The 72089-nt window shown below is 39.3% G+C and overlaps 3 protein-coding genes across 3 annotated transcripts; 2 read left to right on the top strand and 1 right to left on the bottom strand.

The window, feature by feature from the left end:
• Window positions 1-32485: 32485 nt before the first annotated feature.
• On the top strand, window positions 32486-42211 carry LOC104218373 (UDP-glucosyltransferase 29-like). The gene is made up of 3 exons (XM_070160080.1): window positions 32486-32849; window positions 32905-33418; window positions 40762-42211. Exons 1-3 carry the CDS (start codon window positions 32502-32504, stop codon window positions 42084-42086), a joined length of 2187 nt encoding a protein of 728 aa, XP_070016181.1. The 5' UTR covers window positions 32486-32501; the 3' UTR covers window positions 42087-42211.
• A 207-nt stretch (window positions 42212-42418) lies between these two features.
• On the bottom strand, window positions 42419-44623 carry LOC104218372 (chalcone synthase G-like). Its single transcript, XM_009768850.2, has 2 exons — window positions 44241-44623; window positions 42419-43842 (listed from the first exon to the last, which is right to left on the bottom strand). Exons 1-2 carry the CDS (start codon window positions 44542-44544, stop codon window positions 42851-42853), a joined length of 1296 nt encoding a protein of 431 aa, XP_009767152.1. The 5' UTR covers window positions 44545-44623; the 3' UTR covers window positions 42419-42850.
• A 12558-nt stretch (window positions 44624-57181) lies between these two features.
• LOC104218371 (inositol oxygenase 2-like) lies at window positions 57182-60322 on the top strand (the record flags this gene model as incomplete). Its single annotated transcript, XM_009768848.2, has 2 exons — window positions 57182-57470; window positions 59739-60322. Coding segments are annotated over 2 exons (873 nt in total), but the record flags the coding sequence as incomplete, so codon positions are not given.
• Between the last annotated feature and the right edge of the window lie 11767 nt (window positions 60323-72089).

Below are 72089 nucleotides of genomic sequence, written 5' to 3'. Positions count from 1 at the left end.
TTGAAGATAAACCCAAGCCTAACCTAAATGACACTAAGGCTGTGAATCTAGGAGACGCTGATAACGTCCAAGAGACCAAAATTAGCATCCACATTGAGCCGAATGTCAGGGAAGAATTGGTCAAAACCCTCGTGGAATTCAAAGATGTTTTTGCATGGTCATATGATGATATGCCTGGATTAAGCACCAATTTAGTGGTTCACAAATTGCCCACTGATCCGGCATACCCTCCCGTCAAGAAAAAACTAAGGAAATTTAAAACAGAAATGAGTGTAAAGATCAAAGAAGAAGTGATTAAGCAGTTGCAGGCAAAGGTCATTCGGGTCACTCGATATCCCGAGTGGTTGGCCAATGTGGTACCAGTCCCAAAGAAGGATGGAAAAATCAGGGTGTGCGTCGACTACCGCAACCTCAACAAAGCAAGTCCCAAGGACAATTTTCCATTGCCCAACATCCATATCTTGATCGATAATTGCGCTGGGCGCGAGATCGGATCCTTTGTAGATTGCTATGCGGGTTATCATCAGATCCTAATGGACGAGGAGGATGCGGAAAAGACAGCGTTTATTACGCCATGGGGAACCTACTGCTATCGGGTAATGCCATTCGGGTTAAAGAACGCCGGGGCAACGTACATGCGAGCAATGACTGCTGTGTTTCATGACATGATACACAAAGAAATCGAGGTGTACGTCGATGATGTGATCATCAAATCTTGGCATCAGGAGGACCATGTAGCAGACCTAAGGAGATTTTTCCAAAGACTTCGGAGGTATGATATCAAGCTTAACCCGGCCAAATGCGCATTCGGGGTTCCATCAGGAAAGCTGCTAGGATTCATCATCAGTCGACGGGGGATTGAGTTGGACCCGTCCAAAATTGAATCCATCTGAGATTTTCCACCGCCAAGGAACAAAACAGAGGTAATGAGTTTGCTGGGTAGACTCAATTACATCAGCAGGTTCATCGCTTAACTCACCGCAACTTGTGAGCCCATATTCCGGCTGCTGAGAAAGGATGCTGCGGTAGGTTGGACGGCAGAGTGTCAGGAGGCCTTCGACCAAATCAAAGGGTATCTGTCTAATCCACCCGTATTGGTCCCGCCTAAGCCTGGGAAGCCCTTAATTCTTTACCTGACGGTCTTGGAAAATTCATTTGGTTGTGTACTGGGGCAACATGATGACACAGGAAGGAAGGAGCAGGCCATCTACTATCTTAGCAAGAAATTCACAGTACATGAGGTCAAGTACACTCAACTCGAGAAAACATGTTGCGCCCTAACTTGGGTAGCTCAGAAGTTGAAACACTACCTGTCTTCGTATACTACTTATCTCATATCCCGTTTGGACCCATTGAAGTATATCTTTCAGAAACCTATGCCCACGGGAAGGTTGGCAAAATGGCAAATTCTGCTCACAGAGTTTGATATCATCTATGTGACGAGGACGGCCATGAAAGCCCAGGCGCTGGCAGACCATTTGGCAGAGAATCCCGTTGATGAAAAATACGAGCCCTTAAGAACGTATTTTCCTGACGAAGAGGTAATGCATACAAATGAGTTGGAATTAACTGAGGAACCGGGTTGGAAGCTTTTCTTCGATGGAGCTGCAAACGCAAAAGGGGTTGGAATAGGAGCAGTACTCATTTCTGAAACAGGACGCCATTATCCTGTTACGGCTCAACTACGCTTCTATTGCACCAATAATATGGCCGAGTATGAAGCTTGCATTCTGGGTCTGCGCTTGGCTGCTGACATGGATGTCCAAGACGTCTTGGTCTTGGGAGACTCGGACCTCTTGGTACATCAAATTCAGGGTGAATGGGAAATACGAGATCTAAAGCTCATACCATACCGACAATGCTTGCATGATCTGAGCAAGCGATTTCGATCGGTGAAGTTCAAACATATCCCGAGAGTTCACAATGAGGTTGCGGATGCCTTGGCCACCTTAGCATCAATGCTGCACCACCCTGACAAAATGTATGTTGATCCTCTGCACATCCAGGTCCGTGATCAGCACGCTTACTGCAACGCTGTAGAAGAGGAACCAGATGGCGAACCCTGGTTTCATGATATCAAGGAATACCTCAGAATGGGGATATATCCGGAACATGCCTCTGGAGACCAAAAAAGAGCCCTTTGGCGTTTGTCGAATGGTTTCTTCCTCAGCGGAGGAGTATTGTACAAAAGAACCCCGGATTTGGGATTGTTGAGATGCATAGATGCCAGTCGAGCAACGACAGTTATGACAAAGGTACATGCTGGAGTTTGTGGGCCACACATGAGCGGATATGTATTGGCAAGAAAGATCCTTCGAATAGGGTGTTATTGGCTCACCATGGAACACGACTGTATCACTTTCGTGAGGAAATGCCATCAGTGCCAGATACATGGAGATCTGATTCATTCTCCGCCAACAGAGTTACATACGATGTCAGCACCCTGGCCGTTTGTAGCATGGGGCATGGATGTCATTGGACCTATCGAACCAGCAGCATCCAACGGCCATAGATTCATTCTTGTGACCATTGATTACTTCACCAAATGGGTTGAGGCTAAAACCTTCAAGTCGGTAACCAAAAAGGCAGTGGTGGACTTTGTTCATTCCCATATCATCTGCAGATTTGGGATCCCAAAAGTGATCAATACGGATAACGGTGTGAATCTTAATAGCAGCTTGATGAGAGAGGTATGCCAACAATTCAAGATTACACACCGCAATTCCACCCCATATCGTCCCAAGGCAAATGGAGCGGTCGAAGCAGCCAATAAGAACATCAAGAAGATATTGCGAAAGATGGTGGAAGGGTCCAGACAATGGCACGAGAGATTACCCTTTGCTCTGTTAGGTTACCGCACTACCGTCCGGACTTCTATAGGTACAACTCCTTATTTGTTAGTGTACGGAACCGAGGCCGTAATACCAGCAAAGGTCGAAATTCCATCCCTCCGGATTGTCGCTGAAGCCGGGATTGATGATGAGGAATGGGTCAAAGCTCGATTGGAACAGTTGAGCCTAATAGATGAGAAAAGATTGGCGGCAGTGTGCCATGGTCAGCTATACCAGAAGAGAATGGCGAGAACATATAATAAGAAGGTGCGCCCCAGGAAGTTTGAAGTAGGGCAGCAGGTATTGAAGAAGATCCTCCCACATCAGGTCGAGGCAAAAGGCAAATTCGCCCCAAATTGGCAAGGGCCTTATATCGTGACCAGAGTATTGTCCAACGGTGCTTTGTGTTTGACAGATGTCGAGGGTAGATGTGTCGACATGGCTATCAATTCAGATGCAGTCAAGAGATATTATGCGTAATTTCTTTAATTATGGCAATTTTTGGTTCATTTGTTTGTATTTGGCATTTATTGGATAATGAGATGACGGAGGCAATTCTTTCTTCTATCCAAACACTTTTAACCCTTGCTTCCCCCTTTGAGCCTTAAGTTATTCTTTCATACCCCTCTTTTGGATTCACTAATGGAAAAGACATGGGAAAAGGAAAAGAAAAAAAAAAAGAGAAAAGAAAAAGAAAAAAAGATAAAATCATAAGAAATACAAAACCGTGGGAACTACGTTTGACCTGATTCCTCAAAGAGGATACGTAGGCGCCTCACGGCTCGGTCATAGTGTGCATCATAGTATATATAGGATGCATAATGTACATAGTGTGCATAATAGGCACAGTGTGCGTAACGCACGTAACTCAGCATAAGTGTAAAAAATAAAATTCCCCAAGCAAGAAAACTGGGGCAGAGGTCATGTTTTAAGTTCCAACAAAGGTTTGATTCCAAAAGTTGTAGCAGATCACCCATCAAATTATTTAATTTTTGATGGCCTTTCTTTAGTCCCACACTAAAACCAACATCGACGTCCAAAAGACCTCCCGATCAATATCCAAGAGATGCCAAGTCAGGCAAATAAGGCCGAGAAAAATACATCGATCCCCAGCAAAGAAGAGGATCGTAAGACTGGGAATGAATTGATGGTCAAAGGAATCTCCAGAAGAGAGGGTCGTATCCACAACACCCCGATTCCTCGAAAGAAATAAAATGAGAGAGTCTTATCGGTGAAAACCTTCACAGGCACCGAAAGGCGACATAAGATGAGAAATGTAAAATGAGAGAGTCTTATTGGTGAAAACCTTCACAGGCACCATAAGGCGCCGGGAGCTGAGAGAAAAGAGAGAGTCTCATTAGTGAAAACCCCTCGAAGGGCACTATGAGGCGACAAGACAGATCAACAAAAGCTACCACATTCGAAACGAAATGGACACTCCTTTATCATCCCCAGCAAGTCAGACCATCGGGCAAATCGATTGATACAAATAGACTGGGTCGGGAATCTGTGGTGCACGTCATGATCACAGGGACCAGTCATATCCTCCAGATAAGTTCTTCTGAGTTTCTTCTCCCGCCAAATATTGGTCCAGAAAGATTTTCTCCTTTTTTATCTTTTATTTCTTTTCCTAAAAATTTGTCTTGAAAAGGATTTTTCAAAGCTTACTACCAGAAACCGAAGGGGAATTCATCCAATGCAGGATAATACAAACAGTCTTAAAGGCCGGTCCCAGGCAATGCAGTGATCGTGCCCGGCAGTTTTGGAGGAAGTAAGCTCCTAAAGGGAGTGGTTTCGGGAGTTAAAAGCAGACTCCCACAGCATGTGCTTAAAGAGAAAGCAGAAAAGGGGATAAATTGAGAACCAATCCCCAGCAGGCTAGAGACCCCCAGCAGACAATTTTGCCCACCAACCAATTATGGGGACATAGAGCAAGAAAAGGGGAAGAGAGGAAAAATAATCCGCCGGAAAGGCACCCTCTACCACCACGATTAAAACTAACTAAATCCTTTTGTCTGCTGCAGGAAAACAAAGGATTGATAATGGCAGCAAAACGCAACGCCAGGGAAATCACCAAAAACCGTGGCAGAAATTTTTTTGCCAATTGTCGAAAATTTTCTCGGAAGAACGGGGAAACAATTTCAATACTTTTAATTTCTAGGTCGCCCACCAGTATAATGCGGGAATACTTTTAAGTTCTAGGTCGCCCACCAGTAAAATGCGGGAATACATTTAAGTTCTAGGTCGCCCACCAGTAAAATGCGGGAATACATTTAAATTCTAGGTCGCCCACCAGTAAAATGCGGGAATACATTTAAGTTCTAGGTCGCCCACCAGTAAAATGCGGGAATACATTTAAGTTCTAGGTCGCCCACCAGTATAATGCGGGAATACTTTTAAGTTCTAGGTCGCCCACCAGTATAATGCGGGAATACTTTTAAGTTCTAGGTCGCCCACCAGTAAAATGCGGGAATACATTTAAGTTCTAGGTCGCCCACCAGTATAATGCGGGAATACTTTTAAGTTCTAGGTCACCCACCAGTATAATGCGGGAATACTTTTAAGTTCTAGGTCGCCCACCAGTAAAATGCGGGAATACATTTAAGTTCTAGGTCGCCCACCAGTATAATGCGGGAATACTTTTAATTTCTAGGTCGCCCACCAGTATAATGCGGGAATACTTTTAAGTTCTAGGTCGCCCACCAGTATAATGCGGGAATACTTTTAAGTTCTAGGTCGCCCACCAGTAAAATGCGGGAATACTTTTAAGTTCTAGGTCGCCCACCAGTAAAATGCGGGAATACATTTAAGTTCTAGGTCGCCCACCAGTATAATGCGGGAATACTTTTAAGTTCTAGGTCGCCCACCAGTATAATGCGGGAATACTTTTAAGTTCTAGGTCGCCCACCAGTATAATGCGGGAATACTTTTAAGTTCTAGGTCGCCCACCAGTATAATGCGGGAATACATTTAAGTTCTAGGTCGCCCACCAGTATAATGCGGGAATACATTTAAGTTCTAGGTCGCCCACCAGTAAAATGCGGGAATACATTTAAGTTCTAGGTCGCCCACCAGTATAATGCGGGAATACATTTAAGTTCTAGGTCGCCCACCAGTATAATGCGGGAATACATTTAAGTTCTAGGTCGCCCACCAGTAAAATGCGGGAATACATTTAAGTTCTAGGTCGCCCACCAGTAAAATGCGGGAATACATTTAAGTTCTAGGTCACCCACCAGTAAAATGCGGGAATACATTTAAGTTCTAGGTCGCCCACCAGTAAAATGCGGGAATACTTTTCAGCTCTAGATTTTGGAATCAGTAACCCCACATGAAGGCGGAAGGTTACAACAGAGATCCCCAAGCAGGAAACAGTAAAATCCCCAGCACCAAGAAACAGAAGGCTGCAAAAGCAAGCGCGCGATTCAAAAGGAAGAAGGAACGCGTCTCAAAAGGAGCAGTTGGGAACGTTATAGCATGCTCAACATAACAATTTTGATGAAGAAAGCCATACCACTGGAGAAACCATTGAAAGGCTTAAAGAAGAGGGCCATGTTACCCAGCAGATCAAGCGAAGGGATGAAAACTGGCATTCAGAAAAGGCGAAGGACCAGTATCATCCCCCAAGTTCACAAAATAAAGGCATCAGAGGAAAGCGTTAGCCGACAAGAAAGCAAGGCAACAAGAACACGTTGAAGATAGATGAGACCTCATGATCCATAGTCTAGCTTAGCTTCTTGTTTTTCCTTTCAAAATAATGTAACAGGGAGATCGGTTGAGCGGTAACATCCTACAGCAGCATGCAACAGCGCACACTACAATCACACGGTAGTCCCAGCTACCAACATTTTTCCGAACTACATCGACCTGATTCCTGTTCAGCCCAGGATATGTAGGAAACCTTTGAAGCAAAGGTTCGGTCAAGTTTTTTTCAAAAAATGCTTCACATGGAGTACTTGGACGAGCAAAAATCGCCCGCTTTATCTTTGCGCGAAAACCCTTCGTGTCTTCGTGCAAAGAGGGGCAGCTGTAAGCACGTGATTTTTGCTTTACGGACAAGCACTCCAAAAGAAAACAAAAATAGTGACCAGTGACCTCGCTGTACAAATTTTCCAATTTTTTTTTAATGACATGTACTGCTAGTCATTTGTGGTTCATCCCATTTTTTTTTTTTTTGCATTTTTGATCTTATCAGTCAAAACACAAGGTATGTCTGTCATAGTAATCAAACCGTAATTCAGTAGTTAAAAGAAAATCCAAAAATATATGTGCATTGTTCGTTCTAGGTTGTGATTTAACTTACTTGAACATTTTAATTTGGTGTGATAATGGTGTTGAAGTGTTACATTGTTGTTTGTTTTAATTTCATTTGTTTTACTATTTATTTGTTATTTTTCATTTTTTGTTTTAAAATTAGAAAAAAAAACAAAAAGAAAAGAGTTGAAAATCGGTTTGGGCCCAAAAATGAAACGAAATAGGCCCAAAATCGGCACTCAAGTCCAGTCCAAATCCGGCCTGCCCAAGCACCAATTCAAACGACGCCGTTTCAGGCAAGTCGATCTGAGCCGTCTAAGCCTCTTGATCCAACGGTCCACATCCGCACCCGTGACCCGACCTGTTTAGCCGGTCCAACCCAATCCATCACTTAAACCCAAACGACCCCGTTTTAATACCAAACGACCTCGTCTCACCCCTCACCATCAGATCCAAGCCGTTGAGATCATCTGATCCAACGGCTCAGATCTAAACCCCTAGACCATATATAAGCTTTCTATCACACCCCACGCCCCTTAATCGAACCCCCCCTTCACTCATCTCCTTCCTCACCAAGCCCTGAAACCCCCCCCCCCCCGAAACCCTAGCAGCCGCCCTAGTTTCCCCTTCACCAGAACCCGGCGGCATGAACGCCGGTGACCACCTCCTGAACACCCTAGGATCCCCTCACTCTCCGGAACATGGATCTATTACCCCCTAGCCTCGAATCCCCTTCCTTCATCTCGAATCTTCATTCGAAGATTCGAGTCGAACACGAACCTATGCCAAACTTCACCATCTTCATACCAGACAATCCCCTGACCCTCCTCGTGACCAAACCAGGCTTGGTTTGGTCTGAATCTACCCACAACTCTTAGAATCTCAAATCTGAGAAAACAAAACCTAGAACATGAATAGCCTTGGAAACCGGCCAGTCTTAACAAGGTTTGAGGCCTAATAGACCTTAATCAAGGTGTTCTCACGTGAGAATACCCTGATTAAAGTTTGTTCGGCCTCAAGGGGTCAAAATTGAGTCAGATTTGGTTCAGTTTTGTTTGGACATTTTTCGGTAAGTTTTCTTTTCCTTTTTGTTTTATTCAACTGCTAGTTAAGTTGTCAGCATGTTTCGTTGTGTATGTTTGTTATTTTCTTTTGTTATTTTCCATTCGGATTTCTTCCATCTATGTCAAAGACCTTTTATTGGGTCAGTTGATTTTCTGTGTGTTCTGAATGTATTCTGTGGTATACATGATCGTCAATTAAATTAGTCGTCAAATGAGTTAATTCATATAGGTTCCCAGTGATTGAACAAAGTTGTCTGAAGTCATTCGGGACTCTGTACGTGTTGTTTATATGAACGATTGATTGTTATGTGTTACGATTAATATAGTCGAGTCGATGTATGTCGTCAATTAGTTTCAGTCATTAATGGTAACAACTTGATCCGTGTTGTTTATTTCTATTGTGATCGTATTTGAATCCCATTAGGAACTGAATTGTATTGCCTATTGGTTTTGTTCAAAGTTGAATTAAAAGAACATCTAGGGGTAGGTTATAATGGTAGTTCAGACTTTGAGCTTAAATGGATGCCATGTTCACTTAGTTCAGATGGTGGGCAGCATATGTATGGTCATTTGTTTTGGATTAAAATAGCCTGACAGCACATGCTGTCAGATTATATTCCTGCTGCCCATACTTTGGTTAAATAAACAAGAGATTAGGACACTTTAACAACAAAAAGAGAGAGGGGCTGTCAGGGATTTCATGGGAGTTTTGTTATTTAAAATGAGTGAGTGGAAAAACAACAGGGAGGGGGAATTTTGAGTTGTCAAACAGACTGTAAAGTGTTAAGGTTAGGCTATAAAATAGGCAGACCTTCCATTAGAAGGGGGGATTTTTTTTGAGTCTTGAGAGATTCTATGAGTAAGAAAACTGAAAAAGGAAAAACAGAAATAAATTTCAGAACACTGTGAATGAGTATTGTCTAAAAGAAACTGTGTAAGAGTCCAAGTTGATCAGGTTGTATTTGTGGTTTTGCTTTTGTCGTTTACCAAGCTTTCTTGTGGTCATTGGATTTCTGTTGCTGTTACATTCAACATTCTGGGCTGTTGTTTCCTACTCTATTTTTCTGGGATTGTTTATTTGTTGCTTGACTCCTTGCTGAGCTTCATCATTGTTGGCTGGTTGTTGTTGCTGTGTTGTTGCTGTGAATCTGCTGTTGCTGTTGTTTGTTACATACTATTCAACTGATTACTCTCCTTCTTCCTTTCCTTTCCTTACCAGGTACACAATCGATACCACTAATGTAACTGAGAGTTTGAACATAAATGCAAAAGAGAGGACCTGCAGATTGTTTATATACACGTGGACTGTTGTGTTAAATGTCATGTAGTATATAGTAGTTACATTTTTGTTTGGATAATAGAAGTAGCCTACATGCTTAGTGTATCAATGCAGGTTAATGCATGCTAGTCATGTATGTGTGCTGTTAGGTGAAAAAACATTCCCAGTGTAATAAGTTGTACCTTTAGACTTAGTCTGAGGGTGTAATATATTCTCTAATGTAAGCCAAATAGGAAAACTATCCACTTTAGTTAAAATTCTTTCTCCTTTTGCCAGATTGTCCCATATAAATTGATAAACTCATTTCACAGAACAAAGAATCAGTCCTAGGCCTCAATCTCATGAAGGCCGAGCCCAAATCGAAACAAATCAGTTAGGCCCATATCGAAAAAGGGGGCCTAAGTCTGGCCATCTCGCATGAGCTAGGTTTGGGCCCATAATTTTCGGCTAGTTATCCATAATCGCAGTCACATTTTATTATTCTGTAAAAGCATTTTAAATCCTGTTATAAGTAAACTCGCAATCATGTAATTAATTAGGACTGTCTACCGTTTTCAATTGATAGAGACGAACACGACAAGAAACGTAGTTGCTATAGGATATCCTTTTAAAATAAGAACGAGATGAGCCTCGATGAAAATAAACAAAACACGCAGATGCGGGGCCCTTGTTAAATGTAAATCATTGAAGCATTTAGTTTCCCGGACGGGTTGTTTAGCAAATCTCACAACCTTCCTAAAATGACAACACGTTAGTCTCTTTAGGATACGCTTTAATAAACTTTACCTTCTTAAACTCGGGTGCACATTTATGTGACCCAAATCCAAATCTCGACGGATTCGAAATGCCTCTCTAATCACGGGTACATTGACTGTGACGTGGTTCGAGATGCATGTCCATGACGTTGCAAATTCATTAGAAATAAAGAACGAGGTGAGCCTCGCCAAATAAAAATACAAATTGCGGGGCCCTCAATAAATATTGCTTTAAAAATTGTTTAGGCTTCGGGATGGACCGTTTAGTAAAATTCCACGGTCCTACCCAAAATAAATACGCTAGTCGCTTTAGGCGCGCCTTTAATAATTTAATTTCCTTAAACTCGGGTGCACATTGATGTGACCCAAATCCAAATCTCAACGGAGTCAAAGTGTGTCGACGACCACGGGTACATTGATTGTAACGCGGTTCGAGATACATTTTCACAACGTTGCAATTCTTGATAAAAACAGTAAATGATAAAAGCGGTTAAAAGTTAAATTTTGCACATAAGTTCACACTTGTATAAAATCAGATAATCAAGCCGAATATAACAGTTGAGCGACCGTGCTAGAACCACGGAACTCGGGAATGCCTAACACCTTCTCCCGGGTTAACAGAATTCCTTATCCGGATTTCTGGTACGCAGACTGTAATATGGAGTCATTCTTTTCCTCGATTCGGGATTAAAATTGGTGACTTGGGACACCCTAAATCTCCCAAGTGGCGACTCTGAAATAATTAAACCAATCCCGTTTCGATTGTCCTTTAATTGGAAAAAACTCCCTTGCGCCCACGCGGGTATGTAAAAAGGAGGTGTGACAGTCATACGACGACATGCCGGGTTGAAGCACCAATTTAGTGGTTCAAAAATTTCCCACTGACCCAGCATTTCACCCCGTCAAGCAAAATTGAGGAAGTCCAAAACCGACGTAAGTGTGAAGATTAAGGAAGAAGTAACCAAACAGCTGAACGCTAAGGTTATTCGGGTCGCTCGATATCCTGATTGGTTGGCTAATGTGGTGCCAGTGTAAAAAAAAAGGGAGATGGAAAATCCGGGTGTGTGTTGATTATTGCAATCTAAACAGAGCAAGCCCAATGACGCTTTGTGATCAACAAATATCTAAGGGAAATGCGTCGACATGGCTATCAATTCTGACGCAGTTAAGAGATATTATGTATGATTGTAATTGTTGTTTGTTTGTATTTAGCATTTATCAGAGAATGAAATGACGGAGGCAATTCTTTATTCTATCCAAACACTTTAACCTTTGCTTCCCCTTTTGAGCCTTCTTTATTCTTTCATACCCCTCTTTTGGAATCAGTAATGAAAATGAAAGAAAAAAAAAGTAATGATAATAAGAACAAAAGAAAAGTCACACACAAAAAAAAACAAAACAAAACAAAGGAATTGGGAACTACGTTTGACCTGATTCCTCGAAGAGGATACGTAGGCGCCTCACGGCTCGGTCATAGTGTAACATAGTGTGCATAAGATAACATAGTGTGACAAAATAAAAATCCCCAAGCAAGAAAAACTGGGGCAGAAGTTGGCGCTTGTAATTTTGGCAAGAAAGTTTGATTCCAAGAGTTGTACTATCTTACCCCTAAAAATTATTTTTGAACTTTGGATACCCTTTCTCCTTTCAGCCATACACAAAAACCCCTATTGATGTCCAAAAAAGACCTCCCGGTCAGTAATTGAGAAGTGCTAAGTCAATGCAAATGGAAGTCGGGAATAACACTCTGATCCCCAGCAAAGAAGAAGATCATAAGCTAGAAATGAATTGATAGCCGAAAGAATCCCCCAACAGAGAGAGTCATATCGGCAGCACTCCAATCCCCAACTGAAAAATAAAATAAAATGAGAGAGTCTTATCGGTGAAAACCTTCACAGGCACCATAAGGCGACGGGAGTTGAGAGAAATAAGAGAGTCTTATTAGTGAAAACCCCTCGAAGGGCACTATGAGGCGACAAGACAAGATTGGCGGGAAGGATCCACATTTGGCAAAGAGTTGAGTGCCTGTTTATCCCCAGCAACATGAGGCCGTCCGAAGGGTTGATTGATACAAATAGACTGGGTTGATTAATCCGGGAATGCGTGACATGATCGTTGGGATCAGTTATATCATTCAGATAAGTTCTTTTCTTTCCTTTTCCCCAACATTTTGTTCAGAAAGACTTCTTCTTTTTCTATTTTTGAAATTCTTCACTTTTTCATTTCTTGGTTTAAAGATTTTACCTCCCCAACAATTTGTTTTTGAAAATGATTTTCAGAGTTTACTACCAGTTGCCAAAATGATGCAAAGCAAAAGGCGAATACAATAGGCCAAAGATAAAGCGATAAAGTGAAAAGAAGTTGGTCGCAAACACAGAGTGGGGAAGGAAGAAAAGGAAAATTCATCCCCAGCAAGTTTTGATAGCGTAATGAAGCACAGAGCGGGGAAGAGGGAAAGGGAAAAACCATCCCCAGCAGGAGTGGCACGACCACTCACCATGTGTTAAAACTAACAAATTTTCTTTGATTTGAAGCAGGAAAAGGAAATCTTGTTAATGGCGAAAAAACATGCCACAAGGAAAAGCACCAACACTGGGGCAGAAAATTTTCTGCCATTTGTCGAAAATTTTCTCGAAGGAACGAGGAAATCAATTCAAGTTTTAAGAGATAGCAAGACAACACGATTCTAAGAAAGACAGTCGGAGGTAAGACAATTTCAAGTTTTTGAAAATGGGTTCATCCGCCCTCGAATAGGATATTCTGGGTTCATCCGCCCTCGAATAGGATATTCTGGGTTCATCCGCCCTCGAATAGGATATTCTGGGTTCATCCGCCCTCGAATAGGATATTCTGGGTTCATCCGCCCTCGAATAGGATATCCTGGGTTCATCCGCCCTCGAATAGGATATCCTGGGTTCATCCGCCCTCGAATAGGATATCCTGGGTTCATCCGCCCTCGAATAGGATATCCTGGGTTCATCCGCCCTCGAATAGGATATCCTGGGTTCATCCGCCCTCGAATAGGATATCCTGGGTTCATCCGCCCTCGAATAGGATATCCTGGGTTCATCCGCCCTCGAATAGGATATCCTGGGTTCATCCGCCCTCGAATAGGATATCCTGGGTTCATCCGCCCTCGAATAGGATATTTTGGGTTCATCCGCCCTCGAATAGGATATTTTGGGTTCATCCGCCCTCGAATAGGATTTTATTTTCAAAGTTGTTGTTGAAACCAGGCGCCCACCTGAATAACGAGAGGAATACTTTTCTTGTCTGTCCATTGCATATTTTAGGTGCCCAAGTTCATTTTACCCATAGGAGATGCATTTCCTCCTAAGTTTACTTTTACCCATAGGAGACGCATTTCCTCCTAAGTTTAGTTTTACCCATAGGAGATGCATTTCCTCCTAAGTTTAGTTTTACCCATAGGAGACACATTTCCTCCTAAAGTTTAGTTTTACCCACAGGAGATGCATTTCCTCCTAAAGTTTATTTTATCCATAGGAGAGATATTTCCTCCTAAGTTTAGTTTTACCCATAGGAGAGGCATTTCCTCCTAAGTTAGTATTGAAGTTGGGAGCCCGCCCATATAACAGAGGCATACATTTCTGTCCTTTCATTCTGTTCTAGGTCGCCCACCAGTACATTTCTGTCCTTTCATTCTGTTCTAGGTCGCCCACCAGTAAAATGCGGGAATACATTCTGTTCTAGGTCGCCCACCAGTAAAATGCGGGAATACATTCATGTTCTAGGTCGCCCACCAGTATAATGCGGGAATACATTCAGTCTTTTTCATTACAAGCGTTGAAGTTGGGAGCCCGCCCATATAATAGAGGCATACATTTCAAGATCAAGTCAGAAAACAATAAAATAGAGGGTTACAACAAGAATCCCCAGCAGGAAACAATAAAAATCCCCAGCACCGGGAAACAGAAGGTTGCAACAAGACGCGTTTTGAAAGAAGCAGCTGGTGAACATTAAATCATGCCCAGCATAACAAGTCTGATGAAGAAAGCCGTACCCACCAGAGGAACCGCCGAAAAGCTTGATGAAGAAAGCCATGTCCCCAGCGGACCGAGCAAAATGATGAAAACTGGTATTCAGAAAAGCAAAGGGCCAGTATCATTCCAAAATTCAAGGAAGAAAAGCACCGAAGGAAACACAAGCCGACAAGAAAGCAAGGCAACAAGAACAAATTTTAGTCTAGCCTAGCTTCTTGTTTTCTTTTAAGCACGGTGTAACAAGGAGATCGGTAAGCAGTGATAACAGCATGCAACAGCAGTAACATCGCAGTCCCACGGTAGTCCCAGCTACCAAAAACTTCCCGAACTACATTGACCTGATTCCTGTTTAGCCCAGGATATGTAGGAAACCTTTGAAGCAAAGGTTCGGTCAAATCTTTTTCAAAAAATGCTTCAACGGAGTACTCGGATGGGCAAAAATCGCTCGCTTTATCTTTGCACGAAAACCCTTCGTGTCTCCGGGCAAAGAGGGGCAGCTGTAAGCACGTGATTTTTGCCCTATATGAGAATTACTCCCAAAAAATTCAAAAAATAAAATAATTTTTCTTGGTGTGCAATTTTTGTGATATTTTGTGTAACTATTTGTATGTTTGTCTATGCATGTTTATTTGTTAAATTAATAAAAAAATACAAAAATAGGCATCTTTTGCATTTTTAGCATTTAATGTCCAAATGAACAATTTTATGCTTAATTATTACTTAATTGTGCGTTAATTGTTATTGGAAGTTAATTTGCGCTTTTATAACTTAATTTAGTTCTTAATAATAATTTAAGTACTTTTATAATTTAGTTTTAGAAAAATAAAAGAAGAAAAGAGAACAAAAATACAAAGAAAAATCGGATTGGGCCACTTCTTCAATTTCAAACCACAGGCCCAAATAATTGCCCAACTTTCCCCATGACCCGGTCCGTTTCAAACCGGGTCGACCCGGTCCGCTCCATTAACCCAACACCCCATCTTCATTTTTGTCCAACACAAAACAAAACCAAAAAAATAAAAAATAAAAGGTGAATTATCACTATTAATAGTTTTATTTTTTGTTTTTTTTATATATAAAAAATATCCGAAAATATTTTTTTTTTATTTTTATTTTTTTTTTAAAAAAAACATATATAATAATTTCGGGAATGATTTTTTTTTAAAAAAAAGTAAAAGAATGTAGAAAATTTAAAAAAAATAAAAAGTTTTAAAAAATTTAAAAGTAAAAGAAGGTTGGAATTAAAAAATAAATATAAAGGTATCTGAAAATTTAAAAAATTTAAAGTAATTGAAAGTAGCATTTTTAAAAGAAAAAGAAAAGATAGTGGTTTGTTTTTTAAAGAAAAGTTAAATAAAGTGAGATTCTCTTTTAAAAAAATAAAAAGTGGGATTTTAAATAAGATAAAGTAATTAAAGTTGGAATTTTAAAAATAAAAGTAAATAAAGGTGGGATTTCTTTTTCTAAAAAAATAAAAGCAATTTGTAAGTGGGATTTCTTTTAATTAAAAAAATAATAAAATAATAAAAAAACAAATCTGAAAATTTCGAAAATTTTGCTATAAATAGAAGAGAAAATTTAGGAAGAAGGGGTGGAAAAAAAAGAGGAAAAACTAGATAGAGAGAAGAAAAAAAGAGGGGGCGGAGTGAGAAGTATACACCCGATATACATTCTGGATACACTGAATATACAGGGGCAGAATTCATTTTGGAGAGTTTTGAAGTTGAAAAAGAATAGTTACTGCTTCATTGCCTCGCTTAAGATCTGAAATAGTCAGAACCTTCCTGCCTTTTACTTCTTCTCTATACTTGGAGTCGTTTATAGTCTCCTGGGTTTTCTGCTATTCCTACTGTACTGGTTTGCGGTGTTGCTGAATCTGCTGTTGCTGTGTTATTACTGCTGCTGACTTCTCCTTCTTTTGTTCTTGTACTGCTGTTTCCAGGTACACATTTGTACAATCTCGGCTTGAAGCAAAAAATGAAATATTAATCAGGCTTTGTTCCTGTTGAATTCCTCCTGTTTAGATTTGTGGTTGAATATAATTTTTCTTTCTTCGTATAAAGATGTAGTTGAATGATTAATGAATAATGAGGTTGCATATGTATACTTTCTTCATCTAATAATGTTAGTTTAAATTAATCGGAGAATAATTAATCTGTTTTGATATTATGGTCAATCTCATGTTCTAGTATTATTGAATAACAGAATATAAAATGAAAGCAGTTTTTCTTTGTACAAACTCGATCGCAATTTTCCATTCGCATTAGCCGTAAACTAATAACTAATAAGTTACGTTTTTCAGCATGTAAATAATTAAGAGATTTTCTTTTATTTTAGAGACGAACTTAATAGAAAATATAGTCATTGTAGGTTTATCCTTTAAAAATAAAAATGAGACGAGCCTCGCCAAATAAAACGTATAGATTGCGGGGCCCTCACAAAATGTATGGTTTAATTAGAATTCGGAAGGACCGTTTAGCGAATTTCACGGTCTTCCCCAAAATAATAACGCGATAGTCTCTTTAGGCGCGTGTTTAATATTTTACTTTCTTAAGCCTGGGTGTGCATTTCATGCGACCCGAATCCAAATCCCAAAACATCAAATAAAACGTGTTCCGGATTGTGGGTGCATTTCATGTAACGCAGTCCAAAGACGTGTTTTAAGCGATGTTCATATTTCTTTTAAAAACAATAATAATAAAGCGGTTAAAAGATAAAATTTGCACATAAGTTCATATTTGTATAAAATCAGATAATCAAGCCGAATATAACAGTTGAGCGACCGTGCTAGAACCACGGAACTCGGGAATGCCTAACACCTTCTCCCGGGTTAACAGAATTCCTTATCCGGATTTCTGGTACGCAGACTGTAATATGGAGTCATTCTTTTCCTCGATTCGGGATTAAAATTGGTGACTTGGGACACCCTAAATCTCCCAAGTGGCGACTCTGAAATAAATAAACCAATCCCGTTTCGATTGTCCTTTAATTGGAAAAACTCCCTTGTACCCTCTCGGGTACGGAAAAAGGAGGTGTGACAATGACTAGGGGTGAGTATGATTTGATTGCGAGATGTGTTCAAATTGTTGGAATGCGACGGGAAGGGTTTGCTGAGGATATAGCAAGGATTATTGGGTGTTCGACTTCTGTCTTGATTTGGCATATGGCCTCGAGCTATGGGTTAATTGAAGGACCTCTCGTGTAGTTTAGTTGTGGAGCGGAGTAAATCTTCATGTTGTGTTATGAGTTCAGACTCAGAGGGGGCTTAAGTGATTGTGTAATAGTTATGATTATTGAAGAGTATAGAGAGATACCAGTTTGAGGCTAAGCAAGTGGATTATCTCCTACGGGATGTTCTGAAGTTTGTGTGATTCTTATGTTATTGGTTGGCAGTCCTCTTTTACCAGTGAAATATACGTATTGCAGTTTGAGTTTGGATCGCGTATGAGAGTTAGATTGATTATTACGAGGATGAATGCGAGATTTGTAAATGGTTTGAGGAATTAGATGGGTTGTGTTGCATGGGCTTATAAAGGATTTAGTTTAATCTCATTTAGTTGGGGCAGCTCAACCAGTTATTGTGGCACTGGCCGATGAGAGGCCTGCCTCATCTTTTGAGGCTTTGATGAGATTGGACAAGTTTACCAAGCTATTTCCAATCCATTTCAGTGGTACACATTCTAAGGACCCACATGATTTTCTCAACCGCTGCTATGAAGTATCGTAGAACATGGGAATAGTTGAAAGCAATGGGGGTTGATTTTACTGTGTTTCAGATGACGGGTTCCGCCAAGAGGTGCTGGAAAGATTATGTATTTACTAGACCTGTTATGGTTCTGTCTGAAGATACGGACGCATTGAGAAGATCACCCAGTGAATCATGTAGGGGTGCAACGGACTTTGGCATCTAGTTGATTTATATGAGTTACAAAGGTCAACATTGTAGATTATTGGACGTTGTGACCCATGACTTCGCGCCAAATGGGGATGTCTACTATCAATGAATGGATCGAATGGTCATATGTTATATCAGTCTTGACCTGAAATGTATATATATATATATATGGTACTAAAAGTATACCCAATAATTTACACATATTTAAGACATGCAGGGGATAAGGTTAGGACTTGCGGTATGTCTTCCTCCTTAATAATCCAATACTTCAGTTTCAAAAGAGTTAGGAAAAAAACAACTTTACATTAACAGAAAGGTTTGCTTAGTGTGGAAGTCAAGGTTGCAGATTTTGGGGTGCTTCAGAGAAAGTACAGTGGTTGACGATCTTCTGGACCATGTAGTTCGTGCCAAGATTTATCTTGATGGAGCTATACTTTTGCGACTATTGTGCATAATTAGGGGAAAGAGTTACCCCAAAGAAGAATCGAAGAGTATATGAATAAATAGGTTAGCTCAGAAGTGTTGAGTCAACATAGCAAAAGAAGAAATTAGTCGTCGGTGTTTTTAGCAAGCCTATGAAGAGGGTAGACTAGCCAATGCAACACCACCTACTCGGCTCAGTTCTCAGAAATGTTTTTGAAGGAGTTTGTCTCCCAAATTCTCTGTAATATGTGGTATATGTGGTCTGAACGGTTGTGTCAGGTCACCATGACAGTGTCAAAATATGTCATCAGGTTCAATAAGTTAGCCGTCATACTCCTACTTTGGTTCCTAAGCTAAAGAGAAAGCCCACAGACTCATTCAAGGACTCAATTATGATATTGAAATTTTTTGCAACTCGGAAAGTTACAGGTTGATGCTTCATCTCGGCTAGTGGTAGAAATTGCCAAAATGTTAGAATGTGTTCTGGATGAGAAAAAGAGTAGCTAAAGAGACCAATAGGTCTCGAGGTTTTAAAGGATTCAGTGGATTCTACTCTACAACTACAAATCATTATGATAGGGGATCGGGTAGCCGGCCAGCCCAGTCAATATATCTGATTACTCAGGGTGCTCCAGTAAGTTCTTTTAATGTACTACCGATACGGGCTTCGTATACTGGTTATTCCAGTTATCTAGCATAGACTCTGTATGAGCAATTGAACCCTCAAAGGGATTGTTATGAATGTGGTGGTACTAGGCACATCATGGGAAAATTGTCCTAGACTTGGGAGAAACATATTTTATAAAAGCACTCAGACTACGTGCCCTATTGCAGTTACTACTCCACTTAAATGACCAGTCAGAGGTAGAGGTCGGGATGTTAGAGGTGGAGGTGAGACTCCTAGATGTGGAGACCCAACCCGTTGATATATTTTCTATGGTATGGCTGAGGTCGCAACACCAGATGGTGTCATTACGCGTACGGTCTTGAATTATTATAAAGCAACAATTTTCTTCACTTGATTCTGTTCTGAGTATCGAGGCAAGTCCTCCTATTGTACTCCACTTATGAGTGAGCTTCATAATTCTGAAATCTACTTATGTGAATGCTCCTGTTAGGAGATTCGATGGAGATGGCTATGTCTATCATTATGTATTGTGATTTTGTTAAATGGAAAATATTTGGAAGAAGAAAATGAAATATTTCGATTGGCGCGAGGTGCATAATACTTGTGATTCAGAACTGAGGACGAGATCCTCGCATTTTAATATAATAAGAAATATTTAAACCGGGCTACAAGCTGTGGTAGATGTTATATAAGGACGAGGTCCTTGCGGTGAAAAAAAATAAATTATGTGTTTAAATGCTCCCTTTATGAAATTAAAATTTGTACTATAGTACTTATAGGGAGTCATGCCTATTAGACTCATTTGAAAATTATTGTATGAATATCTTTGTGCATAATTTGCCAGATTTGTATTGTAATTATTGAGTTTTAGACTACGAGGTGAGTGCCTGGGGGATGTAAATTGTTACTCGTTAATTCAGGTAAGTAATTATGAGATCTTCATGCTTCGTTGTTAGTAAACTGCAGGTTTGAAACGAGATTTTGTTAACATGAGATTAATTGGTGATGTTGTAATCTTTTATGAACAATTATTAAGACCAGAGGTGTGGTTATGGTCATACATATGATGTGTTTCATGTCAAGATATCATTGTGATAATGTTGTGCTTGTAATGCGGAGATTAGTGTTATTAATATATACTTTATGGTGCTTTGTTGGGTTGTGGACATGTTGTTAGGAGTTATTTTGGTGTTACTCTAGCAGGTGGATAGGCCCAATTACAGGGGAGACTTTGCCGAAATTTCTGAAAAATTTGGGAGTTAGAAAAATTTGTGATATTGAGATGTGCAAAGAAAGAGATAAGTTACATTATGTGTTTAAGGACATGCTCTACTTCTCATTTGAGGACGAATGACCCTAAGTGGGGGAGAATGTAATTCGGATCGTTTGTGTTGAAGTTGCTGAAATTTGTGCTGCAAAAGCTTTGGACAGCACTGTGCAATTGTGGAGCCTACTTCGGAAGCTTTTATCGCAAAAGTGGTAAGGAATATGAATATTTACAAAACATGAAAGTTGTAGCTCTTTCATCCTAGTATTCAGAAAGATAAACCATTAATAATTTGGATATGTGTACAGAAAGTTATGATCGATTGAATAAAGGCTGGTAAAGTTGTTTTGGAAATTTTCCAGAACATTCTGATGCGAGGAGGCTATTTTGGAAGCTAATATCTCAAAATATATAAGGAATCTAAAAATTTACAAAACATGAAAGTTGTAGATCTTGCATTCTAGTTTCAAGAAAGTTAAACTGTTCATCCTTTGGACATTTGTATAGAGAGCTATGATCAATTGAATAAGGGCTGGTAAAGCTGCTTCTAATAGACTTTTAGTGACAATTTTTAGTGACGAAAATGGCTTTTAGTGACGGATGGGCAAAAACATTTAATCACAAAAATCAGCCATTTTGCCATTTCGTTTTGAAAATTTTGGAGCTCGGCTCTTGGGCGATTTTGGACGATTTTCACGTGAAAACATTGGGGTAAGTGTTCCTTATTATATATTGATTATATTTCATGATTCCATACTCATTAACATCATGAATCCGTGAATTTATGGAAGAAAAATTAGATTTTTAGCAAATCTTCCAAAAACAAAATTTTAAGATTTAAGAACCAATCCGATGTCGGATTTTTGTAAAATTTGTATGGTTGGACTCATGGTTGGATGGGGGTTTATATTCCGTGACTTTTGTCGTATTCTGAGACGTGGTCCCCACGGGCAATTTTTGGGTTAATTTCGGATTTTGTTGGAAAATTAGTATTTTCATATGGAATTAATTCCTATAATATGTATTGAATGAATCGAGTTAATTGTGACTAGATTTGGGACATTTCGGGGCCGATTTGAGCAGCAAAGGCATTGCGGAGTAGGATTGTTTCTCGGATGGAGGTAAGCAACGGTTATAAATCTAGTCCTAAGGGTATGAAACCCCGGACATTGTGTCGTATGACTATTTTGGAGGTAACACGCATGCTAGGTGATGGACGTGTGGGCGTACACCGTTGGGGATTGGGACTTGGTCCGTCCCGTAGCAACTACAAAGTTGCGTATTTGACTGAAACTATATGATACTTATGTGTTTTGGAAAGAGTTTCTATAAATTGGGCTGAATGCCAAGTTTGGGCCTTGTGCCAAAACTGTTTAGACCCTTAGGGGCCTTTTAATTATTATCCCCTCACTGTTCTGATTGAAAATCTATATTCAGTCATGCTATACTTACTGATTTCATAATTCAGTCTTTATTACTCTGTTTTTGAAACATATGAAATGTTGTTTTGGGCTGTGCATCTTGTTTTACTGATAGCCCAAGTGGCTTGAGAGGTTTATAACTGAGTGAGGCCGAGGGCCTGATTTATGAGGATATTTATGGGATCGGGCTGCACGCCGCAACATGTTGTTATTGATTTATGACTGAGTGAGACCGAGGGCCTGATCTGTGAGGATATTTATGGGATCGGGTTGCACGCCGCAGCATGTTGTTACTGATTTATGATTGGGTGAGACCGAGGGATTGAGTGATTTATGCCACGAGGTGGCTTGTTATAGCGTTTAGACTGAAGGAGCCCCTCCGAAGTCTGTACACACCCCCAGTGAGCGCAGGTACCTACTGAGTGCGAGTGTTGAGTGTGAGTGTCGAGTGCTGAGCGACTGGGAGGAATGAGTGAATGTGAGGAATGATTGATTGTGAGGTTGGAGTGAATGGGGGGACAGAGTGACTATTATTCTGAGAAAATACATTTACTTCATTACTGTTGCATCACAGATGTCATATCATTGTTTTGAAAATTATTGAAAGATATTATTTACTGCTCAGTCAAATTTGATATCTGGTTTATTGAGTACGTACTGATGTGACTTAAACTGTTAAATTGAAAGTATGACTACTCTTATTTGAAAGTTATTGATATAACTCTATTGTATAGCTCGTCACTACTTCTCAGTTCCTTATTTATTTCTGTTACTTACTGAGTTGGTGTATTCACGTTACCCCATGTACCTCGTGTACAGATTTGGATACTTCTAGTCACCGTGGTTGCTGATTGAGGAGTCAAACTCAGGAGACTATTAAGGTAATTGCATGGCGTTCGCTGACCTTGACTCCCCTTTCCTTTCATGTTGTACTGTTCTATATTTCCAGACAGTGTTTTATCAGCCGGATGTTGTTATCATTTAGATGCTCATGCACTCGGTGACATTGGGTTTTGGGGATGGATTGTTTAGTAATTTTGTAGTTATATTCTGTTCTAAAAGGTTTTATTTAATATTAACTACTTCGGCCTTTATTTAAAAGTTCTACTGTGTTGAGATGTTGAGTTGAGACTTGTCTTGTACCACGATAGGTGCCATCACGACAGGTCAGATTTTGGGTCGTGACAGTAAGTGTTTTTCTCTCTTCTTTTTGTTTTTGAATTCATTTTGTATACCTAATCTACTTAAGCTGGGTTTCTTTCCTCTACATGTTAGACCTTCATCATGGAGATCGAGCGCGATCGAAGGGATAGGCGGAAAATGTCCATATTTGGGAAAGTGGTCTCTAAATACAAAGAGTACCGCACCAAGCATCGTACATTAGCTGATCTCTTTACTTAGGACAATGATTTTCAGCTATTCCGTGACGGGCTTAAGTAGAAGGAGAAACAACTGGCACAGAAGGTCGAAGAGCTAAAAGAGCGGGACAAAGAGCTGATGAAGGCCATTGACCGATGTAGTGAACTTGAGGCGGCTCGTAAGGCCAAGGAAGATGAATTTGAGGAGAGCAAGAGGGTGATGTCCGAGAACTCCGGCCTTCAAGTGCAGATGGCCACCTTAGCGGCTGAGCTTGATAGAAGGGCGGCAGAAGCTGTCGACCTGAGGGGCGAGCTGAGTGTTAAGGCTGATGGATTGGCTCGTGCTGAAAGGGATAGGGCGACTGCCATCTCTGAGGTAGTGGCTTTGAAAGACGCCCTTCGCGTTTGTAGATCTGAACGGGACAATGAGATGGAGACGTCCGCGCTCAAGGTAGCGAGGTTTGAGGAACGTATCCAAGATTTGAAGGCAGAGTTGTCCGTGTTGAACGAACATTCATTGCTTTGAAGGCGGAGGATGTGCGACGGTAGTCGCAACCCTCTACGTCTTATGCTTCGGCTAATCCTATCGCGCCACGGGAATTGTATGAGATGTGGGTCTACACCGAGGCTCGACTTGACGTGTACAAGTCCCTTCAAGCCAATGCGAAGGTTTCCGAGGCAAAACTTCGGGATGTGCATGTTAAAGCATGTGCAACTCGTGAGGCTTGTGGTTACGACGCTGGTACGCCTGATGGGGACGATATTGATGATGATGATGGGGACAAGCTCGCCTACGATTCTTGGTATAATGAGGAGTATGTCGTGGGGGATGACACGTCTAGAGTATTGTAAATGTCGGTTTCATATATATATCAGAGTTTTCTTGTATCTAGTCCCTTCATCGTTCGGCCTGGAGAGCTCGACGGTACACGGGGAGATGAATTATACATTGAACTTCGAGGCATTCCCCTCATCACCTCGTTACAAACTTCCCCGAGAAAACCTGATTGGGACAAAATCCGGGTGAGAGAAAAAGAGTACGACTTGAGAGGCGCCATTTTTCAGAAGTTAAAGTGTTTGAGATGGGTGATGTTCTAGTTGTTTTGTAGTAGTTTTCCTTCCATTGTTTCTAATTGGAATGCACATTTGCTTGCTTCCGCTATGATTCTATACGGCCCGTCCCAATTTGTTCCCAATTTTCCTTCTTTTGGGTCTTTGGTTGCTTATGTTTTGGCCTTGATAACATAGTCCCCGACTTTGAGTGGTCGTATTTTGGCCTTCTTGTTGTAGTACCTTTCCGCTTGTTGTTTTTGGGCTACCATCCTTACATGATCCATGTCACTTCATTCTTCTACTTCGTCGAGGTCTTGTTTTCTGTTATCGTCGTTATTTGGTCTGTTTTCATTAGAGTATCTCAGGCTAGGTTCTCTGACCTCGACGAGTATAACGGCGTCAGTCCCGTAGACTAATGAATATGGCATGTCGCCTGTGCTTGTTTTTGGCGTGGTATGGTAGGCCCATAATACCTCTGGTAGCAGTTCCAGCTATAACCCTTTAGCGTCGTCAAGCATTTTCTTTAGCCATTTATCGAAGAACTCAGTTGTCTTTTTTCTGGTGAATTGAGGTCCATTATTGCAGCTGATTTCTTTGGGGATGCCGAAGCGGCATATGACATTTTTCCATATGAATGTGAGGACTTCTTGTTCGCTTATTTGGCCGAACACACCTACTTCCACCCATTTGGAAAAGTAGTCAGTTAAAACTAAAAGGAAACGTGTCTTACCTCGCCCTGCTGGGAGGGGTCTGACGATGTCCATTCCCCATTTGATGAAAGGCCATGGTGAAGTGACGGAGTGAAGGAGTTCGCCCATTTTGGTGTATCAGAGGTGCGTACTTTTGGCACTGCTCGCATCTTTTGACATAATCTGCGGCTTCCTTTTTCATTGTGGGCCAGTAGTACCCTGCCCGAATGAGGCATCTGATGAGGGCTCGGTTGCCTATATGGGCACCGCAATGTCCCTCGTGCACTTCTTCGAGCACGCGCCTTGCTTGGTTTGGCCCTAGGCACTTTGCCAAGGGGCCACCGAACGTTGTTTTTATAGAAGTCGTGATTTATAAGGTTGTACCTGGCCGTCTGCATTTAGAGCTTTTTGGCTTCCTTTTTGTCTTGTGGGAGTGTTCCTTCCTCAATTTGGTCTAATGACGAGTGGAGGAGGGTGACCACTTTCTCCTTGGCTATATTTTTGGTTGCTGCTGCCAGTTTGGCGAGGCCATCTGCTTTGATATTTTGTGCCCGGGGTATCTGGTCGAGTCAGCATTCATCGAATTCTAGCAGTAGCTTATGGATTTCTGCCCGGTATTTCTGTAGCCTTTGCTCCTTGATATGGAAAGTCCCAGTAACTTGGTTAACGACAAGTTATAAGTCGCATCTGAGGATGACTCGTCGTGCACCATATTTGAGGGCTAGTTTCAATCCTGCACTTACGGCCTTATACTCGGCCTCATTATTAGTCATTTTGGGGCACCGTATGGATTGGCGAATCACTTCGTCTGTTGGGACATCAAGTACGAGTCCCAATCCAGACCCCAACGCATAACCTATTTAGATACACCATTGGTGTAGAGGACACAAAGGTCGGGTTGCCGAAGGGAAGTGCAAAGAGCTTCTTGTTCGACCTCGAACAATATTTCTGCACTGAAGTTAGCGACGAAGTCAGCGAGCACCTACGACTTTATCGCAGTTCACGGTTGATATGTTATATCGTGGCACTCAATTCTATGGCCCATTTAGCCAATCTTCCCGACAGTTCAGGTTTGCGCAGGATGCTCCTTAGGGGAAAAGTCGTCACCATTGTTATGGGGTGACATTGAAAGTATGGTCTAAGCTTTTGTGAAGCTATGACCAATGCCAGAGCCAGTTTTTTGAGGTGGGGATACCTCGTTTCGGCATCAACCAAGGTTTTGCTGATATAATAAATCGAAGATTGCATACCTTTGATTTCGCATACCAAGACTACGCTTACCGCAACTTTTAAGACGACTAGGTAGATCAGGAGGCGTTCGCTGGGATTTGCCTTAGCGAGTAGTAGCGGCGAGGACAAGTATGCTTTTAGTTTTCTCAGGGCCTCGATGTAATCTAAATTCACCTGGAACCCGTTGTCTTTCTTCAACACATTAAAAAATTTATTGCATCTGTAGGATGACCGTGAGATGAACCTCGATAGGGCGACTATCCAGCCCGTCAGTTTTTCTACCTATTTTTTACTAGTTAATATTTCGGGTATTCCTTCGATGGCCTTGATCTGGTCTAGATTGACCTTGATGCCTCTTTGTGATACCAAGAAACCGAGGAATTTTCTTAAGGTTACGCCGAAGGCGCACTTTTCAGGATTTAGCTTCATTCCATATCGTCTTAATATGTTGAAGGCCTCTGTAAGGTGGTCAATGTGGTCCTCTTTCCTTTTGGATTTGACCAACATGTTGTCAATGTAAACCTCCATCGTTTTGCCGAGTTGGTCATTGAACATTTTGGTCACCAACCTTTGATACGTGGCCCTTGCATTCTTTAGCACAAATGGCATGACTTTGTAACAATACGTTCACTGATGGGTGATGAAAGTGGTTTTCTCTTGGTCTTCCTCCTCCATGAGGATATGGTTGTAACCCTAGTAGGCATCCAAAAAGCTTAGCAGTTTATGCCCTACTGTTGTATCGATGAGTTGGTCGATATGAGGGAGTGGGAAAGAGTCTTTCGGGCATGCCTTATTCAGGTCCGTGAAGTCAACGCATGTCTACCATTTCTCATTTTTCTTCTTTACCGTGACCACATTTGCGACCCATTGGGGATATTTTGATTCTTAGATAGAACCGCTGGCGAGTAGCTTATCAACCTCAACACTGACGGCCTCGTTGATTATGGCATTGAACTTTCTCCTTGTTTACCGCATCGGTGGATAGAGCGGGTCGAGATTCAGCTTATGCGTAGCGATGACTTTCAGAATGCCTGGCATATCTGAATGGGAGAAGACAAACAGGTCGACATTGTCTGTTAAGAATTTATGAAATATACCTGGTTCCGAGAGATTGTGTCCGACATAAGCCTTCTTTGTGCCGTCATTGTTTTATAGTTGGACGGGATCGAGATCTTCTATTGTCGACTTAACGACATCCACGATGTCGGGATCCTTGATAATATCGGTCTGTGCGTCGGATTTGGTTCCCGACATCGCTAATTGCTATGTTTCTATGTTAGTTCTCTTTAGTTGCTGGGTGTGTATGCAATCTTGAGCTATGTGGTAGCATTCTTGCGCAGTGCATTGTTCGCCTCGGATGCTGAATATTCCCCATGGGGTAGGGAACTTGATTACTTGATAGAGGCTTGATGGTATAGCCGTCACAACGTGTATCCACGGCCGCCCTATGATGGCGTTGTAGGCCGTATCTTGGTCCATGATATGAAACATTGTTTCTAAGGTGACTCCTCTGGCTAGAACGGGTAACATTATTTCTCCAGAAGTTCGCTCGACTACATTATTAAAACTCGTTAGTGTTATGCAACGTGGTATTATCTTATCTTCGAGCCTCATTTGTGCGAGGACCCAAGGGTGGATGATACACGCGCTGCTTCCGTCGTCTACTATTATTCTTTTCACATCAGTAATTGAAATATGTAAAGTAATAACAAGAGCATCGTAATAAGGGAAAGACAAACCGTCGGTATCTCACTTATCGAAGACGATATTATCTTCGAGGTCATCATACGGTTCGTGAGTGATCGACCACTTGAGTTTGTGTATAGTGGTGAATTTCACATGGTTGATTGTTGCACTGTCGCCTCCACCGATGATCATTTGGATAGTGCGAGTGGGGGAGGGGGCTTTGGAGGTCCCTTGGGTTGCTCGCGTCCGCGAGCAAAGTTGGCTCGCCCTCGGTCGCTCATTAGTTCCCTCAGGTGTCCCTAGTTTAGCATTCTTGCTACCTCTTGCTGCAGACCTATGCAATCTTTGTTCTTGTGACCCTGCTCCTGGTGAAATTCGCAGAGAGCGTTCAACTTCCGAGTATTTGGATTGGATTTGATCTTTTGTGGCCATTGTACCTTTGTGCCGAGCTTTTCTAGTGCGTACACTATTTCTGAAGGGGAAACACAAAAATTGTGAGTAGATAAGAGTGGAGGCATACCTTTTTCGTTTGGCTGAGTCCTTGTGTGGCGTAGTGGGCCATCCGTGTGTCGAGGTGATGGTGGGATGGTTGTTCTGATGTAGGGCTAATATCTTTCTCGGCCGAGACGGGGACCCAATTGATCCCTTCGACCGTCGTTACGAAGATCCTTCCTTGATTTTTCTTGAACTGATGTCAGCCATTTGATCGGACCATTGAGATTGTCCTTATCGGCTCTTACCTCGGCGCAGTAGGCATTGTAGATTTCTTCCCATGTGGTAGGATGATATTTCATGAGTCTACTCAGTAGTTTTCTGGTTGCTCTTGACCCTTTCCTGCTCAACCCGTTCTAGAAGGCAGCTACTGCCATCCCCTCTGATACGTTTGGTAGGCTCATTCTTACCCGGTTAAACCGGGCAAGGAAGTCCTTGAATCCCTCACCAGGAGATTTCCTAATGGCTAATATATCGTTCACATTGGCTGCCGCCTTTTTAGCCCCTACATGAGAGTTGACAAACTTATCCGCCATTTCCTCGAACGTCGTTATTGACCACGCTGGCAGTTGTGAGTACCAGGTTAGGGCTCCCCCTGTTAGGGTTTCGCCGAATTTTTTCAGTAGTACTAACGGTACTTTCTCCTTTGAAAGATCATTGCCCTTCATCGCTGTGGCATAGTGGACGATATGATCTTCTGGGTCCGTGGTGCCATCGTATATCTTCAGATATGGTGACATTATGAAGGTTTTTGGGATTACATGGGGGCCTGCTCCTTCGCTGTACGGTTTTTCGACGAATAGACCAGCGTCTCGTTTAGGTAATAACTTTGGGGCGCTCGGTATTTTGCCGACCCTTTCTTGATGTTCCTTCATCTGATCATGAAGCGCCTTGTTTTCGTTTTTCATTTCTTCCATTTTCTTCAAAATGGTTGTGAGTGCGTCATTACCTGCATCAACAGTGGCATGAGTGTTACCTGTTTGCGGGGCGTCCTGTTCGCCAGTGGTTTTCGTGATGTCAAGGTGTGTAGTATCTCTATTCTCCCTTTGGATGGATTTATCGAGTATGCTATTCAGAGTGCTCGTCATCCACTCTCCCAGTAGTCTTTTTATTGTTGGTGGTGCTTCCTCTGTTGTTGATGTAGAGGCTCCCTTTTCGCGTGAAGCAATTACGCTCTAGCGAGGGGAGGGGGAGGCGAAGCACTCCGCCTGGGTGTAGTATTCGGTGTCGTGTTTTCATCGATTTCCCCGCCATCTTCGTTGATTGTGTTCAAGATGTTGGTAGTGACACCTGCTATCCTTTTCAACCCCGCATCTCTTTTTCCTTCCATTGTTAGTGGGGCAAACGAGGAAGAGATGTGTGTTTTTTTTTTTATGATCTAGAAAGAACTATAATTTCAACTAGAAACCTCCCCACAGAAGGCGCCAAATTGTTGAGCAAATATATGCTAAACTAATTAGTAACAAATTAATGGGGTGAATCTTAGTTGAACTTAATAATCTCTAGATCAAACGGAACGAGATTTCGATATAATGAGAACAGTATAGGAGTGTTAAGTAGTATGTGCAATTCGTTATGGTTGGCAAAATATATAATATCCTAAAAATAATACAATAAATGCAAGAAATTACAAGGGTTATAATAAAAAAGGATTGTCACCCAATGATTATGTGATTGAGCACCTCCTCTTTCTAATGATGTGAAAAGGTATGCAGCAGATATGAATGTGGAATCTTCAGATTTATGGATGAAAGTTAAACAACATGTGCTTGAGTAAATCCAATAAGATAATTCTTTCGTATATTCTCTCTTTTTACAATGTATTATCTCCCCTTTTAAAAATGGCAGCCCCTTCTTCTTTACTAATTCTTCCTATTTATAAGGGACATTTTCCCAAAAAACCCTAAAAGTACAACATAAAGAATATCCAAAAGACATATTCTTCATGTCTCTTTCTAAGTTTAAACTACCGTTACTATCTCATTTCGGCTGACCGCTCTTGGTCGTCGTCCTCATCACAACAACCATCAGTCGTTGTGTTGTGGTGACCTCGTTCCATGTCTTGCTTATCCACTGTCGTGGTTGTCAAATTTGGACCCATACAACCCGATTAAGCCCGCTAAGAAGTGATAAACCGCTTCTTACCAAGAAGAACTTCAGTTCCAACAGAGGCGGATCCAGATTTTGAACTTTATGGATTCGAATAATAGGCCAGCAATCTCAAGTACTGATATTTGGGTTCGAAATTTAATATTGGTGCATATTTAGTGGACTTTTTAACACATGCACAAAGTTTGAACCAAAATTACTGAATTTAATCATACTCATACGCACCGTATCCGTAATTTTTAAAATTCAAACTCAAAATCTCTGGGTAAAAAAATCATAGGCGTTCCACCACATATCGTCGTGGTCCGAGGAAGCCATATGTTACTAAACGGATCTATGGCTAAACTAAAGCAAACGTGGTAGCTTTGCCATTTTTGGTTATAAATTGCAAAAGGACAAGAGTAGGAAGCTGCAGTAAATATCTCTATGGCTCTGTAATGTATTTGTCACATTCGCAGAGATAACGAGTTAGGTGTGGATGGTTCATTATCAATTTAAACATTAAAAAATCTGAAATTCAAATAATAACAACTTGTTTGAATGGTTGTTACTAGGGGTGTACCAAAGAAACCCACAAACCGTACCAACCCGATAATCCGAGTCAAACCGAGTAAAAAATCCGACTATGGTTTGGTTTGATTTGGTTTGGTGTTGGAAAAAAAAACCCGACCATAATTGATTTGGTTTGGTTTTAACTAAAGAAAGTCAAATCGAAATCAAACTAACCTCAGATTATATATATAAAAATTTAGAATATTTAATATATAAATATACTTATTGTGATGTAATTTATAAATATTTCTTAAAACAATTCATAATTTTATCTTTTAAGGTCTTATTTCAAGGTTGGACTTAGAACTTTTGAATGCTTACCCATTAATATTAGTAAATTAAATAATACTAACAAAAGCACAAATCAAAATCAAATCAATACTAATGCTAACAAAAGACATTCAATTTAATATTATGAACGTGAATGTATTGAATATCTATTTTTGTTTTACAATAATTTAGATAAAAATGCATAACCTATTTTTATTTTTCTTTAGCGTTTAGTCATGTAATTAATATTCCCTTGTTAATCTATTTATTTTAGCATGACTTAGTGCTTTTAGGTTATGTTTATTTTTATTATGACTTTTTAATTAGCAATATTTATATTACATAATTTTATTGTCTTTATTGTTGAATATTTTAGGATAATGCCATGACACATCTCATATTTTGTATTATTTTTTTGAAAAATACTTCATATAGTTGTATCTTACTAGGATTAAAGAAATATTTTGAGCATACGTTATATGTTTTGTTCTACAAAGATTTTACCGGGAAAAAAAAATCCGAAAAAATCAGAATAACGCGAAAATCCGAGAAAACCCGAGAAAAACCGAGCATGAAAAACCCGAGCTTTATTGGTTTGGTCTTTAGATTTAATAACCCGACACAATTGGTTTGGTTTGGTAATTGTAAAATCCGAACCAACCCGGCCTATGTACACCCCTAGTTGTTACCCGTTGTATTTTATCATACTATTACTTTAAATACAACATTTGTTTTTATTTTTAATTAAATTTTAGTGTATCATATCGTTAAATTCGTCGTTGCATAACGACGAAAAATGTCACTTTATGGAACGAGCGATTTAGTGTGATCGCAATGTTACCTTTTTTCTGCTCTTTCTTATTATTAAATAATTCTATTTTATCTTTTACCCTATCTTTTTATATAATGATTCTACCTCGTACATTTTTTTTATAATAATATTCCAAGTTTATTGTTCATATTGTTGGCGCATGACATCAGGAAACGACAAAAATAATACAATCTATCCGAACATTATATATATCAAAACGATATAGTACAATACTATATTATACTATACTACACTATACTATACCATACTATACCATAATATTAATACTATACTATACTATACATTATGAAACGATACATAACAACCATCCAAAAAAGCTGTAATTTGTTGGGGAACTAAATATAAATCATGAACCAAACCTTCAAGAACTAACCTACCAAGACACAATCAGAGAAAGTTCCATATTCCATTCATGGAAGAAAGTCAAAGAAACTCTCTCAAAGTTCTAATGGTTCCATGGTCAGCCCATGGCCATGCAGCCCCATTTTTTGAACTAGCAAAAAGACTATCCAAATGCAATTTCTATGTATATTTTTGCTCAACTCCAGTCATTCTTAATTTCCTCAAACAAAGCCAATCCAATTATTTCTCAAATAATCATCCAAACACAAAAATCCAACTAGTTGAACTTAACTTGCCATCTTCCCCAAAACTTCCTTTAGAAAATCAAACAACCAAAGGCCTACCTAGACATCATTTCCCCATTCTCTTGAATTCTTACGAAATGGCAGGTCCAAATTTTTCTAATATAGTAACAAGTGTCAATCCAGATTTGATCATTTATGACATTTTCCAAAATTGGGCACCAAAAATAGCCTCTTCCTGCTGTTAGCTATATCATTATTGGAGCAGCAACAACTTCATTTTTCTATCATCTTTATGCGTTCGATGGTGCAAGAGATTTTCCATTTCCAGAAATTTTTCTACCTCGTTACGAGTTGGAAAAATTGTACTCCAAAAATGCATCCATGACTAAATTTATAGATGACATTTATGCTAGTAGTGGGGTTGCAATGTCACAAGATATCATTTTCATCAACAATTGGAAGTGCACTGAGACTAAGTACATGGAATATTTTTCAATTTTAACTAAGAAAAATGTTATCAGTGTCGGTCCGCTGATAGGAAAAACAGAGAGCAAAATGGAAGACTCTGAAAATATCATACAATGGCTAGACCAAAGGGATCCATCTTCAACATTGTATGCAGCATTTGGTAGTGAATGTGTAGTGAACAAGGAAGAAATCGAAGAAATTGCTCGTAGACTAGAGCTTAGTAATGTTAATTTCATATGGGTTGTTAATTTTTCATTTGATGAGAAGATTAGTGGTAGCGATAAGATTCTGCCAGAAGGATACATCGAACGTGTGAAAGAGCGGGGCATGATTGTGGCCAAATGGGCACCTCAAGCAAAGATACTAAGGCATCCGAAGAAAGTGGAGGCAGTGTAGAGTTGGCCCAGACCATCCTCAGCTACGGAGATCTGCAGTTTTCTTAGCTTGGCGGGTTACTACCGTCGTTTTGTTGAGGGTTTTTCATCGATCGCAGCCCCTATGACCAGGCTAACCCAGAAGGGTGCTCTGTTCCAGTGGACGGAAGAGTGTGAGGCGAGCTTTCAAAAGCTCAAGACAGCTTTGACTACAGCCCCAGTTTTGATATTGCCTACAGGTTCGGGGTCTTATACTGTCTATTGTGATACCTCGAGGATTGGCCTTGGAGCGGTATTTATGTAGGACGGTAGGGTGATTGCCTATGCGTCCAGACAGTTGAAGGTACATGAGAAGAATTATCATGTCCATGATCTCAAGTTAGCTGCTATTGTTCACGCCTTGAAGATCTGGCGTCATTATTTGTATAGTGTGCCTTGTGATATTTATACTGATCACTGGAGTTTGCAACATTTGTTCAAGCAGAAGGATCTTAATTTGTGCTAGAGGAGGTGGTTAGAGTTGCTGAAGGACTATGATATCACTATTTCGTATCACCCGGGCAAGGCCAATGTGGTGGCCGATGCTTTGAGTCATCGGGCAGAGAGTTTTGGATTTACTAGCAGCAGAGAGGCCCATAGCGATGGATGTCCAGGCCTTAGCCAACCAGTTTGTGAGATTGGATCTTTTGAAGCCCAGTCGGGTTCTAGCTTGCGTAATTTCTCGGTCTTCCTTATTTAATCGTATCAGGGAGCGTCAGTTTGATGACCCTCATTTGCTTGTCCTCAAGGACAAGGTTTAGCACAGTGATGCCAGAGATGTGACTATCAGTGATGACGGGGTATTGAGGATGTAGGGTCGGATTTGTGTACCTAATGTTGATGGGCTTCGGGAGTTGATTCTAGATGAGGCACATAGTTTGATGTATTCCATTCATTCGGGTGCTGCAAAGATGTACCAGAATTTGAGGCAGCACTATTGGTGGAGGCAGATGAAGAAAGATATAGTTGGGTTTGTAGCTCGGTGCCTCAATTGTCAGCAGGTAAAATATTAGCACCAGAGACCGGGTGGGTTGCTTCAGCAGATAGAGATTCTGGAGTAGAAGTGGGAGAGGATCACCATGGACTTCGTAGTTGGACTCCCACGGACTTTGAGGAAGTTGGATGCCATTTGGGTGACTGTGGATCGGCTGACCAAGTCCGCACATTTCATTCCTGTGTGTACTACCTATTCTTCGGAGCGATTGTCGGAGATTTATATCAGGGAGATTGTTCGTCTGCATGGTATTCCAGTTTCCATCATCTCAGATAGAGGTACTTAGTTCACATCACGGTTCTGGAGGGCCGTACAGCATGAGTTGGGTACTCGGGTGGAGTTGAGTATAGCATTTCACCCTCATACGGGCAGACAGTCCGAACGCACTATTCAGATTTTTGAGGATATGCTCCGTGCGTGTGTGATTGAGTTTGGAAGGTCTTGGGATCAGTTCTTACCATTGGCGGAGTTTGCCTACAACAACAACTATCAGTCCAGCATTCAGATGGCACTGTACGAGGCTTTATATGGTAGGCGATGTAGATCCCCGATGGGCCGGGTGAGGCTAGATTACTAGGTACAAACTTGGTTCAGGATGCTTTGGAGAAGGTTAAGGTGATCCAGGATAGACTCCGTACAGCCCTGTCCAGACAAAAGAGTTACGCAGACCAGAAGGTTCATGATGCTTCCTATATGATTGGAGAGCGGGTTCTGCTTCGGGTCTCGCCTATAAAGGGCGTTATGAGATTTGGGAAGAAAGGGAAGTTGAGTTCGAGGTTTCTTGGTCCTTTTGAGATATTGCGGCGTATTGGGGAGGTTGCTTATGAGCTTGCCTTACCTCCTAGCTTGGCAGGAGTTCATCCGGTATTTCATGTTTTGATGCTCCGGAGGTATCACGGTGATCTGTCGTACGTGTTGGATTTTAGTTCAGTCCAGTTGGACAAGGATCTATCTTATGTTGAGGAGCCAGTGGCGATATTGGACAGGTAGGTTCAAGGCTGAGGTCAAAGAACATTGCATCAGTAAAGGTTCAGTGGCGAGGTCAACAGGTCGAAGAGGCGACCTGGGAGATCGAGCAGGATATGCGCAGCCGTTACCCTTATCTTTTAACTACTTCAGGTATGTCTTTATGCTGGTTCGAGGACGAACGAATGTTTAAGTGTAGGAGGATGTAATGACCCAGCCGGTCGTTTTAAGAATTAGCGCCCCGATCCCCTATTAACAGCTTTCCCCGTATTTATTTCTGCTATTTTAATTCGCTAAGATATTTGATTTTGAGTTTCGGAGTGTTTTGGGACACATAGTCCCTAAATGAGAGCTTAAGCTTTAGAATTTGGACCATAGTCAGAGTAGTATAAAGACAACCTCAGAATGGAATTTTGTCAGTTCCATTAGCTCCGTTGGGTAATTTCGGGCTTAGGGGCGTGTTCGGATTGTGTTTTGGAGGTCCATAGCTTATTTAGGCTTGAAATGCTGAAAGTTGAATTTTTGAAGTTTCCGATTCGATAGTGAGATTTTGATATCGAGGTCGGAATGGAATTCCAAAAGTTGTAGCAACTCCGTAGTGTTGAATGTGACGTGCTTGCAAAATTTCAGGTCATTCGGACGAGGTTTGATAGACTTTTTGATCGAAAGCGTAATTTGAAAGTTTTTGGAGTTCTTAGGCTTGAATCCGATGTTAAATTGGTGTTTTGATATTGTTTTGAGCGTTCCAAAGATTGGAACAAGTTTTAATCATTTTTTAGGATTGATTGGCATGTTTGGTTGAGGTCCCGGAGGCTTCGGGTGTGTTTCGGATGCTCAACGGGTCATTTTTGGAACTTAGAGAATTGCAGAAACAAATTGCAGCAGTCAGTTCTGGTTTCCTTCTTCGCGTTCGCGAGTGGGGTCTCACGTTTGCGAAGAGGAGCTGGAGCTAGTGAAGGTTTAATGCTTCGTGTTCGCAAAGGTATTCCCGCGTTCGCGAGGCTGTGGGGTCTTATACCTACGCATTCGCGAAGATGGTCATTGCGTTCGCGAAATAGGAAGACTGGTCAGTGGATCTTTGTGCATCGTGTTCACGACTGGTGTCTCGTGTTCGCGAAGAAGAACGCTTCTGAGCAGAACGTAAATTTCAAAATTGAGGGTTTTGAATTCATATCACAAAATTAAATTGGGAGCTCGGTAGGACACGAATTTTGGACAGATTTTTGGAGGGAGTTTGCCGATAATGATTCTTAACTTCTTTTTGCTTATAACCCATTAATCTAAATATGAATTCATCATCTAATTTCGGATTTGGGTGAGAAATTGGGGAAAATTTTGAAAAAGTTCATAGACCTAATTTTCGAGTTTTGATTGGGGATTTGACATTGAATTTGGATAATTTTGGTATGGTTAGACTCGTGGGTGAATGAGAGTTTATAATTCGTAACTTTTATCCGATTCCGAGACGTGGTCTCAGGGGACCTTTTGGTCATTTTACCTAATTTTTCGTATTAGCTTAGGATTTTTTTTTTGAAACTAGTTACTTGAAGTTATATTTACATTATACAATTGAATTAAATAGATTTAAGCCATTTGGAGTCGAGTACTCGTGGCAAGAACGTGGTCTCGGGTTGATTTTGAGTTGGTTCGAGGTAAATGGCTTGCCTAATCTTGTGGGGGGGAAACTCCCCTTAAGATTTAGTATTATAGAGATTTGAAATGCCTTGTACGTGAGGTGACGAGTGCGTACTTGTGCTAATTGTTGAAAATTCGGTTTTCATTAAATAATTATAATTGTGTTTCTTTTCCTATTTATACTACTTGCAATTTAACCCTGTTGTTAGCTTAGGGAAGCATGTCTAATTGACTTAATTGCTTTACTTGCTCAACTGCCTTATTTGGATTATGTACAGCTTGCTAGGCTAGAAATACCTATTTTACCTTGGTATGGAATTTGAATTGAATTGTGTATTCTTCGCGTTGTTGCTGTGTGTTTACTTTGGGACTACGGGACGGTATCCCGAAAGATCCCCCTGTAAGTTTACTTTGGGACTATGGAACGGTATTCCAGGAGATCCCCCCTACACTTTTATAGTTTAACTACGGGACTACAGCCAGTAGATTCCCCTGTACTGAGTATTTATATTTGGGACTACGGATCGGTATTTTGGAAAATCCCCGCGCACTACGAGTTGGACTACGGGATGGCACCCAGGAGATCCATTGGATATTTATATTTGGGACTACAGGACGGTATCCTGGGAGATCCACGGTTGTTATCTCTGTGTTGAGTTGTATACCTTCTGTGATTATTTGTCTCCGTGGTAGCTGTTGTTGTTCTTTCTCTCATGTGTTACTTCTTACTATTGCACTTAATTATGCCATTTATTCTACATTGTTATACCTTATATTTCATTTAACCTCAGTAGGGCCCTGACCTTCCTCGTTACTACCCGATCGAGGTTAGGCTTGGCATTTACTGAGTATCGCTGTGGTGTACTCATGCCCTTTCTGCGCATGTTTTTCATGTGCAGATTCAGGTACTTCCACTCAGTCTTATAATCCTTGAGGCGAGGCGCTCTTGTAGAGACTTCGAGGTATATCTGCCGCGTCCGCAGACCGAGGAGTCCCTTTCTATTTTCTGTACTAGTATAGCCCTTCTGTATTTTTTTCCTTTTGATAGACATTCCTGGAGTTAAAGCTTTTTATGTATCTCTTAGCTTGTGATTCATGGGGTTCCGGATTTTGGGAGTGTTAGGTTGATATTCTTGTACTGTTATATTCCAGGCGGCATCTTAAACATAATTTTATTTTGTTATGTCGGTTTTTAATTATTTTTTTCCTCAATTGTTCTTTTTCCGCATTTGTTAGGATTACCTAGTCGTAGAGACTAGGTGCCATCACGATAGTTCACGGAGGGCGAACCGGTGTCGTGACGGGTACTTTGAGTCAAAAAATGCAACATTTTGGTTCCGGACTCAATTCAGAGGTGGATCTAGGATTTCAAAAGGATGGGTGCATTGTTATGAAGAGGTGAATTTTGAATTTATATTTGACGGATTTAACTATAGTATCTTATCATGAACCCGCTATACTTTTGAAATTATCAGTTCAAAATTATATTCTTTTTGAAATTTTAGTGACTTTCACTTATATATCTATACTTCATGCTGAAAATAAGACCGTCTAGAGTGGGATTTGAACTATCAATTTTATTTGTAGAGGTAAACCAAGTAATTATTGTATAATAGGAGTCTTTGAGCATGAGTGCACGCACATATATTTTAAAAAATTAAAAAAATATAATATTATAATACATAATTAGGGAGAAGAGTATGAGTTCACGTGAACACATATGCAATAAACTAGATACGCCCAAAATTTGCGTATGATAATATCAGCATTACGTTTTGTGCTGTCATTGAAATTAAGATTATGTCTCCTAGGTTTTACTGTGGTAATTGAAGCTTTCATAGTACGGTTGGCGAGTAAATTTTATGGACGGCCATTTAACATTATGTTCATTATCTAAAAGTTATTCTCTCCGGTTCATAATAAGTGATTGTTTTGCTTTTTTATTTTGGTCCAAATAAGTGACCTTTTATATAATCAAGAAAGAGTTAACTTTATTTTTCCAAAATTTGCCCTTATTTGTATATCTCAATGTGTCAAGTTAATAATATACAAATTTTAATTATGGGTAATTTAGTCAAAATACCTATTTTTTTAGGAGTTAGTATTTCCTAAGGAACGTGCCAAAGGCCAAAAAATCAATTATTATGGACCGCAAGAAGTATTATTTACATAAAAATTATTTTACTTTGCTTCACACATCACAAAAGTAACTTTGATCAGCACTTATAAAAAACCTACTTGAAATATAAGAAAAAATGACAAAAATAATTGTGGTGGACCATGTTTTTATGATTGCATTCATATAGCTCACTCTCGCCACCGTTAATTTCTTGGATGCAGGCCCATTGGAGTCACATGTATAGGACCAATTGGGGTATTAACTGGTCACCTATAAAAAGATATTTTAGAAGCTCATAAAGGTTCATTTAGTGTAAGGGCCCTAAAGATTTATATGAGATGCTAACAACTCATAGATGCTTCATTATTTCTTAACTTAAGTTACATTAGGTTCTTTAACCATTGTTCTAGCTCACTATATGTAGTCCATACCCCTTATCCGTATTTATCAGGTGCACTTTAATTGGGTATAATGAGTTGTTTCTCTATTTTTAATGTTATAATTTCATAAAAATCTATTGTTGTAGGTATAACTTGATAACATAAAACTGTATATCGTACATTTTCAGTATCTGAAACTCACTTATTCAATTAATTTATATTTTTCCTGATTAAGCCCGTTGAGGGGGGATAAACCGGTTCTTACCAAGTAGCACTCCATTCTCAAGAGGCGTATCTAGGTTTGAACTTTATGTATTCAGAATTCTAGGATAGTAACCTCAAGTGCTCGTATTAGGTTCAAAATTTAATATTAGTAAATATTTAGTAAATTTTCTTAATATATATATAGAGTTTGAACCAAAGCTACTAAACTCATTCTATGTTACACTCTATTCCCCTAATTTCTAAAATTCAGAGAAAATCATATATGTTCCACCACATTACGTGGTGGTCCAAGGGAGCCATGTGTTGCTATAAATGGATCTGTGGCTAAACTAAAGCAAACGGGGTAGCTTTCCCATCTATGGCTATGTGGCTAACGAGTTAGGTGTGGAACATTAAAGAAAAAAAGAAAAATTCAAATAAAATTTAATTCTAATTTGTTGGGAACTAATTAAAGGGGTATCAGAAATAGCCAGATTTACATTTGCTAAAATTTAGCTAGATTCGAGTATAATATGCTAAAATGTTATAATGTGATGGAGTTTTAACTTAATATGTGGAAAATTTAAATTGAGGAGCTCCATAATCCAGCATGGAATTTTCCGTACTGGAGTTCCACATAATATGCTGGAAATTTATACGTAGCAACTCTATAATCAAGCATATTATACTGAAACTTTTTGTGTTTCAGTAAAACAATGACCATTTTTTAATGACTTCGTAAACACTGACAATTTTTTTATTACCAGCCCGAAAACTGAATAGATCGTGCTATGTTCACAATTATAAATCATGAACCAATACTTCAAGAACACAATCAGAGAAAAGTTCCATTCATGGAGGAAAGTCAAAGAAACTCTCTCAAAGTTCTAATGGTTCCATGGTTAGCCCATGGCCACGCAACCCCATTTTTTGAACTAGCCAAAAGACTATCCAAATGCAATTTCTATGTATACTTTTGTTCAACTCCCATTATCCTTAATTTCCTCAAGGAAAGCCAAGCCAATTTCTTCTCAAATAATCATTCAAACACAAAAATCCAACTAGTAGAGCTTCACTTGCCATCTACACTTGAACTTCCTCTAGAATATCAAACAACCAAAGGCTTACCTAGACATCTTTTTCCAATTCTCTTGAATTCTTATAAAATGGCAGGTCCAAGTTTTTCTAATATAGTAACAAATCTCAATCCAAATTTGATCATATATGATATTTTCCAAAATTGGGCACCAAAAATAGCCTCGGCGTTACATATTCCTGCTGTTAGCTATATCATTATTGGAGCAGCAACAGCTTCATTTTTCTATCATCTTTATGCATTCGATGGTGCAAGAGATTTTCCATTTCCAGAAATTTTTCTACCTCGTTACGAGTTGGAAAAACTGTACTCCAAAAATGCATCCATGACTAAATTTATAGATGACATTTATGCTAGTAGTGGGGTTGCAATGTCACAAGATATCATTTTGATCAACAATTGGAAGTGCTCTGAGACTAAGTACATGGAATATTTCTCAATTTTAACTAAGAAAAATGTTATCAGTGTCGGTCCGCTGATAGGGAAAACAGAGAGCAGAGTGGAAGACTCTGAAGAAATCATACAATGGCTAGACCAAAGGGATCCATCTTCAACATTGTATGCAGCATTTGGTAGTGAATGTGTAGTGAACAAGGAAGAAATCGAAGAAATCGCTCGTGGACTAGAGCTTAGTAATGTTAATTTCATATGGGTTGTTAATTTTTCATTTGATGACAAGATTAGTGGTATCGATGGGATTCTGCCAGAAGGATACATTGAACGTGTGAAAGAGCGGGGCATGATTGTGGCCAAATGGGCACCTCAAGCAAAGATACTAAGGCATTCTAATATTGGTGGATTTCTAAATCATTGTGGATCAAATTCTATATTAGAAAGTTTACATTTTGGGGTGCCTTTAATTGCTATGCCAGTGCTTGTTGATCAATTTATAGCTGCAAGATATATGGTGGAGCTTGGTGTTGGTTTGGAAGTAAAGAGAGAGGAAAATGGAAAAGTGAAAGCTGAGGAGACAGCAAAAGCTATAAAGAATTTAATGGTGGAGAAAAAAGGGGAAGAATTAAGGGAGAAATCAAGGGAATTGAGTGAGAAGATAAAAAGGGAAGAAGATAAAGAGATTGATGAAGCTGTGGTTGAGCTTCAAAAGCTTTGTTTGAAGAATAAAAACCTTTCTTGACGAGCTCATTTTCAAGTGGCGACTCTTGTAAATTATGGGTAATTTTGTGGCAACTAAAGTCAAATAATATTTCGTGGCAACTTCTAAATGAAAATAAGTTTCAGCGATGAGACTATTCTCGACAACCTTTTACGATCATCACGAGAAGTCTGTTGTGGCAATTTCTTCTCATTTTCTCAATTCGTTGTCCTAATCCAATCAAACTAATATACTATAACAATCACAGATTCAGAGGGTTTTACATGAAGCCAAATGGTCCACAAATTAACCATTTAACTTATGCTAATGACCTCATTGTATGGCAAGATATGAACAGGCTTCTGGCCAGCTGGTGAATAGTGAATAAAATGGATGAATATTTGTATTTCAAGAGGAAAAATTTGTCATTTCAGTATCTTGGAGTGCATATATTTATCAGGAGAAATAAAAAAACATTAATATTAAACTAATATGGTGACTAAAGTGATTCAGAAGTTAGGATTATGGCAAAGTTATTTACTGTCAACAAGTGGGAAAGCTACTTTGATACAGCATGTTTTATCAGCCCTCCCATTAATGCATTTGATCTCTATTTGTCATCCTCCTAAACTTTGATTCATCAGTTAGAGAAATACTTTGCAAATTTTTTTCACTTAGCCTCCTAGAAGAGTTTATGTTTACCATGACGCCGAGCATGATATGTTGGCATTTGTGGAAAGCCAGATGCAGCAGCAGATTCAGTCAGGAGAGGCCATTCTTTTGTCAGAATAGTGCGCGCATGAGATTTAAATAGAGATACTGTGAAGGACAATTGTCTCAATTGTTAGTCCAGGTCCAAAACCACAAAGCGCGCCCCACTCCAGCCCTTCACCAGTGGTACCTAACCCTTCCTTGATAGAGGCTTTCCTCATCTCATCCAAAACAAACAGAACACAAGCACTGCCCATGTTCCCATATTCACTCATGACATGCCTTGCAGCCCTGAGTTTTTCAGGCTTTAGGCCCAACTTTACTTCAATTTGATCCAAAATTGCACGTCCACCCGCATGAGCTACCCAAAAGATTGAGTTCCAATCTGAAATGCCCAAAGGCCGGAATACTTCCTCTATGATCTTCTCAATGTCTTTTGAGACTAGTATTGGAACATCCTTATGCATATGGGCTACTAGCCCAGACTCACAGAGGTTACCATAGATTGCATGTCCACTATCTGGGAGAAGAGTTTGAGTTGCGAATACAATCTCAAACAAAGGCCTTTCCACAGTTAGGATTGGATCTGAACCAACAATGACAGCTGATGCACCATCACTGAAGAGAGCTTGCCCAACCAAAACATCTAACTCGGTGTCACTTGGGGCATGAAAGCTGAGCACAGTGATTTCTGAGCAAACAACAAGGACGCGAGCACCCTTGTTATTCTCGGCCAAATCCTTGGCTAATCGTAGAGAAGAGCCACCACCAAAACAACCTTGTTGATACATCATGAGTCGCTTGACTGATGGATCAAGTCCAAGAAGCTTAGTAAGTTGATAGTCAGCGCCAGGAATCTCCACACTAGTAGTGGTGCAAAACACCAAATGAGTAATCTTGGACTTAGACTGCCCCCATTCTTTAATGGCCTTTTCGGCGGCTTCCTGCCCAAGTTTTGGTACTTCAACAATCGCAATTTCTTGCCTAGCATCAAAGGAAGATGCTTTGTATTCACAAATATTAGGATTCTTTTTTAAGATTTCCTCTGTTAAGTGTAAATACCTCTTTTTAATCATTGATCCATCACCTACAACATATGAAAAATGTAAACCAACATTAACGTCCAACACCATCCAACATATCTCTAAGGTGCAATGTTCATTAATATGCTCCTAGGTGCTCAGTCTTAAAATGCTTAATTATACTGATTCAGTTAAGACAATTCAATCCAAAATTTTAAAGTAATACATAAACTAGTCAAATGTCTATAATCCCCTTAAAATACCCTTATATAGCCCAAAATTCTGTGTTAAGCATGCACACTGCTTATACGCAATGGTTGTTTTCAAATAATTAAAAAGAAAATGAAAAGGCATAATCTTTACTGAAAAACACATCGAATAATTGAAATTATGAAATGTAGAAAACAGAAAACTAATTAAAATGGATTTTACTATAAAAGGAAAGTAAATTGGAATATCTTACACATGCGCTTAAACTTCTCCTTAAGCTTGGTTTTATGCTCGCTGTTAGTGACACGGAAAAAATAGTCAGGATAGGTACATTGATAAAAACAATTGGAAGGAGTGGCTGTTCCGATGGCCAACACGGTGGCCGGCCCCTCCGCCCGTTGTGCCCTACGAATTTCCTCAACAGTGGCCGTTTTTGCCGGAACAAATGATTTTGCTAGGTTTTTTATCAAGAGTCGAGACTTTTGTCCAAATATAGGATGGACAGTTCGACAATTCGACATTTGTTTTTGGAAGGGGATATGGCAAAGGCTTGCCATTTTTCTGGTAAGTAATCACTAGTGGGATACAGAGTAATAGTTACATGTGCTTATATTTAATGACAGAGAGAGAGAGAGACAGAACACAAATCAAAGTTGATTTCAATTGGAGTACTATAATCCGAGGTTCAAAAATCAATAAAACAAAATAACAACAAACTGAAAAATAAAACAATAGATATTGTTAGTCAAAATAAAAAATAATTTTGAGCCCACAATCCTCTTAATATTGCTCAAGATATTTGGATTAATTACTCCCAAAATAGAATGGAACCTACTCTGTAATTGTAGCAATGCAAATTACAGAACTTCGACGAACTCAAATGGTGAAGCAAATCACACACTTAAGAGATGCTGATATGAGAGGGCTAAAATTACAAAGGTGCCTATTTGGTTGGAAATACCGTGCGAAAATACAGTGGAAAGGGAAAAAAAATAACGGAAAAGGATAAATAATTTTGGTCCAGAAAATATATCAATCAAGCCGAGCGACTGTGATGATCTTATGAGTTATCGCTCCGTTTTCCCCAATTATGCTTCTTATTGCTTTGTTTATCATTTCTATATGTGATCGAGTTGGTTGGATCGGGTTCTGTCACGACCCAAATTCCACTAAGGGTCGTGATGGCGCCGGACACCGCTGCCAGGCAAGCCAACCAAAATACTTAATTAAATTCTTGTTTTAATAATTTTGAAAACTATGATTTTCTTTCAATTTCACTAGTAAAAGATAATCATTTCAAATCAAATATGAATGTTAAAAGGTTAATACAAGATATCCCATAATCATCCCAGAACCCGGTGTCACAAGTGCATGAGCATTTACTAGGGAATGAAATAAAATATAGTAATTGTCCGGAATACAAGGTGGACAGAAATGAAAACACCGTAAAATACTCTGAAGGAGACTTTGTTGGTTGCGGGTCGTCTCGATAAATGCAGCTCACATCTCCGTATCAACCATGCCGCTATGCCACTAAGCCACTAGCCACTAGCCACATATGAACTTGTGCAACAAAAATGCACAGCAAGTGTAGTATGAGTACGAAAACAATGTGTACCCAATGAGTATCCCCTCTAATCTCGAAGAAGTAGAGACGAGAGGTCAACTTCGACACTTACTAGTGGCCCAACGATAATATAATAGAAATGTGAGGAGATTAGGGAATTTTATAAAGCAACAATTATAATTCATAAAGTCAGATAGCAGGTAAACAACTTCCCAAATAATAATGGATTTCCAAAGATTTACTTTTCATTATCTTTATCAATTTATCTCCGGCCAGGAAAGGCAAATGTCAACATTTATAAATCTCAAGCAACAATACAACCATGCGCATAACATGCCGAGGTCGTACGGCCCGATCCAACATAAATGTAAAATGTGCATTGCCGAGGGTCGAACGACGCGAACTATAGATGCATCTATTACCCCGCTCGCGAATCATGCATGCGACGCGGTCAACATAAATAAACAAACACCTTGCTCGCGAATCATACATACAACGCATGTGCACATAGAAATACATGCTCAAACGGCAAATTAAGATTTTATCGGGGAACGTTTATCCAAATAAAAGCCAATTCTCTTTTAGCGATTTAAGAAAATGAAGTTTAATCCCTTTTAGAAATTTATTTACCAATTCGATAAGATTTAAGCAATTCAACTGTCAACAAGATTACAGATATTCCAAGTATAGCATGATTTTGGGTCCTAGACTACCCGGACTTACATATAATAGTAGCTACGCACGGCTCTCATCACCTCGTGTGTACGTAGCCCCCACAAATATGAGCGCATAACCAATTATTTCACATATGGGAACAATTCCCTCTTACAAGGTTAGAAAGGAGACTCATCTTCTCCACCGCATATTTGCCCTTTTGGCCGCTTCTGCGGCTCCCCACCTGCGGCCAAATCTTCACAGGTGCGGTTATACCAAATATCAGCTACTTCAGCTATTCTTCCAAATTCTAATTCGATCTGTTAACCATCCGGAATCCACCCGAGGTCCCCGGGACCCCGTCCAATCATACCAACCAGTCCCATAACACATTATGGACTTTCTCGAGGTCTCAAATCACATCAAACATTGCTAAAATCATGAATCAACTTCCAATCCAAGCTTAATGAACTTTAGAACTTCAAACTTCTATATTCGATGCCGAAACCTACTAAATCATGTCCGATTGACCTCAAATTTTGCACACAAGTCATATTCGACATTACGAACCTGCTCCAACTTCCGGAATTGGATTCTGACCCCGATATCAAAAAGTCCACTTCCAGTCAAACTTCTCAAAAACCTTCAAATTTCTGTCTTTAGCCAAATGATTCCAAAATGGCCTACGGACCTCCGAATTCACTTCCAATCACGCTCTCAACACCAGAATCACCATACGGAGCTATTCCCAGACTCGGGATCCCAAACAGGCATTGATAACATTGAAACGCACTTCAACCCAAACTTAGGAAATTCTTCCAAAAATGCTAACTTCCATAATATGTGTCGAAACGCTCCCGGGTCTTCCAAAACCCAATTTGGACATACGCCCAAGTCCGAAATCATCATACGAACCTGCTGGAACCTTCGAATCCCGAATCAGAGGTCATTTACTCAAAAATTCAATCTTAGTCAATTCTTCCAACTTAAAGCTTCCGAAATGAGAATTCTCTTTCCAAATCAACTCCGAACTTCCTGGAATTTAGTTCCGACCATGCGTACAAGTTATAATACCTAAAGCGAAGCTGCTCATGGCCTAAAACTGCTGAACGGCACGTTAGAGCTCAAAATGATCGGTCGGGTCGTTACAGGTTCGGAAAAGTTTTGAGAAAGTTGGAGACACTTAGTCTCTTTTGAGGAAGCTTAAGTTGGAAAAGTCAACCAGATGTTGACTTATGTGTTAGAGGGCTCGGATGTGAGTTCTTATGGTTCTAATAGCTTTGGGAGGTGATTTGGGACTTAGGAGCATGATCGGAATGTATTTTAGAGGTCTGGAGTAAGGATTAAGGCTTGAATTGGCGAAGTTGGTATTTTGGCGTTTTCCTGTTGATAGGTGAGATTTTGATATAGGGGTAGGAATAGAATTCCGAGAGTTGAAGTAGTTATGTTGTGTCATTTGGGATGTGTGTGCAAAATTTTAGGTCATTCAAACGTGGTTTGGTTGGGTTTTCGATCAAAAGCGTAATTCGGAAGATTTTGGAAACTTAGACTTGAATCTGATGTGTTTTGGTTGATTCAATATTGTTTGGGGTGTTTTGAAGATTGATATAAGTTTGGATGGTAGTATATGATGTGTTTGTGCTTTTGGTTGAGGTCTCGGGGGTCTCAGGGTGATTTCGGATGGTTGGCAGAAGTTTGGAAATTTGGTTTGGCAGCTGAAGTGTTGAAATTTGGTGTCATAACCGCACCTGCGGCTAGGGGACCGCAGGTGCGGTCTCGTAGAAGCGAAAAGGGAGCCGCAGATGCGTCCAAGTGGAAGTTTGGCAGAACCGTAGAAGCGGTAGAAGAACTGCACCTGTGGTGTCGCAGGTGCGGGTAATGCATCGTAGATGCAATTTTGGCCGCTTAAGTGGAAGCCGTAGAAGCGGTTCCAGGACCGCAAAAACGGTAACGTAGAAGCTGGATTTTGGTCGCAGATGCGAAATCCCTGGGCCAGAAGGTATAAATTATTTCCTTCACGATTTTTGAGCTATTCCACCATTTCTAAGTTGATTTTTGAAGCTTTTTGGGCGATTTGAAGAAGGATTTCAAAGGGATTTCATTGAGGTAAGGATTTTGGCCCTAAAACTAGGGCTTGGTATTGGAGACCCAGACTTGAGGATTTGAGGGACCATTTGTGGTCGGATTTTGGTACTTTTGATATGTATGAACTCGTGGGGAGATAAGGAATTTATTGATGTAAATTTTATCAAATTCCGAGACGTGGGCCCGAGGTCGGGTTTCGGTAATTTCGGAATTTATGTTATAATTGATTATTTTTGCATGGGCTTCATTCCTTTAGCATATTTTGACGTCGTGATTCTAATTTTGGATAGATTCAAAGCGAGTTGAGGCTGATTCGAGGGGCAAAGGCGTCGTGGGCTAGAGTTCGGACCGGATTGAGGTGAGTAATGATTGTAAATGTTGTCCTGAGGGTATGAAACCCCAGATTGCACATCGTTGTGCTATATTGAGGTGACGCACACGCTAGATGACGAGCGTGGGGTCGTGCACTGTTGGAGATTGTGACTTGTCCATCTCGGAGATTGTTTTGCCGTGTATTTGATTGAAAACTGTTTGTTATCATCATGTTTTGGGCTGAATGCTATATTTGGGCCTCGTGCCAACTATTTGAACCCTTAGGGGATTTTTACTGATTTTTCCTCACTATTTTGACTTTATACCTGAACTCAGTCATATTATATTCTACTGTTTTCATAACTCAACCATGTTTACTCTGGTTTAACACTTAAATGATATTTTGGGTTGAGCACCATGTTTTAATGTTGTCCGAGTAGCTTATGAGATTCTGACTGAGTAAGGCCGAGGGCCTATGTTGTGAGGAAATACTGATTATGATTTTGAGGCCGAGGGCCTGAGATTTGTACGCCACGAGGTGGCTTGTTGATATGAGGTCAAGGGCCTATGTGAGTATGACACGAGATGGCTTGATATTGCATTTGGGCCGTAAAGGGCCCCTCCAGGAGTCTGCACATCCCTAGTGAGCGCGGGTACCCATTGTGATGTGAGATATAGCCCGATGGGCTCGTGTTGTTCTATGATATTGCCCGAGGGGCGGATTTTGTTGACATTGTGCCTGAGAGGCGATTTTTTATGTGTTTATCTTTCCTAGTTGCCTGTCATTTACTTGCTTGACTGTTTAAAAAGGCATTTCATGAAGTTTAAACTAGACTAAAATGACTTTACATGTCTTCATTATTTCACGATTTTTACTGGCTTTTACTGCTTTCTTATAGCCTGTGATGTGCCTTACGTGATTTCATATTTCTCAGTCTTTATTTATGATTATTACTCACTGAGTTGGAGTATTCACTTTATTCCTTACATCCCATGTGCAGATTCAGGCGCATCAGGTCTTGCTGGCGAAGGTTGAGAGCTTCCAGCAGATTCCAGAGTTCGCGAGGTAGCTGCTCGGCGTTCGCAGCCACGTGCTTCTCCCCTATCTCATTTCCTTTCTCTTATTAGTGTTCTGTAATAATTTGAGTAGACTCTTCAGACTTGTAGTATATTGATAGATGCTCATGACTGGTGACACCCCAGTATCGGGCTGTGTTGGTTCTAATTCCGCAAATTGTACTGTTCACTGCTTATTTTGGGATTTTATCATGTTTAAGGCTTAATACCTATTATTTTATTTTCTTAAAATTGAAATGGGTATGTGTCGGTTGGCCTTGTCTTCAGGAGATGTGTCATCACGACCGGGTCCGGGTTTAGGGTCGTGACAGCGACGACATCACAAGCCTTATTTTTTTCTCAACTCATTAAGAGCTATAAGAAGTGCTTCTATATATAATCATAATAATCTTCCTCTTCCTATCCAATGAGAGACAAAGTTCCTTTATAAAAAGGATGAACCAAATCAAAAGTTTCATTTTCCTCTATTTTTCCCATCTATTTTTCATTCACATCTCAACTAAAAACCCAATAATCCCAACATGCTTGAAAAATAGTGTAATTCGCAAGTAAAGATTATTCATATCTTCAAACCTCCGAGCTTTGGTGTATACCTAAACATGTCAGACAATTACCCCTTAACCGTCTTTGGTTCTCACTATTATGTTCGTTTTAGCCATGAACATCACTTGGTTTCATAACTATATAGAGAATTAGCCTTACATAATTCTCCTTGAAACTTCACTTCACACTCATAAAGGTGATTCCTAGACGCGTAATCTCGCAGATATATTATTGGATAATCCCATATCAAACATAAAATTTATTAAAACGCCTTAACATCTTATCCTTGTTATTGGACATCGTCTTCGGATAACCAAAATTATATTTGATAATGTTGAACAATCATTCATAACTTTATTTGATTTCCTTGAACCTAAATCTTGGAATCTCCAGTCTCCTTGAATAGAATCATGATATCTAATGTTAAGGGCCAAAAGATTGGAAGTTAGAGCTAAAGTCTTCCCATGTCACATGATAATTATACTATGTTGTCTTGTGTACTAATGCGAGAAACTATTTTAAATTATTATTTTTTGAATAATTTTTTATTTGATGAGAAGATTACTGATATCTATGAGATTCTACCAGAAGGATACAGCGAACGTGTGAAAGAGAGGGATGATTTATAGCTGCAAGATATATGGTGGAACTTGGTGTTGGTTTAGACTTTAGAAGTACATAGAGATAAAAATGGAAAAGTATACCTTCTAATGTCATAATCCAATCAAACCCATATATGTATAATTTAAATTTTAATATGTTTTTATCTTTTATTGCATTTTGGACGGTTGGACCTATTAGTTTAGATTATACACTGTTGATATCGAGCCCAAAACAGTGAGTTTCCCCATGGGAAAACTATTTATTTTCTTTGGTCATGTTAAAAGAGTTTCCAATAGTACTGAACATATTAATCAGTTTCACCAAAATAATGGTTGGTTATTAGTGATTTTAAATCTATATTCACTAAAAATATTTGCGATTAGCAAAAATCAGTATTGGATCAGATTATTTGCATAGGATATAGCCATATAGGTATCTAATTGATCTTTATCCTCTAACGTAAATTATCCAAACACTTGTTAAGTGGATAATTAACTTAAGAAAAATTTGGGGTAAAAATAGCACGGTATAGCCAGTTTTCGGACTGGTCATTTAAAAATAGTCAGCGTTTACGAAGTCAATGAAAAATACCCACTATTTTGCTGCAATAGAGACCGGTCCAGCATAATATACTGGAGTTCGGTGCACCTGTGTATGAACTCCAGCATATTATGCTGGACCGGTATACTTTGCTGACTCTAGTATAATATACCGGAGACTGGAGCACTGGTGCTCCAAACTACAGTATATTATACTGGACAATTATATTTGTTGTGTTGAAGTTTGGCAAAATGCCAAAGTCCCACATTGGTTGGGAGTTAAGTTTGGGGGGGATTTTTCCCCTATAAAAGAAGGTCTAATGTTTAGGATTGAAACACACCTCTCATTTGCCTTCTCATCTGTTTAAGGCATTTGTATCTTCTCTCTTTAGTATTATTTCACTTGTATTTTTGGAGTGGAATAAAATATTTGGTTGTGTCCGAGGAGTAGGCAAAATTAGCCGAACCTCGTAAATTCTGGTGTTCCCTTTATTATTGCTTTATTGTCTTATTTATTATTTGGTGGTTGTCATAATTTTTGGTATAGTAGTTGTGACTTATTCACACTCTATACATTTGGCTTCCGCAACAATTGGTATCAGAGCCAAGGTACTGTCTAAGTATGCTCTGTGGTTGCAGCATAGTCTGATCTTCCACATCAGAAAAGATTTATCTTGGTAACTGAGTCAAGGTTCTGTCTGAGTATGCTCTGTGGTTGCAGCTTAGTCTGATCTTCCACACCAGAAAGGAAATAATCTTGATTTGTGTCGTCAGCTATTAAATAATATTTGTGTCAAAGATGGGAGACAATAAACAAGAAGAATCTACATCAAGTGTCAACAATACGTCATCATTGGCATCTTCGCTTATGACAAGAATTGTGTCAAATGCGAAATTTGCGGTCGAAATATTTGACGGGTCCGGACATTTTGGGATGTGGCAAGGCGAGGTTCTAGATGTCCTTTTTCAACAAGGGCTAGATCTGGCCATTGAAGAAAAGAAACCAGATGTTATTGGAGAAGAAGATTGGAGAATTATCAACCGTGTTGCTTGCGGTACCATTCGATCCTACCTTGCTAGAGAGCAGAAATATCCATACACAAAGGAAACTTCTGCAAGTAAATTATGGAAAGCACTGGAGGATAAATTTTTGAAGAAAAACAGTCAAAATAAATTGTACATGAAGAAGAGACTGTTTCACTTCACCTATGTTCCTGGTACCACGATGAATGAACATATCACCAGTTTCAATAAGTTGGTTACAGATTTGCAAAATATGGATACAACTTATGATGATGGTGACTTGGCCTTGATGTTGTTGGCGTCACTTCCTGATGAGTACGAGCACCTTGAAACTACTCTACTCCATGGAAATGACGAAGTTTCTCTCAGAGAAGTTTGTTCGGCTTTGTACAGCTATGAACAAAGAAAGCGAGAAAAACAGAAGGGCGGAGAAGGAGAAGCACTATTTGTGAGGGGTCGTCCTCAAAATCAAACGAGGACAAAGAAGGGAAGATCCAAGTCAAGATCCAGACCCAGCAAAGATGAATGTGCCTTTTGTCGAGAAAAAGGGCACTGGAAGAAAGACTGTCCGAAGTTGAAGAATAAGGCCAAACATAACAATGGAAAGGCCATTATGGATTCAAATGTAGCTGATTGTGATGATTCAGACTTCTCATTAGTTACAACAGAGTCATCAACATCATCAGACATATGGTTGATGGACTCGGCTTGTAGCTATCATATGTGTCCCAACAGGGACTGGTTCATGGAATTTCAAGAAGGAGAATATGGAGTCATCCACACAGCGGATAACAGCCCTCTTACCTCATATGGCATTGGTTCAATACGATTAAGGAACCATGATGGAATGATCAGAACATTGATAGATGTTCGATATGTACCGGATTTGAAGAAGAATCTCATCTCTGTGGGAGCCCTAGAATCAAAAGGGTTCAAAATCATTGCAGAAAATGGAGTGATGAGAGTATGCTCCGGTGCACTAGTGGTAATGAAGGCTAATCGGAAGAATAATAATATGTACCGCTATCGTGGCAGTACAGTTATTGGGACAGCGACAGTAACATCCAGTGACGACAAAGAGGCAGAAGCAACCAAGCTATGGCACATGCGCTTGGGACATGCTGGAGGAAAATCCTTGAAAACTCTATCAGATCAAGGATTGTTAAAAGGAGTAAAGGCTTGCAACTTGGAGTTTTGTGAGCATTGTGTCAAAGGGAAACAGACAAGGGTTAAATTTGGTACAGCGATCCATAATACTAAAGGCATTTTGGATTATGTACACTCTGATGTTTGGGGTCCTTCCAAAACACCTTCATTGGGTGGGAAGCACTATTTTGTAACCTTTGTTGATGATTTTTCTCGAAGAGTGTGGGTGTATACAATGAAAAACAAAGATGAAGTGCTGGGAATTTTTCTCAAATGGAAGACGATGGTGGAGAATCAAACAGGCAGGAGGATCAAGTGTATTCGCACAGACAATGGAGGTGAATACAAAAATGATCATTTCAATAAGGTCTGTGAAAATGATGGCATCGTCCGACACTTCACTGTTAGACATACACCACAACAGAATGGAGTGGCAGAACGTATGAACCGGACCTTGCTGGAGAAGGTACGGTGTATGTTGTCCAATGCTGGCTTGGGCAAAGAATTTTGGGCTGAGGCAATTACATATGCATGTCACCTCATTAATCGTCTACCATCTGCTGCTATTGATGGCAAAACACCATTTGAAAAATGGTACGGAAAACCTGCTGTAGATTATAACTCTTTGCACGTGTTTGGCTCAACTGCATATTATCATGTGACGGAGTCAAAATTGGATCCAAGGGCAAAGAAGGCTATTTTTATGGGAATTACTTCTGGAGTCAAAGGATATCGCTTATGGTGCCCTATGACAAAGAAAGTAATATTCAGCAGAGATGTTACCTTTGATGAATTTGCTATGGTAAATAAGGTAACAGAAGATACCAAACAAAATGAAGGTGCTTCTAAGCAGGTGGAGTTTGAGGGAAAATTTATTTTTCCTACACAAGAAGCAGAGGAGGAAACAAATGAAGATTACCCTCTGGAAGGAGAGCCAGTAGAGGAGATTCCAACTCAGGAATCTCAACAACAACTTGAATCAATAGCAACCAGCAGGCCAAAAAGAACAATAACGAAACCTGTTCGTCTCATAGAGACGGTTGCTTGTGCAACCTCAATTGTAGCTGATGATGTTCCTACTACTTATAAAGACGCTGTCCAAAGTTCAGAAGAAGATAAGTGGAGGATTGCCATGAATGATGAAATACAGTCCCTTCATCAGAATCATACATGGAGATTGGCCAATCTCCCGAAGGGAAAGAAAGCAATTGGGTGCAAATGGGTATTTGCAAAGAAGGAAGGATTTCCTAACCAAGTAGATGTTCGCTACAAAGCAAGATTGGTGGCCAAAGGATATGCTCAAAAGGAGGGAATTGATTACAATGAAGTGTTTTCTCCAGTTGTAAAACATTCCTCCATTAGAATTATGTTGGCTTTGGTAGCACAATTGGATTTGGAACTAGTTCAGATGGATGTAAAAACTGCGTTTTTACATGGAAACTTGGAGGAGGAAATCTACATGACTCAGCCAGAAGGATTCAAAGTTGCTGGAAAAGAAAATATGGTGTGCAAACTTGAAAAATCGTTGTACGGATTGAAACAATCTTCTAGACAATGGTACAAGCGATTTGACGAGTTTATGTTGCGGCAAGGGTACAAGAGAAGCAAATACGATCATTGTGTGTATTTGCACAAGCTTAAAGATGGTTCCTTTGTATATCTTCTCCTATATGTTGATGATATGTTGATAGCTTCCAAGAATTTGGAAGAAATTGATAAGTTGAAGATTCAACTGAAGAAGGAGTTCGAGATGAAGGATTTGGGTGAGGCAAAGAAAATTCTTGGCATGGAGATAATTAGAGATAGACGTTCAAAGAAACTCTGTTTATCTCAAAAGGAATATTTGAAGAGAGTACTTCAACGTTTTGGCATAGATGACAAGACTAAGCCAGTTAGTACTCCACTTGCTTCCCATTTTAAGCTAAGTACTACTATGTCGCCAATGGATGAAGCTGAACGAGAGTATATGTCAAAGGTACCATACGCAAATGTTGTTGGTAGCTTGATGTATGCAATGGTTTGCACAAGGCCTGACATTTCACAAGCTGTTGGAGTTATTAGCAGATATATGCACAATCCAGGGAAGGAGCATTGGCAAGCTGTGAAGTGGATTCTACGGTATATTCATAATACTGTAGATGTCGGGTTAGTTTTTGAGCAGGAAGACAATCAGTCTGTAGTTGGATATTGTGACTCAGATTTTGCGGGTGATATGGACAAACGAAGATCAACTACTGGTTATGTGTTTACTTTTGCAAAGGCACCAGTTAGTTGGAAGTCTACTTTGCAGTCAACAGTTGCTTTGTCTACAACAGAGGCAGAATACATGGCTATTACAGATGCTGTGAAAGAGGCAATTTGGCTTCAAGGATTGCTAAAGGAGCTTGGTGTTGAACAAAAAGGTATCACAATTTTTTGTGATAGTCAAAGTGCTATTCAATTAGCGAAGAACCAAGTTTATCATGCAAGGACGAAGCACATTGATGTTCGGTATCATTTCGTACGCGAAATCATAGAAGAAGGTGGAGTCACGGTGAAGAAAATTCATACTACAGAGAATCCTGCTGATATGCTGACAAAGGTGGTGACTGCGGTCAAGTTTCAACATTGTTTGGATTTGATCAACATTGTTGAACACTGAAGATTGAAGATGAAGACACAACCAAAATTTGTTATTGAGAGAGAATTGAAAATGTGGAATTTTGCCAAGGTGGAGATTTGTTGAAGTTTGGCAAAATGCCAAAGTCCCACATTGGTTGGGAGTTAAGTTTGGGGGGATTTTTCCCCTATAAAAGAAGGCCTAATGTTTAGGATTGAAACACACCTCTCATTTGCCTTCTCATCTGTTTAAGGCATTTGTATCTTCTCTCTTTAGTATTATTTCACTTGTATTTTTGGAGTGGAATAAAATATTTGGTTGTGTCCGAGGAGTAGGCAAAATTAGCCGAACCTCGTAAATTCTGGTGTTCCCTTTATTATTGCTTTATTGTCTTATTTATTATTTGGTGGTTGTCATAATTTTTGGTATAGTAGTTGTGACTTATTCACACTCTATACATTTGGCTTCCGCAACATGTTGGAACTCCAGTATATTATGTTGGAGTTCTAGTGTACTTATGCTGGAACCTTATCCTGGAACTCCAGTATAATATGCTGGAGTTCAAGCATACTTATGTTGGAACTCCAGTATAATATACTGGCGCATTTTTCGGGTTTTGGACAGTGTTTTCGCTCAGATTTATCTTTACATTAAAAGTGACTAAATTTCGATTATTTTTTAAATTGAGCTATTTTTGAACGACCAAATTTTTTGCTATTTTTGAATTTCTCCCAAATTTGGGAGGTGAAAAGATTATCTAGTATGAGATTTTTTAGGAAGGAATTACTATGGAGTTTAATTTCCAGCACTTATAAATACTGAACCTTCTTTACCTAAATATCACATCACATAACTTCCATTCTTTCTTGAGATAAAAAAGGTTTAAAAAAAACAAACAAAGTTTATTACCTTCTTTGCTTCTTGATTGTCCCTCTTTTACTTTGCTTTACTTTCAAAAATTTGAGGTTGTGGTTCTGTTTGCCTCTACTTTTTATTCACAAAATGAATATCCAAGTAGAGGAAAAGAAAATCCATGAAAATGGAAAAAATTGGCATTAGAGGGTGATCAATTTATGGTACCCCAAACCAATGCATTTGGCCATAATTTTAGGGACTACAATAATGCAGAAAGTGCAAGGCAACAAGGGGTAGAAAATTTCTACAAAACACAACACATACATCAAACCTATGACTTTGTCAAGAAAATGAGACAAGAGTATGCAAATTTTAACAAGGCACAAATGAGCATATGGGAATGTTGCGAATTACTCAACGATGTTGTCGATGACAGTGATCCAGATTTAGACGAGCCCCAAATTCAACATTTGTTACAAAGTTGTCACGACCCGGTTCGTCCTCCGTGAACCATCGTGACGGCACCTAGTCTCTACGACTACGTAAGCCTAAATTGTGGAAGATAAATCAATTTGCGGAATAAAAATAATTTAGAACAGAAATAGAGTGACATAACAGTGTTTAAAGGTGCCGCTCGGCATACACAATATAAATTCTCGAAACTAATACATTTTTCCAAAACCCGAAAACCCATTAATCACAAGCTACGAATATACTAAAAATGCTCTAACTCCGGAATGTCTACTTCAACAGAAAAGATGGAAGGGATGTCACTACAAGATAGAATGGAAAGGGACTCCTCGGTCTGCGGACGCAGCAGATATACCCCGAAATCTCTGGGGCAATCGTCTCTCCTCAAGGGTGATAGGACTGAGTCGTAGTACCTAGATCTTCACATGAAAAACATGCGCAGAAAGGGCGTGAGTACACCACATCGGTACTCAGTAAGTGCCAAGTCTAACCTCGGTCGGGTAGTGACGAGGAAGGTCAGGGCCCTACTGAGATAAAATAAAAATATAAGGTATGATAGTATAAGATAAGCAGTACAGTTGAAAGTTAACAATAAGAATTTAATACAGGAAAATAAGGAATTCAAAAACTGAAACAGAGGCAAAACAATCACAAGGAAATAACCGGGGATCTCTCAGTATCCCGAGGATCTCTTAGTACCCTCAATATATGTCAGGGATCTCTTGGTATCCCGAGGATCTATCGGTATCCTCAATATATGCTAGGGGATCTCTTGGTATCCTCAATATACGTGCTAGGGATCTCTCGGCATCCCAAGGATCTCTTAGTATCTTCAATATTCATGCTAGGGATCTCTCGGTATCCCGCACCTCAACTCAAATCATAAATACGTGCAGGGGATCTCCCAGGATTCCGTCCCGTAGTCCCAAAGTAAAACACGCAGCAACAACACAAGGAATATTCATTTAAGCTCAATTTCGTACCAAGTAAACAGGAAATTCTAAGCTAATACGCGAAATTAGGTAAAATAACCAAAACGCCCCTCAGGACCACATCTAGGAATCAGGTAAAATTTATATTTTTAGAATCCTCAAACTCTCACGAGTTTAGTCATACCAAAAGTACCAAAATCGGACCTCAAATGGTCCCTCAAATCATCACTCAAAGGTCTCTAATTAGTCAAGCCCTAACCCTCAATTTACCACTAATTTTCCTTAATTTTTCATGATTAAATTGATAAAATTCATTCCAATAACGAGTTTAGGGACCAAAGACCTTACCCCAATGAACTCCTCTGAAAATCCCTCTTGAAAAGTGCTCCCCAAGCTTCTTCTCGTTTGAAAAGAGGTAATGACTAAATTTCGCGAAGGCAAGAATTTATATGTTTCTGCCCAGTTATTCCGCTTCTACGGCCTTGGGACCGCATATGCGGTACCGCTTCTGCGAGGACATGGTCGCATCTGCGACTTTTCACTTAAAGCCTAACTTTCGCATCTCCGACTCCCCATCCGCAGATGCGGTACCGCTCCTGCGGAAATTCTACCACTTTTGCGGCTCCAACTGAATCTCCCCATTTTCGCTTCTGCGGCTCCGCACCTGCGGTCCCACACTCGCAGGTGCGGTTATGACAGAAAACTAGCTGAAGCTGCAACTCCAAACTCCAAAATCCTTCCGTCAACCATCCGAAATCATCTCGAAGCCCCTGGGACCTCAACTAAAGGCACCAAAAAGTCTAATACCATTGTCCAAACTTATACCAATACTTAAAACACCTAAAACAACATCGAAACGACGAATCAACCATGGATTCAAGCCTAAAAATTGCAAAACTCTAAAATTACGCTTTTGATCAAAAAGTCTATCAAACCTCGTCCGAATGAACTGAAATTTTGCGCACACATCACATTCAACACTACGGAGCTACTCCAACTTCCGGAATTCCATTCCGACCCTCAGATCAAAATCTCACTATCAAACCGGAAACTTCAAAATTTGACATTTCGGCATTTCAAGCCTAAATTAGCTACGGACCTCCAAAACACAATCCAAATACGACCCTAAGTCCGAAATCACCCAACGGATTCATCGGAATTCCATTCCAAGGCCGTCTTTACACTGTTCCGACTACGGTCAACTTTCCAATACTTAAGCTCTCATTTAGGGGCTAAGTGTCCCAAAACTCTCGGAAACTCAAAACCGAACATTCCGGCGATTCAAAATAGCAGGAATAAATACGGGGAAAGCAGTTAATAGGGGATCGGCGCGTAAATTCTTAAGACGACCGTCCGGGTCATCACAAAAGTGCTGAAGCCATTAGAAAAGATTATCCAAATCAAGATTGGCTTCATTTAATTGCCCTAATTCATGACTTAGGTAAAATTCTTGTTTTACCTAAGTTTGGAGGACTTCCTCAATGGGCAGTTGTAGGTGACACATTCCCTGTTGGATGTGCATTTGATGAATCAATTATTCATCATAAATACTTCAAAGAAAATCAAGATTTTAAAAACCCAATTTACAACACTAAAAATGGAGTTTATTTTGAGGGTTGTGGACTAGAAAATGTTATGATGCCATGGGGTCATGATGATTATATGTACATGGTTGCAAAAGAGAATGGTATAACATTGCCATCAGCTGGTTTTTTTATCATAAGATATCATTCATTTTATCCATTGCATAAATCTGGAGCTTACAAACATTTAATGAATGAAGAAGATAAGGAGAATTTGAAGTGGCTTCATATTTTTAACAAATATGTTTTGTATAGCAAAAGTAAAGTTAGGGTTAATGTGGAAGAAGTCAAGCCTTACTACCTGTCTCTCATTGGAAAATATTTCCTAGCAAAGCTAAGGTGGTGAAGAAGGTGATGATGAGTTGTAAATATAATTTGTCTATATATGGTATAAAGTTGTAAAATTTGTGTAAAGAGCAAAAAAAAAAAAAAAAAAAAAGGACTCAATCTCAGATTTAATTAGATGGAAGAGTATGTGTTAAAGAGGATGTGTACAGTGAAAATAATGAGGAGACTTAATAGTCCCATATTGGAAATGGAATGGGAAATATGTAAATATCCATTCTTTTCCTAATAGAAATACTTGTTCATAAAAAATGATATTTATAAAATGGTATACAAAATGATATTTGCGTGTAGTAGGTTAGGATTGTATACACATTTGAGCTTTTTGTCTTTTCACCAAAAGTTCCCCCATTTTTCTACTACTCTACTCGATACATAGCTGTTCCAAAAGTCAAAGCCCTCTCAATCTACAGCTTCCCATCAATTTCCACATTGTCACTAAAGAACATTGTATGAAACAGAACTAGATATTAAGCAATTTAAAGCTTTTGTTCTTAGTACATTGCCACCATAGACTTATTCTCATTATTCCATAACATATTCCCCAAATTCATCTCTATTTTTATTTCTGGCAAATAGTAACAAATACCCAAATACTAAAGATTTTCACTTCCACTACGAGGTAAACCCAAAAAGAAAAAATTATTTGAAAGAATTCTAAATTTTATTTTCTAGATTTTTCTGAATGTTCATCTCTTGTTCCTAGATTTTAGATATTATATAAGTCGAAAACTTTTTACCAATCTTGTTGTAGTGATCGAAGAAAAACTAAAGCTAATCCAAAATTAAATGAAACAATAATGGTGGTTTCTATCGAATTAAATTAGATAGACTAATTGGCGTAATTGCTGGGTATAAACAAGTAAATAAACAACTTACAAAAGGTGTACATCATGATTCTGATCACTGAATGAAGAGAAATTAGAATACTAAACTCCTATCTTCATTGCAGTATTAGTCAAGGTGCAACCAAAAAAGATAATAAAAGAAAAACCCTTCTAGAATCTGAGAAGAGCAATGATCGGATAAGAAAAATAGGGGGGAATTGGTTCCCGCCCGATAGTTGTAGAATGGAAAAAGTAATGAAATGTGGAATTTTGTGAAAAGACAAAAAGCTCCTCACTATTAATGAGGTGATAGCAAATAATAAGGGCATTTTAGAGATATCAAATGTGTATACAATGCTAACCTACTACAACTATGTAGTAGGTTAGCAAAACCCATATATATATATATCATTATTCTTTAGATATTATTCTGATATAAGAATATATTATTGACAATCTTGTTAACAAATATACTCTATAAATTGTGGATACTCCAATTGTATCCAACATTTTCTGATGGATTATAATAAGCAGCGGAAGCAATCACAGTATCAAAATCACATGTAATCTAGACAACGCACATAAATACGATAGTCTTGTTTCATGAAAAATTTAGTTATCTAATTAGATGTGAGTGTGCTCTGATACCAATTGATGGATTATAATAAGCAGCGGAAGCAATTCCAATATCAAAATCACATGTAATCTAGACAACTAGCATAAACGGGATTTCACGGGTTACTTCTTGAAGCGTGAACAAAGCTCCTTTATCACGTGAGCTTTCAATTCCACAGCAACTCAATGGATTCTTCACCACCTGCACGATCACGGTCTCCGAACGTTCTACGATCTTCAACTGTGTTACCCAAATAATACACGGAAATAACAATTTCGTGTGGGCGAAATTTTCTAAGGAAAATGGGCTGAAATTCGGCCACCATGTGCTAATTCCTCTAGGTGAAAAACCGTATGTATTTATAGCACAAGGTTTAAGGGTTAAAACTTTTTTCCAAAACCTGTTGGGTTTTCTTTTCCACCAGAAAAATGATTCCTTTATTTCCTATTATTTAGGCACAGTAGGGACCACAGAATTTAATTAACAAGGCTTCCAATTATGGAATTAATTTATAATTTTCGAAATTAATATCCACCATAATTAATTACGAATTATTCTACTAAAAATTCGTAATTGCACTCCTTATTCAATTTCGAAATTCATCTGTTAAATCTTATTCAACTCCCCATGTTAAGATTCAGATACTAATCAATTAAATTAAATTACTGACGATTTAATTTATTGATTATTTCCTTTAGACTTTCGCTTCACTTATTTCATGTGTCGGATACAAAATCCACCAGCCGGGTTTACACATGAAAACTTATAAGCTTTCATAGAGGTGTATCATCAATCTCTAAACCGAGACATGGATTCCACCAACTAACTATTACTTCGCCAATGTATATTATTATTACCCAATTTACCAGGCATATTGACCCATGAAAGAATTTCGCCTTTTAATAAATCAAAATAATAATAATGTACATAGCTAATAATAATTATATCAAGATTAAGAGTATAAGTACATTTAATGGCTAGAGCGTTTATTTTATTAAGTCGGTATAAAATACTTATCTCTACTTGGCCCGTTTAATACATACATAATGTACTAGCACAAGAAGTTGGAATTAAACCATTCTCATAATCAAGATAAATTATATTTAATCCTGTGCTACAATCATTCCTGATGGTTTGTCCAATTCCATCATTAGATTGTGAACTCAAACTTTATATTTATAAGAACCGATGATTTAATCTTCCCTGTATAAGCTAAACTCTATACACTAAATCATCTATTATATAAGCAAAGGACACATACTGATATATGATCTATTTAAAACTTTATTAAAATTGAATAAAAAATTATTCCATAATAAATAGTATATCTAAACCAAACCCATGATTAATAGTATATATCCCAACAATCTCCTACTTAAACTTTTGACCATGAAAATTATTAGAATATACTATATCCAAATATATGGTTAATAGTATATGCCCCAATATTTTCAAGGTCGGAAAAGAAATTAAATTGTAAACTGGTCCAACATAACTAATAAATTTGTATAATTATGATAGTAGGATTATTCCTGGACTACTGCTGAGATCATCAAAGCCACTTGAAATTATCCAAAATTCATATGAACTTTATAAATATCGTATCATGCATGTGCTTGATTATTTATCTTTTAAGCACTAAGAAGAAGAAAAATAGATAATTTTCTGTTAGATTCAGAAATCAACATAAGAGTGTAGATTTTCAATTAGGGTTCATGAGGAAGAAGAAAGGGGGAAATCGTTTTAGAGAAGAAGTGTTCTGATATTTTTACAAAATAAAAATGAAAGAATACTCTAAAATGTTAATTAGCCCCTATTTATATTGTTGGCCGGTATAGTGTAAGAAAAGGAAAAATAAAAGCTGTTACAAAATAAATACGGGCTAGGCCCAATCGTTCCAGCTCCAGCTCTTGTGTTGGCCCAGTCCAATCATCAGGTAACTCCAACATCCCCTCTCAATGGAGGGTGGACACACACCCAACTTGCTAATCAAGGTGCGATGGTGTAGACGTGTCAAAGGTTTAGTAAAGATGTCAGCTAGTTGGGAGCTAATAGAAACATGGGACAATGAGATAAGACCATATGCCAACTTTGTACGAATGAAATGGCAGTCTACTTCAATGTGCTTGGTACGTTCATGAAACACCGGATTCTTGGCGATATGAATAGCAGCCTGGTTGTCGCACAAAATAGGAACTGGGAGAACAACAGGGGGACCCAAATCAGGCGAACTAACCAGGCTAACTGAGCGACCACTCTACTCATGGCTCTATATTCGGTCTCAGCTGATGACAAGGAAATAATGTGCTGCTTTTTAGACTTCTAATTGATGAGGCTACCACCCAATTGAATGCAAAAACCAGAAACTGAGCACCTAGACTCGGGGCAAGCTACCCAATCACTGTCACAACTGGCCATCAAAGACAAATCAGCATAATTATTCAACAAGACCCCAAAATCAGAAGTGCCCTTTAAGTATCTCAAGACATGTAAAGCGGCAGTCATATGTGGAATTCTAGGTCTCTGTAAATATTGACTCAAATGTTGGACAGTAAAACATAAATTTGGTCTTGTGTGAGTTAAAAAGTTTAGTTTACCAACTAGGATCCTATAACTTTCAAGATGAGGAAGCAGGTCCCCAACATCAGAGTGTAACTTGTGGCTCATGTCTAAAGGACTAACAGTAGGAGAAACATCAACACACTTGTATTCTGATAGAAAATCAGAGATAAATTTCTTTTGAAACAAAAGGATATTAAGCAACCCCAAGTCCTTAATTTTGAACTGAGCATCCAAAAAAGCTTTAAGAGCAGAAATTTCTTTCAAGTCATCCCCAGTGACAATGATGTCATCTGCATAAACAACTATAAGGGTAGTAAAAGAGTTAGTTTTCTTAACGAACAAAGAATAGTCATTCAATGAGTGATTATACTCCCTAGAGTAGAGTGCATGAGATAGCTTCGCGTACTATTGTCTAGAAGCCTGTCCCAAACCATAAAGAGACTTTTGCAATTTGCAAACCAAAGCAGGAGACTCAGAAGAAGCAGAAGATGTAGAAGTAACAGAAAGACCTTGAGGAAGTTTCATATAAATATTTTTTTTTCATATAAACCTTTTCATCTAGATCCCCATGCAAAAATACATTATTAATATCCAACTGAAATAAGGACCACTGTTTTTTGACAGCTACAACAATCACACATCTAATAGTACACATTTTAACAACGGGAGAGAAAGTTTCATTAAAATCAATGTCTTCCACCTGAGTATCACCTCTAACCACCAATCTAGCCTTGTATCTCTCCACACTGCCATCAGCTTTGTATTTAATTTTATACATTCATTTGCATCCTATAGGCTTTTTTCCAGCAGGTAGTTCAACAATTTTCCAAGTTTGGTTTGCATCTAGGGCCTCAAATTCTTTCCTCATGGCCCCTTGCCAAGCAGGAATAGCAGCAGCCTGAGTGTAAGAATGGGGTTCTACTGCAATAGACATGAGTGAAGAGGAAGAACATGAAGTAGAAGACGGGAGCTGGACCACATAATCCTTTAAGTGAGAAGGGAGTTAATGGGTTCTGGAAATTTTTCTAACTTCATGAGCAGGAAGAACTACTGATTCAACAGGAACAATAGGATGAATGGGAGTAGGAACATCAGTATTGTGGACAGAGTTGGGAACATCAGGAGTGTCAAATATTTGAGAAGCTGGGAGAGAGAGATCTGGAAGGATAGAAGAAGCAGTAACAGGATCAGTATTAGAAAAAAAAAATAGGCATTGAAGGATGAAGATGATAAGGAGCAAAAGATGGCAGAGTATAAGAAAAAACATGTTCATGAAAGATGACATCTCTAGACTTACTATAAATCTCAGTATAGTATCAGCCCCTCGGGCTCACTCCCAACTCACCAGCAAACAACACCAGCCCCTCGGGCTCACTCCCAACTCACCACACACAAGCAACGGTCTCTCGGGCCCACTCCCAACTCACCTGGGTACCCTGCGCTCACTGGGGGTGTGTACAGACTCCGAAGGGGCTCCTACAGCCCAAGCGCAATATCAATAGGCCTGAAAGCCTTCATACATCACACACGAGCCCTGAAAGCCTCCTCATATAACACTCGAGGCCTGAAAGCCTCCTCACATCACTCAACATATCCTCACGTATGGCCCTCGGCCTCAATCAGTCCAGAAAATAATCATAAGCCTCTTGGGCATCAGTAAAACAATAGTGCTCAGCTCAACAACATTATAAATATCATTAAATCTCGAGTTGAGTATAAATGTAGCTGAGTTCACAAAATAATATAATTCAATTGGACTGAGTTCAAATAATATTTCAATTCGTGAGGAAAATAGTGATGTAAATTCACAAAAGATTTCAGATAATTGGCACGAAGCCCAAATATGGCAATAAGCCCAATCATAGTGAAAAACAATAAATCTTTATCAATTACGCGGTAAAAATATCAATTGGGATGGACCAAGTCACAATCCCCAATAGTAAATGACCCCGCGCTCGTCATACAACGCGTGTCTCATCTCAACATAGCAGTATGTTGTGCAATCCGGGGTTTCAAACCCTTAGTGCATCATTTAAAATCATTACTCACCTCAAGACGGTCTAATGTCTACTCCGCTATACCCTTGCCTCTCGAATTTACCTCTTCGTGCGTCGAATCTAGTCAAAACCATAACGAATACATTACAATAGGCTGAGGGAATATAACCCAATCGAAAAGACTCGAAAATATCGAAATTCACGAAATTCGCAAAACCCGAGCCCCGGGCCCACTTCTCGAAAAATTATGAAAGTCACATCGCCGGATTCCTCGTCTCGCCACGAGTCCGTACATATAAAATTTAACAAAATCGGAGTTCAAATGACCCCTCAAATCTTCAAATCTTATTTTCAAATCCCTAGGCCTAAATCTTCAATTTACTCCTCAAAAACATGTAATCTAGTCGGATTATTCGATGATAATTCAATATTATGGAGTAGAAATAATCACAAGTGACTTACCTCAAGATTTCCCAAGATTTCTTGCTAAAAATCGCCCAAAATCCGAGCTTGGAAGTCAAAAAAATGACCAAACTCGGACTGCTGGACATTACATCTGTCCAGAAATTTTCGGTACTGTTCACGTGGGGGCACTGTTCATGCGCGTGAGGTCACTGTTCACTGTTCACCCACGCGGTTACTGTTCACGCGCGGGTATTGTTCGCTGCTGCAAAAAATACAGCAGCTTTTAAGAAATTTGCAGCACAGCCATTTTTTACTAAAATGGCTCTAACTCCATCATACGAACTCAGAATTAAACGATACTTATTCCTATGAGTCACAAATAATAATACGAACACAACCCTTGAATCGAAACTCAATTCGGAGCTCGTTTTCCCAGTTCAATACCTATTTCGCTTGTTAAACAATTAACTCACATTTCATGTCAAAAACCCAATCGCGACTTGATGAAATTAAACCAAAATTTCCATATCTGTCCTATAATTCATGATTTAAATTCTTGAAGTCTCGAAATCAAATTTGGATCTCTAGAACTAAAAATGAACCTTTAGATCATTACATTTATGCTCAAAACGGCAAAAATCTTCCAAAAATGACCCGTTGGGCATCCGAAACACACCCGAGGCCCCCGGGACCCCGACCAATAATACCAACCAGTCCCAAAATACATTACGGACTTGCTCGAGGCCTCAAATCACATCAAACAACGCTAAAATCATGAATCAACCTCCAATCCAAGTTTTATGAACTTTAGAATTTCCAACTTCTATTTTCGATGCTGAAACCTATCAAATCACGTCCGATTGACTTCAAATTTTGCACACAAGTCCAAAATGACATAACAAAGCTACAAAAATTCTCGGAATTCCATTCCGACCGTCGGATCAAAATTTCACCTATCAACCGGAAATCGCCAAAATACTAACTTCGCCAAAATGAGCTAATTTCTTCACCGGACCTCCAAAATTAATTCCGATTGCGCTCCTAGGCCTTAAATCATCCCCCGAAACTAACCGAATCATCGGAATTCAATTCCGAGCCCTCTAACTCACAAGTCAACGTCCGGTTGACTTTTCCAAACTAATTCTTCCTTAAAGAGACTAATTGTCCCATTTCATACCAAACTCGATCCGAATTGACTCAAATTCACCAAGTACACATATTGAAACATGAATAAGCATTTAACGGGGAATACGGGACGAAAATACAAGAAATGACAGTTCGAGTCATTACACCTTTTTAGCAAATGGATAGCCAATGAACACACAAGGAGATGTTTTAGATTGAAACTTATCTCTATGACCCTTGGGAACACTATTGCTAAGGCACCCAAAAGGTTTTAAATGAGAATAGGAGGGAGCAGCCCCATAAAGTAATTCAAATGGAGTCTTATTAGACAAAACTTTAGAGGAAAGTCTATTAATAAGATAGGTTGTTGTTAAAACACAATTTCCCTAGAACTTGGTAGGAAGATTGGATTGAAACAATAAAGCTCTTGAAGTTTCTAGTAGATGTCTATGTTTTCTCTCTACCACACCATTCTGTTGTGGTGTGTGTGGGCAAGTTGTTTGATGTATGATACCATTATCAGGAAAAAAATGAATGGTTGAATTGGAGGAACCAAGCTCCAAGGCATTATCACTCATAACCTTTTGGACAGAAAGGTAAAACTGTGTCTTGACCACGGCTACAAATACTTTAAGTAAAGTAAAGGCATAGCTCTTGTAGTGTAAAAGATGTGTCCATGTTGCTATGCTATAGTCATCAACTATTGTCAAAAAATATTTTGCTCCAGAGTAAGTTTGGGTGTGTTATGGTCCCCAAGTCTCAACATGAATAAGTTGGAATAATAAGGTGGAATGGGAAGAACTATTTGGGAATGATAACCTTGGTTGTCTAGCTAAAGGACAAACATGACAAATAAAGGACTGTTTAGCAAACAAATCATTAGAGATAGAAGGTATATGCTTCATTTGAACAAAAGGAACATGCCCCAATCTATGATACTAAAGAACATCATTTTTATTCACATTATTTAGAACAGTACAAGAAGGTAAAGTAGAAACATAACATGAGTTCTCAGTTTACATATTTTGAATAGTAGCATAAGATAAAACATGAACAGAATTATGGTTCATTTTGAACATTTCCATGCAAAGAAAATTCAACATTCTGTACTTCATTACTAAAAGGAGAAACAGAGTTATTAGGAGATGAGATTGTTGTAGGAGTAGAATGGTTGAGGTGAAATTTGTATAATCCTTTATCCATTCTACCAAGCTCCAGAAGCTTCTTCATAGAATGAGCTTGTAGAATTATGCAAGAAATAAAAGTGAATAGCACATAACAATTGAATTGTGCTATTACCTTGCTCACAGAAATGAGATTGTAGTGAAAATATGGAATATACAAAATATTGTGTAGAGTGAAAGATGGTAAAAGAGTAAGGGAACATGTACAGGTTACCTTAACTTTATAACCATTAGGTAAAGAAACTAAGTAAGGAATAAGAAGAGGTGTAATATTAAAAAAGAGGTCCTTATTTGAAGTAATGTGGTCAGTTGCCCCTGAATCCACTATCCAAATCCTTCCAGCTGCACTAGCCAACATGCGCATAGTAGAACTACCATTTAAACACACAGGAAGAGAAGAAGTACTACCAGCAAAATTGGCAGATCCCATTAGAATAGGTTGGGACCCTGAGTCACCCAATGTAGACCGACTGAGCAATTGCATCAACTGGGAGTACTGCTCTTTGGTGAGACCAGGGATCAAAGAGCTTTGATAAGTAGGAGAATACATTGTAGAAGTTTCAGAAGTCTGGCCCTCAGCACTTGCAGTAGTACCAAACCTCTTACCCGTTGTAAATTTGAAATTTGGTGGGAAACCATGTAATTTGTAGCATTTCTCAATTGTATGACCAGGTTTCTTGCAATACTTGCAAGACAAAGTAGCAGTGGATTTTTAGTTGCTTGAATCAAAGTTCACCCTTTGTGTATATTGTTTTGTAGATGCGAGTTGAGAAGGGAATCTGTTAATGTTGTAATTTGCATTAAAAGAGGCTGATTCTGGTTTAAGTTGAGCATTGGGGACAACCTGTCTCTGTTTTTCATCTTGCAACAAAATGTGTAGATAGTTTCAAGGGATGACAATGATTGCATTATTAAGATGTTGTTTCTTATCCCATAGAAACCTTATTAAGACCCATGAGGAACTGGTGAACCTTATCCTCTTCTTTCTCCTTCTGGAGTCCCTCCTTAGCAGCACAAACACAAAAATTTGCATGGCTGGTACACATAACCCCCAATTCATTCCAGAGTTTTTAAGTCTGTTGAAATAAGAAGTTATGTTGAGAGTCCCTTGATAAGTAGTGCAAGTTCTCTCTTTATTTCAAACACCTTAGTTCCATTAACAATCCCATACCTATTATTCAATTGTTTCCATATGCTTTCAGCGGTTTCAGAATATTGTACACTTTCAGCTATATCTGGAGAAAGGGAATTGATTAACCAGGATATGACCATATTATTGCATCTGTCCTACTGCCTGTACTTGGGAGAATCCCCAGCAGGCTTGGTGCAAGAACCATCGATAAAACCTATTTTGTTTCTAGTGGACAAAGACACAATCATACTCTTCCTCCAACCCCCAAAACTAGTCCTAAAAAAGGCACAGCAACTAAAGACACCCCCGACACATCAGAAGGGAGGAGAAATAGCGGACTTGAAGGTTCAGGAGTATAAGCAGAGGAGGAAGAACTTGAGTCTGGAGTAGAATTAACCATGATAACAAAATACAACAACAAAATTTCACAACAATGAATTCATACAAGAGAACAAATAGAAATGAGTGTACCACACTTCTTCGCAACCTGAAGAAGAAAGGCCTTGAGAAACTTCAGCTTGAAAAGAGAATTTTAGCCTTAGCAAAGACCAACAGAACTCCGTTAATCACCGGAAACCCTAGCTTTGATGAAGAACACAAGACTCCGATAATCAGGAGCAAATTCTGACCAAAATAGAATCATACAGTCGAAGAGGACTTCCTTAACTCGTAAATTGAACAAAAATATCGACGAAATATGTCAGATTCTGAATCTCAATGAAAATCGAAACGATGAAGATAGGGCCAATGAAATTTGACGAGGGTAGCATCGGTCGATACAGAATGCTGGGGACTACCAGATTACCTCCTCTGATACCATGTTAAATTCAGAAATCAACATAAGAGTGCAGATTTTCAATTAGGGTTCATGAGGAAGAAGAAAGGGGGAAGATCGTTTTAGAGAAGAAATGTTTTGATATTTTTACAAAATGAAAATGAAAGAATACTCTAGAATGTTAATTAGCCCCTATTTATATTGTGGGCATGTACAGTGTAAGAAAAGAAAAAATGAAAGTTGTTACAAAATAAATACGGGCTAGGCCCAATCGTTCTAGCTTCAGCTCTTGTGTTGGCCCAGTCCAATCATCAGGTAACTCCAACATTTTCTTGTCACTCTACTCTTGTATTGCTAGTGTTGTAATATTATAGCAGCAAAAGTTACCATTTTTACCATATCTATTACTACTTAATACTTAGCATAGAGATTTATCTGTTATTGTCTCATAAGTTGTAACCTTATTGTAAAAAAATTTATGCATGTTGTTTAATTTCATACTTGAGGTAAGATTCTCATCATTTAACTTAAGCTTGTGTCTTCTCAATTTCCTTCTAACTATTTTACGAAAAAAGAAAGAAAAGGTAAAAAAACATGACCATAAGTAAACAACATGCTAATAAAGGGCTTCATAAGTATAAAGACTTGATAGTGAAACTAGAAAGAGGGAATTTTTGGAAACAAATTAAAGTTCATATATTAGAAACAAGTTAAACCAAAATAGAATCATACAGTCGAAGAGGACTTCCTTAACTCGTAAATTGAACAAAAAAATCGACGAAAAATGTCAGATTCTGAATCTCAATGAAAATCGAAACGATGAAGATAGGGCCGATGAAATTTGACGAGGGTAGCATCGGTCGATGCAGAACACCGGGGACTACCAGATTACCTCCTCTGATACCATGTTAGATTGTGAAATCAACATAAGAGTGCAGATTTTCAATTAGGGTTCATGAGGAAGAAGAAAGGGGGAAAATCGTTTTAGAGAAGAAATGTTTTGATATTTTTACAAAATGAAAATGAAAGAATACTCTAGAATTGGACCTGTACAGTGTAAGAAAAGAAAAAATGAAAGCTGCTACAAAATAAATACGGGTTAGGCCCAATCGTTCCAGCTCCAGCTCTTGTGTTGGCCCAGTCCA

This window comes from Nicotiana sylvestris, chromosome 10 (assembly GCF_000393655.2).
Source record: "Nicotiana sylvestris chromosome 10, ASM39365v2, whole genome shotgun sequence".
Lineage (NCBI taxonomy): Eukaryota > Viridiplantae > Streptophyta > Magnoliopsida > Solanales > Solanaceae > Nicotiana > Nicotiana sylvestris.
Note: the sequence above shows the minus strand (reverse complement) of the source record. Positions and strands in the feature narration are given on the sequence as shown.

What these genes read in the sequence shown, in the direction of transcription:
- LOC104218372 (XM_009768850.2), bottom strand. Translation starts at nt 44,544, where the DNA reads ATGGCAAGCCTTTGCCATATCCCCTTCCAAAAACAAATGTCGAATTGT. An exon ending in GGAGAAGTTTAAGCGCATGT is followed by an intron (nt 43,843 to 44,240) that starts GTAAGATATTCC and finishes CATATGTTGTAG; the next exon opens with GTGATGGATCAATGATTAAA.
- LOC104218373 (XM_070160080.1), top strand. Translation starts at nt 32,502, where the DNA reads ATGGAAGAAAGTCAAAGAAACTCTCTCAAAGTTCTAATGGTTCCATGG. An exon ending in TTTCTAATATAGTAACAAGT is followed by an intron (nt 32,850 to 32,904) that starts GTCAATCCAGAT and finishes CACCAAAAATAG; the next exon opens with CCTCTTCCTGCTGTTAGCTA. An exon ending in ATTTGATGAGAAGATTAGTG is followed by an intron (nt 33,419 to 40,761) that starts GTAGCGATAAGA and finishes TTCCATGGTTAG; the next exon opens with CCCATGGCCACGCAACCCCA.